The sequence below is a fragment of the Hyperoodon ampullatus genome, assembly GCF_949752795.1.
Source record: "Hyperoodon ampullatus genome assembly, chromosome: 2".
Taxonomy (NCBI): Eukaryota; Metazoa; Chordata; class Mammalia; order Artiodactyla; family Ziphiidae; genus Hyperoodon; species Hyperoodon ampullatus.
Genome location: NC_136915.1, coordinates 160,335,418 through 160,406,976, shown reverse-complemented (window position 1 = coordinate 160,406,976; position 71,559 = coordinate 160,335,418). Strand labels below are relative to the sequence as shown.

At 44.9% G+C, this 71,559-nt stretch overlaps 2 protein-coding genes across 3 annotated transcripts in view; one reads left to right on the top strand and one right to left on the bottom strand.

Annotated features, from left to right (window-relative positions):
* Positions 1 to 14,006: 14,006 nt before the first annotated feature.
* Positions 14,007 to 57,753, bottom strand: STX6 (syntaxin 6; the record flags this gene model as incomplete). Of its 2 annotated transcripts, none has more annotated exons than XM_079696868.1 (8): positions 14,007 to 14,173; positions 18,009 to 18,103; positions 21,603 to 21,709; positions 22,951 to 23,076; positions 26,262 to 26,324; positions 35,040 to 35,128; positions 36,834 to 37,024; positions 57,719 to 57,753. In XM_079696868.1, 8 exons carry the CDS (start codon positions 57,751 to 57,753, stop codon positions 14,097 to 14,099), a joined length of 783 nt encoding a protein of 260 aa, XP_079552994.1. In that variant the 3' UTR covers positions 14,007 to 14,096. The 2 variants fall into 2 exon arrangements, with proteins under 2 accessions (XP_079552994.1, XP_079552993.1); XM_079696867.1 differs by lacking the exon at positions 57,719 to 57,753 and adding an exon at positions 47,180 to 47,235.
* Positions 57,754 to 64,561: 6,808 nt separating this feature from the next.
* Positions 64,562 to 71,559, top strand: part of LOC307066520 (major histocompatibility complex class I-related gene protein) — a gene marked incomplete at both ends in the record, with an annotated part of 9,338 nt that continues 2,340 nt past the window's right edge. Inside the window, 3 exon segments of the mRNA XM_079723700.1 lie at positions 64,562 to 64,616; positions 70,776 to 70,973; positions 70,976 to 71,032. Coding sequence (XP_079579826.1) covers positions 64,562 to 64,616; positions 70,776 to 70,973; positions 70,976 to 71,032 — 310 coding nt within the window.

Below are 71,559 nucleotides of genomic sequence, written 5' to 3'. Positions count from 1 at the left end.
ACATGGGCTGCAGCTGGTGCCAAGCTGTCCCCAGCCACAAGCTCTCTGGCCAGACTCCCTGAGGGAAGCTGTAGGTGGGCCGCTGGCAGGGAGATGGCAGGGCATGAGCAGCGGGATGGGCTGTCCTGCCTGGGCGCGTCCACTGCCCAAAGGGTTGGGAATCTCTGGGAGTAGGTGGCTATGTGTCAGTCTTAAATTATTAAAGAACAACGCTGAAACTTATCCTACTCTGAGTTGCTAAATTCTGGGCTGGAGGCTCACTTGACCTTCACTAGCCCGGCAGGGGCCTGTGGTGGAGGGGGGAGGGTAGGGGGAGGGAGGACACAAGCACAGCAGTGGGCAGTGTTGGCATGCCAGAGGGGGAGGGCTGGGGAGGCCCCTGGGGTTGGGGTGACGCCAGGGTTGAGGCGGAAGCCTCCAGAGACCATCCTTTTGCTGGTAGAGGAGCCTTGGGCAAGGTGCATTTCGGAGCGGGAGACAGAATGGAGCTAAGGGGCCTCAGATAGGAGCCGTGGAGATGGGGGCGCTTGGAGTGGGCAGCCCAGGGCTGCTTTACAACTGGCTGGGTGCAGGCTGTGCTGAAAACACAACAGAATCAGGTTAAAGTGAGTGTTGCTGCACCTCTCAGCAGGCAAGGTCGCTGAAGGAGACACATGGCCTGAGAGAAAGAGGACGGGGGAAGGGGTCAGGCAATCCTGTGGAGTGTGTGTGCAGTGAGTGTTCTCCCCGCCTAGGGCCTTATCAGCAGGAGCCAGTTAAAAACCCTCTTTACTGTCCCTCGAGGGTAGGGGGAAAGCATGGCTCCCAGAGCCCCCCGGCACTGCAGGACGGGGAGGCTGGGCTGGCCTGGGGGTGGGATGAAGGGGGGTTGGGAAGGCTCTAGCAGGTGAGCAGAGGGACCAATGGAACAAGTGCTTGGGCCTTCAGGATGTGAAGAGGGTGCTGGGACACCTCAGAGAGCAGCCTGGTGCCCCCAAAGCATAGAAATAGCCCCACAGCAGAAACTACAGGAGTGGGGAAACCCTAGTGGCTCCCGTACCCCAGCTTGTGGCCTTGTGGTCATAAAACTTTGGGGAAATTTCATGTTGAAAAATGCTTCTGGGGCAAAAGTCACCTGTTTTCTCTGTCTGGTGAGGATAACGATACCGATACCGTGCCTCAGCTGAGAAGAAATGGAAGCGGGGGTGGGGTGCTAGGGCTGGGACTGGGCACGTTTGAAAGGTCTCTAAGGGGTACTGAGCAGCTGCATCTGTTACATCCCGGGTGGGGGGGTCAGGCTCTTGACACATCTTATTTTGTCCTTAAAATAGTCCAGCCTGGGATGTCCCATTTATTGTCTTCATTTACACAGATGCAGAACCAAGTTTAGCAGCAATGGAGGCCATTCAGACCCGGCACTCGGACTCAGCGCCCACTCTTCCTGCTGCAGCTCGCTCCCCCCATGCCAGAAAAGGCTGGATGGGAGGGGGAGGGAGGGAGGGAGGCACTCTGAGCTGTGTGTGAAGTAGACCTGCCTTGCTCTAGTTCCACGGAGGCAGAAGGCCCTCCTTCCTGGGGTAAGATGCTGGGCCCCGACTTGTGCAGGTGGGAGGGGGCTTTGGGTTCTCCAGCCTCCTGTGTGACCTTCCCCATCTGCTCTGCCTGGGGATCTACTGACCTAGAAAGCTATGTCCAGCCCTGCGTCATCCGCGCCTCCCACAGGACCATCAGAACGCTGTTACTTAGAACCTCGTGTTAACTAGGCGCCAGGCCACATGCCAGGCAGGAGCTCAGAGAGATGAGAAAGACGGGCTCTACCTTACCAGGCCAGAGGCTAGAGGAAGATCAAATATTCCCACCTGCCCTGGTGGGGCAGTGAGAGGAAGCACCTGGTTAGCCCCAGGTGGAGAGCCTGAGAGGGATCAGTGGTTAGTGGAGAGGGGCGGGGCGGGAGACGGGGGCGGTGGGGGAAGGCAGGCTTACGCAGGGGGAGGAAGTGCGTCCACGCAGCGTTTTATAAAACGAGGAGGAACTCACAGCAAGCTAAGGGAAAGGACGCTCAGCCACGGAAAATAAACAGCATGTGCAAAGGTATGGATTTCTCCCGAGTCTGCTCTCTGCCCCTCCGGTGGCAGTGTATCGGTACCCTATGTGTCCAGACCTCGCTTCGCACAGGTAGGCACCTGACACTGCGACAACACGGTGCAGAAAGTGGCACCAACTTTAACCTCAGGCGTGACGTCAAATCCTTAGGATGACGGGAGCGGGGTGGGGTGGGATGGCAAGTTCCGAAGCCTCCAGCCGAAACCGCGGGCCCGGTACTCGCCAGGCAGGCCTGGGAGGCCAGGGCGCCCCGACGCTGATTGGTTTTGTGTGTGTGTGTGTGTGTTTTTTCAGGGGCGCTTCTTTTAGGTGGCGGAGGGGCAGGTGGGAGGCGAGAGCGCGTCTCCTTGGCAGGGTGCGGCCCGGTGCCCCCGGCGTGGGGACCGAGGTGTGTCGCGGGACAGCGACCAGGGGGCGACTGTGCGGGCTACTACCCGGCGCCCACCGCGCCCTCCCCGCGAGGCTACTTTGTTCCTCGGGTGTCGCGGGCAAGTCGGGTCGGCCGGGTGGGGCTCTGCGCCGGCCGCACCCTCCCCGCCCCTCCGCTGACCCGGAGGCCCCCGCCGCGCCGGCAGGAGGCTGGGGCCGGTCTGCGCTCCAGGCCGCCTGCCTCGTTCCGCGCCCGCCCGCGTCTCCGCGCCTCCGGCTGCTCGTCTCGGCGGGGCCAGGGATGCGGCCGGGCGCTGCCCCCTTGGGCGCGTCCAGCCGGGCGCAGGCGCGCTCACAGCCGCAGGAGGGTTGGAGCGTGGAGTTTGACGGGGCCAGGTTCTTGGGGGTTTTACACGCCCCTCACCCCGCACACCCAGGACGCTTGGCTCGGCGCCCGGGGCGAGCCAAGGGCCGGAAGACGACCCTCAGTTTAGCCTCGAGGAACGCACCGTTGGGGGCGGGGGAGAGAGGGCAGCCTGGAGAGTTGCACGGAGCGCGCGCCCGGCTCTAAGAAGGCGGTGGTGGCGGCGCGCCGAGCGCGGCGCGGGGGACGAGCTGGAGCCGGCGGGAGGGGCAGCGAGGCGACGCAGGGGCGGGCACGCGTGGCGGGGCGCAGGAATGGGGACCCGGTGCGCGCAGTGCCCCGAGGGCTGTCGCGTGGAGGAACAGCAGGCACCGCTCGAATTTTGGAAATCAAGGTGAACCTGGGAATTCAGGGACGCGCAGGCGCTGCGCCGTCTCCCACCCTGCTCTGCCTGCTCAAGTATTCCAGAGCTCTGCTGGGGACATAATGGTCACAATCCTGAATGTTTACGGCGACGCTTGGAGGGGGGGACTACTTATCTCCGTGTTACAAACTAGGAGTCCGAAACTCCGGGGTTAAATTACTTATCCAAGGTGTGATCCAAGGTCATACAGCAAGTAATTAGCGGAGGGAGGATTTGAACCCGACCCTCTGCAACTCCCCGCCTGCGTCCATGCACCTTCCTGGGACCCTGTGGGGTCACCTCCGTCGGAGGCCCTCGAGCAGCTCGCGAGGCCCGGCTCCGCAGTGACCTTCACCATGACGGCGTGGGGGGCTTGGCTCGGGTTTTGCTTCAGGGAAATGGAGCTGGCGCTCCCACCTCCCCGCGGGGGGCAAATCATTTTACTGAACAGTGTTTTCCTAACTGCAGGCACAACCACTAGTGGGTCACAAAATCTATCTTTTAAAGAAAGACCAACATTAAAAAATAATAGGGCCTCCTCGCACAAGGCAAGGGTAGGTATTGTGTGGGAAACGCTTCTTTCAGACGTGTGTGTCTTGAGTTGTAATCTGAAGTGTGTTCTGGCCATGCTCTGAGGGTGGCATAGAACAGGCCCTGGGGCTGAGGCGGGGAGGCTGGCCCCTCCATTCTGCCCTCAGGGCCCAGCGCTGCCCAACTTGGAAGCTGCTGAAACCTGGCCTGGGGGCTGGTGTGAATGCACCTGGCCCCTGGGGGGAAGAGGCCTCCTTGCTCCTACATCCCTGTCATCTAGAGGAGGCCTGTGCCCTGGGGGTGGAATGCAGTGACTGGACTGGACTTCCTGGTCCTCCAAGCTGGCCTCTGGCAGCAGGAGTCCCACGTGAACATTTATTGGTTTGAGCTTCAGTTGTTGGTTTCTTGGTTCCACCACACCCCAACTCCATGCATTCATTCATCCACCCATTCATTTAGCTTATTTGTGTGCCTTTGTTGGAGCTATCTTCCCCTTGTCCACCCACCGACCCCAGACAGCCTTCAAAAATGTCAGAGGTGCCTGCTCTGGGCAGCATTCCCTGACACTGATGCTGAAAACTTGTGCACCAGTGCCGAATGGAATCTCGGAGACAGAGTTTTGAGTGAATTAGAAAAGAACAGCTTTATCGCTTTGCCAGGCAAAGGGGGACACAGCAGGCTTGTGCCTTGAAAACTGTGTGTCCCAATCCAGGAGGATTTGGTGAGTTTTATAGCAATGGTTCAAGGGTGGGGTTGCTGATAAGATTAGGGTGTGTGCAGGGCCTGCACCCCTTTAATCTGGTCTCGGGTAATCTCCTGGTTCCTTTAGTCTGGCCTCAGGGCGTCTTCTCTGGAATGAAGAATGCTAACATCTTCCATTTGTTGGGGGTGTTTTAGTTCTGTAAAGAGCTCAAAGATATTGTTATGTGTATCCTTTGAGACGGAACCAGGAACCTGCCCCAAGGCTGCGCTATTGTTTCTTGGCTGCTCCTCCCTTGTCTCTGCATCCCCTCCCCTCTCTGATTAGCAGCTGTTCGAATCTGCCCTTTGGAACTCAGGGAAGGTCATGAAGGCTGGAGTCTGTTCCCTACAAACAAGAAATGGGGGACATAAAAGCTTCTGTGCCCAGGAGCCCCACAGGATCATGCTCAGTTTCAACACCTGCATGCTGTGGCTCCCTCCCCTTAGCTCCCCTAGAGTGTGGTACCAAGGGCTCTTCACTGTGGTTCTTTTCCCATAGAACTGCTTGTTTATCCTCCACCAAACTTACCTGGCAACAATTGGACTTCCCTGGCTAATCTGCCCAACCTATTTCCCACCCCAAGTCCCCAGGCTGCCTCCAGAGCTATTGAAAAGGCTGGGCTGTCACCTGGTCCCCTTCCTTCCCTCCCTCCCCATCATCCTCTCTGAAGTTTTCCTTTTCCTGTAGAGCCAGAGCACCTGCTTAGAAATGGCAACAGCCTTCCTTGGCAGGCAGCTCTGCCCAGCTCTCTTAGGCTGCGGGTTTGGCTAGGTCGGAGTGCTGGGCCCTGAGGAAGGGGCTGCTGGGATTGGCTCTGACACTCTGCCCACGGCGCCAGGGCTTAACAGCTGTCCTGCCAGGCCTGGAGGGTATCCGGGCTCTCCTGTGGATGCTGGGCTGCCTGCTGGGCCCGCCTTTGTCTTGTCCTTCTGCAATCTGGACTCAGGCCCCAACTCACAGTGTGAAGCTGCCCTTATGGGTTTGGCCAGATGCCGGCCACCAGGGAGAGGCCTGCCCTGCCCTTGCGATGCCCATATACCCAGGGTGGAGGCAGCTACAGCTGTGCAAAGAGACAAACCCGTGTGCCAAGGGCTACAATGGGAGCCCCAGGCAGGAGGCCCCATTGCACCTGGTGAACAGAAAAGCTTCCCAGGAGAGCCAGCCCCAGGCTCACTAGCCTCCCTCCAGCTCGGTGTTATCTCAGGAACAAGGAGTGCTGGCAGCCCTGGGAGCTCACAGCAGCCTTCAGATGCCACAGCTTTCGCATCCTGTGCTCCCCAGACTGTCTCCAGGCTTTTCTGAGTTTATATAATGTTTGCCTCACTTATTTTTTGCACATTTCCAGCCAAATAAACAAAAGCTCCAGAACATTTCATTAGCAAGGCTGAACTGCTTGATTGAGGTCCTTGACCAGATTTCTTGAACTCTACGGTAGGCTTACAGGGTCCGAGTTATGGTCTAGTCCAAGGTGGCTGGTGTCCATCATTATCTTCGGCACTTCTAGTTCAGTGCTTTCATCCGCTGCTAACTTGTGCTGCAGGTTATTTGATCCCTCTTCCTCTCCTCAGCTTTACTCTACCGTTTCTCTGGTTAGAACAATGGCTTGCTGAAAGAAACACCTGCTTGCCACCCCTGAAACCTGGATGGTGACTTTTCAGGGAGGCTGCATAATGGTCCAGTCAGAGCTGGGTTCCCATTCTGACTCTGCCACTTACTGATTGTAACCTTGGGCAAATTCCTGAATTGCTCCATGCCTTAGTTTTCAGGTATAAAATGGGCCTCAACAGTATTTCCCTTGGGACTTCCCTGGTGGTGCAGTGGTTAAGAATCCGCCTGCCAATGCAGGGGACACGGGTTCGAGCCCTGGTCTGGGAAGATCCCACATGCCCGCAGAGCAATTAAGCCCGTGCGCCACAACTACTGAGCCTGCGCTCTAGAGCCCGTGAGCCACAACTACTGAGCCCGTGTGCCACAACTACTGAAGCCCTGCGCACCTAGAGCCCATGCTCTGCAACAAGAGAAGCCATTGCAATGAGAAGCCCCTGCTCGCCACAACTAGAGAAAGCCGGCGCACAGCAACGAAGACCCAAGGCAGCCAAAAATAAATAAGTAAACCTACAAAAACAAACAAAACCCAAAAAAACAGTGTTTCCTTCATGGGGTTGTGAGAATAAACAAGTGTTTTACTTCCTCAACATGTCCTTAAGGCCTTGGTCAAAGACCTGCTGGCACATCAGATTCTCATCAAATATTGGCCAGAAGTATTAGCTTTATTAGCTACTAATGAGATATAAAGCTTGAGAAATTTGCTCCTGGAAGAGTTGACGACCCCTTCCCAAAGGCCGGCCAATCCCGTGAGCTTTTGTGAATGGAGACGAAGTATTTAACGGTGCCCCTAAGGGAGGACGGAGAACGGGAGGGAGGAAGCGGCGGCGCAGAGGTCAGGGAGGCTGGCCTTGCGAGTACATGTCCAAGCCCAAGGCGGCTTCCGGAGCCCATCACTCCCTCCCTGAGAGGTAGTGGCGGGGACGTTTGTGCTCAGGCTCTGCCTGCGCCAAACAGGAGCCACTGCTGCGTTCTGGCTGTCGGCATCCTGGAGTGGGGGCCCTGTTCCCAGACAACTGACACCCTGATGTTCCAAGGATGGGGGCGCACTGACTTGAAACGTGTCCTCTTGGACTGTGAAAACATTGTGATGGCACCGGATGGGTCTTCCCGTCCTGTGAGTTCCGTTTTTGCCTTGGGCCTCGGCCTCGTCTTTTAACACTTCCAACAAGAGTTCTGTGTGAGACTTGCAGCCAGTGGGACCTTGGGAACAACAGCACTCTTGCTTAGCCGTGGGGATGCGCTTCTCCCCTTGTCCACGCCACGTGGTCCACACTGCCCCCTGGGGTACAGGGAGGTGATCGGCTTTTATGAGGAGATACGCGGAACCATTTCCTCCCCCTGAAATACTCACCGTAACTCTCAAAATAAGCACTCACTCCTCTGTCGAGGCCGGTTGGTATGTTGATTCGCCTCCGCCCCTTCTGGCTATTAGGGGGACGTCAGGCTGAGGAAGCACTGCTGGGCCAATTTCTGTGTGAGGCAGCGGGGGCACAGTATGTGGTCCAGTGGATGGACCTTGAGAAACTACTTGTTTCCCAATTTCCCCATGTGCAGATTTGAGATAATATTAGATGAAGAAACCTCTCTGGTTCACACAGCCATTTCCAGTGCTATATGTGTTAACAGCAAGTACTTAGAACAGTGCCTGGCACACAGAAGGTGCTCAATCAGTCTGAGCAAGGATGATGATGGCAAAAGGAATGATGAAGATCCCTGCCCTGAAGGAGCTCATGTAGCCTGGTCGCCTTGTCCCACAGAGCTACCAACTGGGATGGGCACTACCCTTGCTGGTTAACACTTCAGCAAGAGGGAAATACGGGACTCAGTTCCTCTGCGTTCTAGTCTCTCTGCTCCCCCAGGTGTCTCATTCCAACTGAAATTGTGTCGTATGATATTGTAAAGGAATAGTGTGGCTGCTTGGGGGTTTAAGAATTCATATAACGTGCTCAGCCAGAGAAAACAGTTTAGAATTCACATCTTCCACCAGGCACAAACTTTTCCCACCCCAGACATATGCACGTATCCATGTTTACTAGTGGGGATGGAAGGAGGGGAGGGAGCTGTGTTTCCGTATGAAAAGAACTAAAAATAAAAACCAACCAAATCAAAAACCAGGACAAAGTTCATGGTCTCTCCATTTCTCTTTAATATTGAACAGTAGTCTTTATACAGTTGTAACATGATTTCAAGAGTAGAAGAAACATTACTGATAAACTTCAGGGTGTAAAAATATCACTTTTAAGGATGGCTAGTTGAGGCTTTTTAAACACAAGTTTTTTTTTTTTAAGTTTTCAAGTTTATAGGGTCATCAAATTTTGTTTAATGTCAGGATTACAATGAAGGCCATGAAGCTGTTTTATTTTACAGGGGTGGTTTACTGCAGCCTAAATTCCACAGTGCAGAAGCAGTGGTTCTCACACCTGACTGTGCATCAGAATCCCCTGGAGGGCTTGTTAAACAGCCCACTCACCCCACCCCAGTCTGTGAGTCTGGGGCGGGGCCCGCGAATCTGCATTTGTAGCAAGTTACCAGGGGATGCCACCGCCGCTGGTCCCACACCACACTTGGAGACCCACTGCATACAGGAAGCCCCACAGCGGGGCTGTAAACTGCTGGCACCAGGGCTCTGGCACTGTTCTTGTGTTGGGGGGTGCGGGGAGAAAGCACCATCTGGAAATCACCACGGCGTTTGCATTTCTAATCCTTGATCTCACTTCTTTTGTTTGTACCTTCTAGTTAATTAAAAATAAAACGCCGTAAGGTTATTTATCCTTGAAAGAAAAAAACAATGGTTTAGTCCTGCTGAGCACTGCCACGTATTACACACTCTGTTTTTAATTACATTAATTTTTTACTACAAATGAACCAGTGAAAGCTTACTTCCACTTACAAAAACCAAATCCATCATCATTTACAGCTTGCTTTCTTTGGCCCTTTCCGGGTTTCCAGGCCACCCCCCAACCCTGAGCGTTCTCCCAGCCTGAGTCAGCCAGGACGTCATAGCATGGCACTTAAAGCAGTTCCAATAACTTATTAATGGGACACCTGCCTGGCCTCTCCTCACCTCGCACAGACAACAGGGCACAGACGCACTATCTTCCTGAGGATTAGGACAGCTGTCTCTCCCGGAACCGACTAACTGTGGCGTCACAATTACCATTCAGTAGCAGGGTCTCGGCCAGAACCTACTTTCTGCAGAGCAAGAAAGAACCGCCCTGAACTTGGTCCCACCCCGGGGCTGACGGAAGGCTGGGCTGGAGTGGAGTGCTGGGCTGCCGCCAGGGAACAGGCTCAAGAGCTGTGGTCAGCGGACAGCAAAGCCAGGTGGTCTTATTTCTAACACCCCTGGATAATCAAGTGGCTTCCAGGTTTGATAACTCATAACCTTTAAAGAAACAAAAAAGGTAAAATATACTTTCTCACAAAGTGTCTGGCTGTAGCTGGCAAACCAGGACCATGAAATGTTCATGTGAAACCCCAGCAGTAGGGCAGGTGATTGGACAATCACTGTCGAAGCACAGCTCCCATCTGCACGGCCTCGGGGAAGGACACTTCTGGACAAAGGTCACATCAGAAGGAAGACAGCGCCAACACATTAGCTTACGTCAGAGGGAAACCAAGTTCTTTTTCTTTTTTCCTCACCTCCCCAAGCTTCTGTCCTAGTAAAGAGACTATAATATCATATAACAAAGAACTTTCAACGCATGGAGATCGCAGCAACGTGACCAGAGCGCCAGTGGTTGTCCAAAAGCAAAAGACATCAAGTAGCTGGGCTGAGGGGGGAGCGTGACAAGCCACTACCAGCCTACATCATGTCACTGAGGTCAGCTTGGTCCAGACGGGGTGCAGGCTCCCCGGTGCCAAGTCTGGACGGCAAGCCACCCAATGACTCCCATGTCTGCTGCGGGAGCTGAAAGTGTTTCAACTCAAACAAGAGGACTACTGAGCTAAGTGACCACAAGTCCTTCTGAGGCTACCGTCAGGGACGCTAACACCCCAGAAGTCTGCTAGCTTGGAGCTTCGGTCCCAGCCTGGGGGACCCGGCACCCGGCTTCAGTCTTCAGGTTCACAGCAGTGCTGTCCTAGGCTCTGAAGGGCTGTCCTCTCTACTAAGAATTCTCCTGGGGTTCTGGACTCGACAGCAGCCTCCGTGTGTTTTATCAGGCAGACATGGTGGGGCGGCACCCATGTTTTATAGACAACAGACAGACACAGGCCTTGCAAGACAGGAGCTCCTTGTTTTCAGCACAAGCATATTCTGGAAAGGATGGGAGCTGGGTACGGGCAGCTGGGCAGGACAGAGTCTTACCTCCTCCTGCCAGGGCAGCCCAGGAGCTAAGCTGCCCCTCGAGCAGGGGCCCTGGAGGAAGAGGCTGCTGCACCTGACGGCCCCTCGGGGCCCTGCCCCGGGCCCTGTCCTCGTGTCCTGACTGTGGTCGGGGACAGTGCCACCTGACTGCGGGGCTGAGGACCCTCTGGCTTCACCTTCTCTCTGCTCTTGATCAACAAAGAACAGTCTTCAAAAAAAAAAAAAATCTTAAAAAACCTGGGAGTGGAAGAAATGCCAACGAGAGTTAGACGAAGAGGGAGCACTGGCGGTAGTGCGTTCCGTATTTTAGAACTTCAGCTTTCCAGACAGTCCGAATTTTGTTTTGTTTACAAATTTGTCCTGTGTACAAGGTAACGCCAAATGGTCCAAATTCCAGAGTGGGAAAGCAACTCATATTTATCAGTTGTTTTGAGATCTTGAAATGCTATGAGTTCTCTAGAAAGGTGGTAATGGTCTCACTTGACAGGGAAATTACCAAGAGAAATCTTGGCTCTGCCACCTTCACTTACAGAAGGTACAACACTTAGCAGAGACAGATTTCTGCTGGAGTTAAGACTACATTTTTCTTCGCAGCCCTTAATCTCACGAGGTGAGAAGGAGTGGAAGTTGCCAAGTTGTTGGCTACCAGACCCATCAGTCTGTTTAACTCTGGCTAAAAGCAGAGAATAATGGGCAAGTTACCAAGTTTCTCCCCCCGCTCTGGCGTGAAGATCCTCATGTAACATACATGCTGTGACTTCCAATTGCCACACAGTAGCGGCACACAGAGCGCATTGTGATTTTTCACAGTTCTCACAAAGACAAGATCAAAAATCAGGACTAAAAACTAAAGGTATTTCGGTTTTCCAGCTGGAGTGCCACTCTGGCAAACGCTCTCCGTGGTTCATTCCCCCATTCTACACCCCACCTCACCAAACCAGTGGATGAGAAATGCTCTTCCAATAAACAGAAATCGAGCTCTTTCTGTTATCCGCCATATTCTGCCAGGTTTTTTTAGCAATGACGAGTACAGCGCGAAGAACAGAGGCTGAAGGAGGGAAAAAGCCCCACGGCTACAGGAAGTACCTCTAAGCCTTGTAGGGGTGTCGCGGGCATCCACTCCGCCGCCCCCCCCCAAGTCCACCACTCAGGGTCAGGGGACCACTTGCAAGGAACCCAAAGCATCAGGATCACTGATGAGGAAACCTAAGCCCCTGGCATGCTCTCTCTGCCAGTCTGGAGTCCGACTGGGCGGTGGGCGTGGTCTTCAAGTGAACACTGGTCTGTAGTGACTGCTCAGTCCTGGTACAACAGGGTGGGTCCCAGGATCAGGCCACGTAGGCCGGAGGTTACACCACGGGCCAAGCGGCGCTGACAAACACGTGAAGAGGCGGCCTATCGGAGAATGGCTCCTCCGAGGCCAGAAAGAGCCGTGGCCCTACAGGAAGAATGCCGTAGTGACGGGATTTTAAGCAATTTTTCTTTCTAAACAGATTCCTCTTCGGCTTCAGCCCAGTCTGGTCTACAATAGCCACTGTTTAGCAAACACCTTAAATCAGCGAGCCTACCGACTCTAAATATCCCCACACATTTAGTAATTAAGCCTCGGCGTCACAAAACTTGGTCCCTGAAGCCTGGGGAGAATCTTACTCACTAATGACCAGCGTGTTCCCAACAGGCCCTGCTGACACACGTCAGTTTCGAGGGGGTGCGGTAAATCTGGTAACACCCAGATAATGGCATGGCGTTTAAACAGGGCAATCCTGTAATTCATCAAGAAGCCGGCTGCTTCGTGTCATGTGGAAAGTGGGGATTACAGTACTGAGACAAGGTCCACGTGGATATTTAAAAAGACGTGTATATTTTAATGCAAATCTAAGGACCAGCCCTGTCCTCAGTTTGTAGAAGACTATCTTAAAGTCTCAAAACTCTGTAAAACAAATAATCTAGTATCCTACACCTGAAGCCCTTTGTAATAATCACTTTTTTCCCTAATTTGAAAAGAAATAACTTATATATCACATAGAGTTGAGTGTAAACGTGGATGTCAATCACCCTTTTAGTTTTATAAACCTGCTTTTAGCTTTCATCAACAGGCAGATTTCCTTACCTACCATGATATAATACCCTTCTTTAAAAAATTGTTACAAATATTTATTAAAAAGTGCAATTCAAAGGTTAGCTAGGCAAGTACATCATTACAAACCACACACACACACACACACACACACACACACACACACGGAAAACAAAAGCCCAACACAAACAAAACAAGATACAAAACAAGAAAAAAAAGTTAGCGTGCTGAGGAGTGGGGCCCAAGAGATGGGGAGATGGAAGTCAAAGCTAGAACTCTACCCAGATGTTGCTGTGCTTCCCAAGTGCAAAAAAGATAGTGAGAAGAGACATGCAGCCTCCACTTGCCAAGTGCTGGCTCTGGGTTCAGCTGCTACTTCAATATTAGGTTTTCATCAGGGAGGTTATAAAAATATCCTATATACATGTGTACACTGCAGGCATTTAAAAAGTCATCAGAAGCTTGAAGGGTATAGTGTCTCAGCAGTTTCAGCTACTAAAACCCAATTGAAGTGTCTGTCATTTAAATTTGGATTGGCTCAGTTATTTGAATGGATGATAAAATTGAATTGTCATCTCAGGGAAAAAGGAACCAAGTTCACCTACCCATTCTTGCAATCACTCACAGGGTAAGAAAAATCTGGTCCAGAACTAGTCTTTTTGACATTACAGTTTCTGAGTAAATGTAATCAATGTGCGCCCCTGCCCCCGCCAGCCCCCAAGGCAGAGTGCTGCAGGAATAAAATAACTGCCAATGACACCACCTCAGGATCTCAGTCCACTCACGTGAGCTGCTCATCTAAGGGTCACTCTAGCAATGCAACTTGCACCTCTAGGGAGGAGGCTGTAGGATAGCGGCATGAGTCCAGCAAGGGTCTGACCCTGGTGACCTCACCCGCCCTCTACAGCTGTGTCCTGCTGCCCTGTCCTCCCTTCAATTCAAGCCACAAATTGCCAGCACCCCCAAAGCCCAGTGCTTTTCATTCTTTTCCATTGGTTATTCCTACCACAAAAAACTGTGCTCGGAGAAGCACCTTCACCCTAGCACTTATCCCTAAAAAACCAGTCACTGCATCTTCTGTCACAAAGTACTTCTGAGCCCTCTGTCCCCACTAACCGCCAGCTTTCAGGGGCAAAGGGACGCTGCCGCGACAGGATGTGAAACCCACCCAGGGGCCCGCATCCCCGATGGATGCCTCTGGATGGGCCAGCGCGTGCTGTCTGGCAGGGGAAGGGTCTGAGCGGGGGCGGGGCGGGGGGAGCTGCCAAGACGGATGGAATGAGCAACAGCCAACACGAGCCGAGTCTGCGAATTTTTCTGGATTCCTCGAAGGCCCTCCAGGGGGAGCGAGGTCCAGGGGGCAAAGCAGGGCCCGCTGTCCTCGGATCAGGGCCAGGGGGCATCAGGAGTGTACAGTCGTCGACTTCCTCTTCCCGCCGGCCCTCCCCAAGCTGGGCTGAAGGACCTGTCTCCATGGTGGGGTCACGGAGAGAAAAGTCAGCGCAGGCTGTGTTTCCAGGCGAGGGACGCGAGGGGCGGGCACACCGTGCACTGCTTCTCCCTCTCCCCTCAGGTTCCTGTGCAGGAGGAAGCGAGCCAGGAGCCCCGCTGTCACAGCACTAAGAAGAGGATCAGCACGACCAAGAGGACCACGAAGAGGACAGCGATGGCACACCACTGGCGCCGATCTGGAAGGCAGGACACGAGGATCAGCTCTCCCAGGACTCAACACCCCCAAGATACAGTGACAGGAAACTTAAGGCAACACCTGGATGCAGACAGAATGGGCAGAGGCCCTGAACCTGCCCGGGCACCTGGGACTCTTAGCGCTGCTCTTCCTGGCCTGCACGGCACATGCATTCACAACCCTGCTCGTCCCCTGAAAGCCAGCCTTGTAACAAGTACCTGCTTTGTGTCTCAAGTCTCTAATTAAAATCTATGGATCACAGTTCTCTGCTGGCAGTTACCACATCCCTGGAAAAGGTGTTGGCATTGGTATTACAGATCCAAGCTCGTTGGCTTTAATCTCCCACCAAAATCAAATCATTTAACTAAACAGTAATCATGTTCTTCTCTTAATGAGCACAATGGAACGACAGAAAGGAGATGAAAGCTACTGCTGGTCACTTCAGGAAACAATGAGCTGAAAAAGCAAGCTGCAGTGATCACGGGGTGATGAACTTCACACCACCCCTGGGCAAGAAAGATCACTTAACCAGTAACTGTGTTAGAGTAACTGACACAGCTTATCTATAAATAAAAGTGGAATGCCTTTTCTGAAGCTTTCTGCCCTACTCACAGTTTAGGACAGATGCAGTAAACAAAGCAGCCAGAATCCATCTAAATGTCGGAGAGCAAGGAGGCCCCGAGAGACAGGAGGGCCCACACAGGCTTCCGCCCGCAATCCTGACTGTGTCCCCCTAACTCTCAGGGCTGCTGGGAAAACTACACAACACGAATACCCTTGCACACTCTGTGGGCCCACACTCGGGGCACAGGATGCTGTCTGTCGTCAGGATGCACCCTTCACTTGGGCAGATGTAGGAAGAGCAAGCCTCTCTCCACAGAGGAGCCCTGCTGTTTTGCACAAAGGGTCAGGCTGAGATAAAGCCTGTGACAATGCAGCTCAACTGCTGGAAGTAAGAGTTCCTTTTAAGTAGAAATATAAAGGTACATATACTGATTCACCAAAAGTTTATTTGAAAGCCTGCAGATTTTAGCACGCCAGAGCTATTGAGAATCACATTATAAAAAGGTCTGAATCTAAGAAAATACACTGCAGAACTTTCCACAAAGCAATGCCAAGTCCACAAAACATGTACTTAAGTTACTTAAATGTCATGGACAGCAAAGTCTTAGAACCGGTCAATAGAACTGCTACCAAACAGTAGTAAGTAAAGCAAGTACCTTCCTAGTGACTCATCCTGCTCTCCATCACACATGCTAGAAACTCACTTAGTAACTGGGGATTAGGGTCAAGACCTCAAGTCCATCTGTTCCTTTTCTGAAACAAGACTAGTCCAAAAGGCGTGGGGAAGCAGAGCTGGCCTATAATAGTAATAGATAATAGATTAATAGATTATAGTGTTAATAGATAATAGTATTAATCTGTTTATCACTTCAGTGGTCCAGAAAACTCAAGCATTCTTTCATCTATTTTAAAATGTTTACGACAATTTAAAAGCCCTCTCATTAAAATGATTAGTCTATATTCTAGGATGATACAGTCAAGGTAAATGCTTCCTAACAAGGCATCCTGCCATCTCAGGCCTGGATTTCCAATACTGAACCAGCTTCCCGTCAGCCTCTACCCAACCCTCCTCCCACCTCCACTCACTTTCTCTCCTGCAGCTGCACTAAACAGGGGTTTTCATCCAGGAGGACAGCCATCACACAAGCTAGCACAACCCAGGAATGCTCTTTTAAATGCACTTTCCTCTGAAGTGTTAAGTTGCTTCTACGAAGCATGAACTGGGCAACCCCCCACGGAGCTGTTACCCTAGCAGACTTCCCCCCAGAAGGGGCGGGTACTAACTACAAGGGCTTTTGTGACCTCAAGTGAATAGTCCTAACCAGCTTTTTGCAAGCTCAGGACCTGCCTCAGAAAGTCAGGGGGAACAAAGGGGACTCCACAGATTTTTCCCCCTTCCCAGTATAGTCTCTTCCCCTAAAGAGAAAAGATGAACAACAGAATTTGGGAAAGTGAGGGGAAGAAAACCTTGGTATCCACACAAAAGAATATACTTTTTGAGGGTAGGAGAATGACAAGATGAGTCTCTCTTGGGTCATTCAAAAATGTAAGCATGGCGTCTTGGGTGATTTCTGCCCAGGAAGCAGCCAGCACTGGGTGGGGGGGCGGGGGGCAGAGGTCTCGCCTCTGCAGGGCTGTGGAGCGTGGGCGTTCAGTTACTGCCTAATCAAACTTCAGCGTGTCTTGACACTCTTTATGCACAGGCTTGGTTGAAAAGCAGTGAACTTTCCTAAAAGTTATGGAGGAAAACAGAGACAAACACAAATTGCCTCGTTGTCAAATTGAAGCCAACACCACCAAGTAGGAGGCCCCGAGCAATCTCTCTGGGGAGCAAATAGAGATTAAAATGAGCCCCACCCCCAGGCAAGCTGTCCAAACCTAAGGGCCTTTCAGGCTAAAGGCTCTGTTTCCTGGCTCTCTTTCTTAGACAGACATAACTGAAGTTCTTACTTTGCTCCCCAAACTTTTCTTCTGGGAGAAAGTAGGAGAAGGCATAAGCAGGCCTAGTGCTATTTATACACACTGAAACACTTATCACAATGCAAGTACTTTTCTAAATTATTCATACCCAGAATGCTGGGGACAAGGACACAGTGCATCTTTGTTCAGCTGCTCTTCTCCAAACAAAACTGGTGCTGAAGTAGCTACTTGACTTTGCGACTAATACATAAACTAGTGAGAGATCTGGTTGAAATTGGTTATATAATACTTCAGTAAAACGCTTTTTTTTTTTTTTTTTTTTTTAAAAAGAGGGGTGGGGTGGAAGAGGAGAGAACAGAGGGAAGCAGGAAGAGGACTTTGCAAACCTTCTTCTAGGTGTGTGGAAGACGAACTAAGCTGGTGCCTGCCGCAGGCAATGAAGAGCCTGCTAGAAGCATGAAGATATTTGCCCCTGGAGAGAATGAAGGAAACCAGGAAGCTAGGAGTTTCCCTTTGTCTTGAATATAACAGGTCCTTTGCCCCCAGGGCCAACTTCCACCTGTCTTATCCTTTATTTTTTTTCAAACAAACATTTACTATGTACTAATACATGAGAGACACCATTAAATGCTTGTACACTAATTATTATTTCATTTAATCCTCACAGTGACCTTGAAGAATGTCTCAGTTCCTCCCTTCACCCGGAGACTCCCACAAATAAAGGGAAAAAAAGATATTGGATTTTCTTTTGACTTAAAAAGGTATTATTTCTCATATAATAGGGAAGATGGGTTGTAGTAACAAAAAAATAGTCACTGGAAAACATCTTCCTACACAGTAACTAATTTGAAAAATGTTGCTTCTTTATCCCCAGCCTGGTGCAAATTTGCTGGAACAGTTTACTACAAATTTCAATAAAAACAGTTTAAATGTGATCTGCAAGGCCATCTTATCCTGAAATGGTAGAGGTTTTTCTTTCAGTGAAAAGTCAGTCCAGGAGAAACAGTAACTGGCTCTTAATTCATTTTAAAATGAATTCCCTCTTTTGGCAAGGAAATAGGAAAAAAAAAGAAAAAGAAGGATTTTGTAATTGTACAGAAAGTTACTCCACCGGAAGGAACGTCATCCGACACCATCAGCCTTGCACGAGGCGGACCACAAAGGCTCTTCCCAGGTGAAGGCCACGAGCAGGAGACAAAGCCCGTGCGTGCTTGTCTTCTCCTCTCTGGCCCCAAAGCATGACAAACACGTGCCGGAGGAAAGGGATCTGAATGGGCACACCTGTGAGAGACCCCCTAGACTGTGTCTCTAGAATTTCGTAAGAATTCTTGAGCTTAAAAGCGCATACATACCACTGGTCATGTGAGATACTTTTGCGAGTTTCTTCATCACGTTGTCCAGCCGAGACTGAGTACTCTCCAACTCGTGAGAGAAATCATCCAACATACTAGAAAGACAAGCAGACGCAGGAGGCAGCTGGTCAGCACAGTCTCCAGATACACTGGCTATGGATCCGGGCCTCAGTTTTAGCAAATATCGAACAGGCAACGTTGGGGTCAAGCCCCCAGTCTTTTATCCTTAGGACAAGGTATGTTTTTGATGTCAGAATTTTGGAAATTTAAAGAAGTAGTAAGTTACATACACTGTGTATTAGCCAGGCCCCCAGCAGGGTCTGGGACAGTCCCCATAATCAAACACACAAGTTAATATTTCTGCAAAGAAAACTGAGGAGTCATAGCTGCAGTCAGTTCAGGTTAGGTTTTTCTGTAACATGAGCTTGATGAATTTTTTTTTTTAATTTTGAATTTTTTAGAGCTTTCTAGATTTCAGAATTGCAGATAAGGCCAGTGTGGACCTGACCATACAATAATACAAACTCAGCAGCAGTGCAGTGTAGCAGAAAGAACGCTGTGTGAAGCCAGACAACCAGGCTTTGCCACTTGCTACCTTGGACAAGGGACCCTGTTTGCTTATCTGTAAAATGGGGCAATCCTATCAGCGCAGCTTTCCTGCCAGGATTCCTGTAATACACAAAGCACTTTACAGCAATGTGAGTTAAGAAATACACTTTGATCAAATAAGCACGTCCTTTAAGGCCCCCTGTGCTTTAGCATAAAGCTGGTGGCCTCAGGACTGAGTTCCTGACGGTGTGTGTGCCTCGTCTACACCCACAGAGAACAAGCTCACACTGGTTGCTGTCCAAGGTGCAGGTGGGAAAGAAGACACCAAGATACTTATACCAACGGTGTTTATTTCATAAATTACTAAGCATTCCAGACTTTTCAACTTAAGATTAATATATGATTATCCTGAGGCTAGAATGTGACATACCAATTAGTACCGGAGGGCTTATTAACAAGGCTTTATTCCTCTGGCAGCATCAAGGGCAGCTAGAACTACTGGTCTTGGTCTGTGCCCACACGAGGCACCTGACAGCCCTGCAGGATTCCAGCAACCAACTCCTCATTAAGTCAATCATTAAATAAACTCCATGTTGACACTGAATAAACAAGCCTTTGTCCCTTACCTGAATTTTCAAATTAAAACATTTTTAGCTCATTTTAGATCCTGGTAGCATCTGGGCCCTGCAGCTGGAAGACCTATCCAGGCAGGGCCAAATGCTGAGCTACCTCTGTGTGCTGGGTAGGACTTTTCTTACTGAAGACAAAAACGGGTAAGTCATACAACCTCCAGCCCAAGTACACCCACTAACCACCCACTCACCAAGTTTCTAGCCCACCTCTAACTAACTCAGCGCTGTCCAAAAGAAATACAATGTGAGTCACATATGCCACTTAATATTTTTTAGTAGCCACATTAAAAAAGGGGGGGGACTTAATTTTAATAACCTATTTAGCCCAATATACCTAAAAATTATCATTTTGACATGTAATTTTACATTTTATTCATACTAAGTCTTCAGAATCTGGTATGCATTTACACTCAGGGCCCTTCTCAGTTCAGGCTGGCCACATTTCACGTACTTGATGGCTGGTGGCTATTGTATTGGACAGCACAGGTCTAAGTCCAAGACCTATGTTTTTTCCTTTTAATTTACTTACTATTTTTATTAGAGTTATACACATACACGGTTTGTAGAGCTAAAGAGACCTATAAGGCCTCTTATTAAAAAAACACAGTTGGGCTTCCCTGGTGGCGCAGTGGTTGAGAGTCCGCCTGCTGATGCAGGGGACACAGGTTCGTGCCCTGGTCTGGGAGGATCCCACATGCCGCGGAGCGGCTGGGCCCGTGAGCCATGGCTGCTGAGCTTGCGCGTCCGGAGCCTGTGCTCCGCAACGGGAGAGGCCATGGCAGTGAGAGGCCCGCGTACCGCAAAAATAATAATAATAAATTCCCTCTGTTCCTGTTCTAGTGGACTTTAGAGAAAGAGCAGAGATAAGAGGTTGTGTTCACTTCACCATCTGTAACCGGAAGTCTGGCAGGCTCTACCTCTACCTAACCAGAGAAACTGCTCAAATAATTAGTCCTTTCCCATCCCCACAATACACTTGAGGGTAATAATGCATTTTAGACAAATTAAACTGCATACCTAGATTCTTATTCTGCCAGCTTCCGACCTGGTCTCCCTGCTTCCAGTCTTTTCCACCGTGGTTCATCATCTAAACCACAGAACGATGGGCTCCCCCCAAACATAAACCTGACCACAGCATTACTAACACAACCTTCGCTGGGGCTGTGTTTCCCACTGCCCTTTGAATAAAAAGTCCAAACTCCTTAACATGGCTTCTAGGGCCTTCCCTGATATGTTCTCTGCCTCCCTGACTTGACTTCTGCAACCTCCCTCTCAATCCCCACGCTCTAGACACACTAAACCTCTCTGCTCCGTGCACTTTTTCACCCTGAAATCGTCACAGGGCTCCTTCTTCCTTCTGGTAGGCCCTCCCCTGTCCCCCGCTTCTCCCACCCAGTCTCACCCCACCTTGGCTACCTTCTACTCATCCTTCTGGTCCCAGTTAAACCTCTCTTCTCTTCTCAGGGACTTTAGACTGAGTCAGGTCTGCAGTTTAGGCTATTAGGGCCCTCAAGGCACCACGCATCCCCTACCGCGGTAGCCTAGCCCTCCACTTCTGTCATCACTTAACGACTTGCACCATTTATGCAACATCTGTTCTACCCAGTGACCAGTAAACTCCGATGGCAGGGACACTGTCTATTCTCTGGGCTCCTCTGTGGATACCCAGGGGCCTTCCAGTAGAACAAGATGCCCAGTTTGAATTTGTAATGAATCAATCTATAACGTTGAACACAAAATCGAGGTAGGAGAGTTTCTGAAATATCCTAGTGGAATGATTGTTTTTTTCAGAAAAGATATTTGTGAAATGGTAAAGGTATTATATGGTAGCATTTAAGAATGCTGTTTTTGGTGTCATACTTCAGGAGTGCACAAAGAGATTGTTCTTAAGGAAAAACAAATCCAGTTATATTTTCTTGCATTTTCTTCTTTTTCTTTTTGTGGGGGAAGAATTTTTTATCAGTTGGAATTAAATTGATACTTTTTTCCCCATAAAATTAAAATTTAAGATACAGAGCAGAAAGTCCGGTTGAATGTAGTGGGAGAGGCATGGGATGTTAAGTTAGCCCATGTCCTATCCTCTTTGGGACAAAAGTCTCCACAGAGCTTACACAGCCATATCAGTTTCACATTCCCATTCACAACAATACTTCAAATACCTGTTTGGAGGAATTTGTTCCTGTTTTTGCAGGTGTTTAAAAAGGTTAATAACTTTGCCTAAACCCTGTTGAAAATTGTATCTGACTGATGCGCTTCTTTTGGAGAGGCCATTCTGTGAAACAGAATAAAGATGCAGCTATAAACAAAACAGCTTTTGGTTTTACTAGCCATGTAACTGTCAGGCTCTTTACGGGTCCTTAAGACGGCTTTTCCCGCCATTTTTCTGGGGCGGGAGGGGCATCTCGGTACTCACACTGCCTGCTCCTCCAGCTCCCCTCCGATGCGCTGGGACATGTTCTTCAGCACCCCGATGCTGCCAGAGACCAGCTCCAACTGCTCATCCTGCTGTTCCACGATCAGCTGGTGCCAGAGAAATGGGAAATCAGCAATTAAAATCTATCTTACCTGGTTCCAAGCCCAGCACTCTAGCAGCTGCTAGCTTCCTTGCCAACTCGGGACAATTCACATTCAGAAGCAAAGCCCAGAAATCAAAGGACCAGACCGTTGCCTCGGAGAACACGCTGCTCAAAAGGCTGGGTTGTAAAGCTACTGATCTCCCCTGCTGATCCAACTTGTGAACAGTCAGTGGGGCTTGAAACCACCCAGAGAGATTTACCCTGGTTGGCTGAAGTCCAACAAGGGACAGACAATGACCGAAAGCACCTGTGCAGTGACCACAGACACATGGGGACACTTGGGAAGAGGAAGCCCGCTGCCAGGGTCAAGGTCTCAATCCGCAACAGCCGGCCACAGCTTAACTACAAGAGAAAGTCTGGCAGATCTCTAGACGTGGGAAAACTACGCACACAGAGTCCTTTGCTCCCTCCTCAAGGACAACTAGAGGAGGCTCTGTGGCAGCAAGCAGACAACTTCAGAGCCATAGTTACTTTTAACTGTGTTGTAGTCGCCTCACTTTTTATTAAAAAAGAAAAAAGTGTGCTTGGTTAATAGCAATGTAAGTAGACAGATGGTTAAGCAGACATGCTAATAGAAGAACAAAAAAAACACATAATCTACATTGAATATATAAAACACAGTATTTAAGAACCAGTAGTTTTGATGGATAATCCTCAAATCCCCAGATACTTTCTTATTAGCTTCCTTTTATTAGTACAACTACATATCAAAAGCAACAATACAAGTGTAATCAACCTCACTTTCCTACTACCCCTTAACCTCCACCAAAGCAATCATTTTTATATATAATGGAACCAAAAATTTCAATGAAAAAACAAGGACTGAATTTTTCTCGAAGTGCCTTTGTTGAAATGAACAAAAAGCCGAGCACAGAAGTGGAGGCTGGGGAAGAGGCTGCTGTGTTTTTTAAATCAATGGCCTCCTCGGTCAGTTTCGGGTGTCTGGTCTGCTTGTCCTAAGAAATCTCATCAAGACTGGTTCGCTGGAAACTGTCATGCTCTGAAGGACGTTTTAAACAGCCTTTCTATGTGCAATCACCACACAGGTAGACTCAGGCAGCTGCAGGGCGAGCTCTGGTTCATCCTGCCTGTCATGAGCAACAAAGCCCCCGGGATGGCAGAGGAGCGGGGAGGGAGGTACCTGGCCTCCCACCTCCCTGTCCTCGGCTGGTGGTCCTCAGGTACCTGCTGCTGTGCCTGTTGCTCCTCGATGAAATGGGAGTTGGCCAACTGGAGCTCCCGGTCAAGGCGCCCGTATTTATCCATCGTTCCAGTGCTCCAGTTCTGTCCGCCACTGTCTCCTAGCAGGGCCTGCGAGAGGGGGGCAGGGGGCAGCAGGGCAGAAGAAACAAACCATTACTATCTCTGAACAAAGACCCCATCACCATGATATAAAGATTCCTCCCAGTGCTCATAAGCTGGCCTCCCTGGGGTCAGCCTTTTATGTAGTGGTGTAGGGTAGTGCCTGTGGGGTACAATTTAAGGAATGCCAGGAAGGGTACTCTCTATTTCCAAGCTCTCCCAACGGGACTCACAAATGGGCTCTGTCCCATTAAAATGCCAGTAAATGTCAACTTGAAATCAACAAACGCCCATCTGTGTACTGCTTTGTGGATCTAAAGGCAATTGGTCTCTGTGGGCCAGCTCTTCCTAGCACCCTTGGAAGTCCACCAGAGACCTGCTGTAGGTTCTAGTCTAACTGATTCCAGACAGCTAGAATCCTTTCTATTTAAGTATGACACAGGAAAGTTTTGGTTTTTTGGAGGGGGGAGGAGAGAGTTCCCTAAAATGACAAGAAGCTAAGTCACAGCCCCTCACACACAGAAGGTGCAAGAACCAACAATGTGTATTCAATGTAACCCACAGTTAAATCCCAATGCCCTTCAGGTGAACTAAAAGGCTGCAGGTTTCCCAGACAGAACTGGGGGTTGCTTCACCAGGCAGCATAGCCACAGCGGGTGCGTGACCCTGATGACCCAGGCAAGCGTTGGCCCTGAAGTTAGTTCTCGACCTGGGCCCCCAGACGCCAGGGTCAGGTTTCTCAGTATGAATTTGAGGAAGTTTGTAGCCAGAAAAGGGTAAGTTTGGGAATGTCTTCCTTCCTTGAAGAGGCCAGCCAGCAATGTGAGCTGACCCTGCCTGGAATGCCCACAAGCCTTTCTGACTCGGCCAAAGTACTGCTCAAACCAGCCCTGCACAAAGAATCAGAAGAAGCTGGTGAATAGGATTCTTATTCCTTGTAGAGCTGTCAGATCTCCTCACCAGGTACTTTTTAGCTCTGGAACTGTTAAAAGCCTACCTGACTACTTGGTTCTGTCTGAAAAGCCCTCCCATAGCCCCTCAATGTTGACATCAGCCTCACCTGACTTTCAGATGTGAATTCAGTCAAATGGCCACACTTGAGGCTAAGTTCAGGGAAGCTCAGGATGCATCTTAAGTTCTGAGGCAGTTATGAGAAGAAAATCAGGAGGCCTGAGAGCTTCCAGCAGCCCAGGGCCTCAGTCAAGAGTCTGGAATGGTAACTGTCTCCGGTAGAAGGCAGACCCAAGGCTTTTTGGGGATGGCTCCGCTCCAGACTGGTTGCAGGGCTGTCAAGATTTCAAAGGTCCTGCTCGTTCTGATGCGAAGGCCCTAAGGGCTCTATGGAGGATACTGGGGCCTAGTGATAATTTTTTCAAGGTCAGAGAAAGGCTATAGTGCATCATTAGGCTGTGGGCAGAGAACTGGAGCTCCCGGGGTCACAGGGCTATTTTTTCTAGCTTACCTATGGTCTACTCTTGGGTGGACATATGTCATGCTGCTAAGAGTCATATGTGCTTTATTGTGAAGCAGTTTAGATTTCCTCACTCTGACCTCCAGGAGTCTGGTTAGTGGGAAAGAAGACAGAGGGCCCGGAGCACCAAGGACCAGCCTGTGTGTAGGTGCCAGAGCAGGAGGTCCTGGCTAAGCAAGGAGCACCTGGTGCTAGATGAAGCATCGAGGTGGACTGTGCCTGTGTGAGTGCTTAGAGAACCCTGGCCCCGCTTTTCCTTGCAACCCTGTGACTCGGAGACATTTTACTCACCACCAAGAACAAAATTCCCAGCCATACTTGTAAAGGCTACGTATAAACACACATTTTATTTATTTATGTTAGTTCAAATATACTATCTAGAGAATAAAAATTCAAATAGAATAGAGGATAGGTGTTACTATTCACTGTCAAAACTAGTGATACTTCAGGTACTGTCACTCAACTTCTGTAAGCTGAAGCAGAAACGAAAAGGGGACTCCCAAACTTGGCCAGCCTGCGGCCGTTCACTAGCTTCTCTTAAGAGTTAGTGCCAGACGGGATGGCTAGCTAATGGCTTTCCCAGCTGCACTGAGAAGAGCAAGGAGGGTAAATGGGAAGAAAAAAACAATGACTTGGAAAATGAGATGCAGGGAAAGGAAACAGGATTAAGTTAGGTGATATTTAGAGTCCTCTCCCCTTTTCAAGCTTTTATAATACTTGTTTTCAAAATTAAGTGGGTCGGGCTTCCCTGGTGGCGCAGTGGTTGAGAGTCCGCCTGCCGATGCAGGGGACGCGGGTTCGTGCCCCGGTCTGGGAGGATCCCACATGCCACGGAGCGGCTAGGCCCGTGAGCCATGGCCACTGAGCCTGCGCGTCCGGAGCCTGTGCTCTGAAACGGGAGAGGCCACAACAGTGAGAGGCCCGCGTACCTCAAAAAAAAAAAAAAAAAAAAAAAAAAAAAAAAAAAAAAAAAAAAAAATTAAGTGGGTCAAGAAACACCTACAGGTATAAAGTGAGCATTTACATCATAAACTACTGATTCCTAGTTAGTTAAAAATGCCGAGCTGATTTCTTGAGTTAACAGTCTAATAAGAGGACTGGGTCTCTTGTAGCTTTTATTTTTGATGTGTCAATATCTGGGCTTTGGTTTCCGAAATTAGATTTCATAATTTATTTGTAATAACTTATAAAAACTGGACCTCACGTCAAAAAAACAAAAGATACTTAAAATGGTGAAAGATTTAACACACATTAAATTAACACACATTTAAGTTTCCTCAAATGCTTTACATAAAATTTCAATCATTAAATGTCTAGTGAGTTCTATGCATAGGCAATGTAATAGCAGCTAGAAATAAAAAGAAAAAAAAAGAAAAAAGACCATGACACCATCCCTCCTAACTCATAAAAGAGCCTGAGGTCCAGCAGAGAAAGTAAGCAATTACAGCTCTTAACAGAGCGCCTGGCACACGGAATACAGGTGCAGAATAAATGGCCTGTGGCAAAGGCTCTAAGGTACGCAGAGGGTGCAACCGGAGCCCAGAGGAGGGAACCAGAGGGTGTGAGGGAGGGGAGCGGAGGCGAGGCTGCCTGCCAGCATCACTACGGGCTCAGCACACAAGGTCTTCTGCTCGAATACATGATACACGAAGTCAGAATTTTTAAATTCCAAATATCTCTGTATTTTGTTTGATTGATACTGTATATTCTGACATTTACTCACCTGTCTATTTTTCCTTTCAGCTAATGCCTGCACAGATGAAGTTGACATCTGATCCTTCATGTCCTAATGAGATAAGCAGAAGACCAGAAAACAAGTGAACATCCTTAAACAAAATCATGGTTAATATTTTGCACACTAGCAAAATATGCATAATTTATTATTAATTTTTAAACAAAAATACAGCATTCTTTGACTTCTATTTTCAGTCTCAAAAATAAAGGAAATAAAGAGAAGGACATGCCCTTAAAAAGAAGTAACCTGGATACTAAATTTAAATATGAGGAAAGAGAAAGTACTTCCTGGGTACCTACCATAGGCCGGAAACACTGTTAAACATGTACATATATGATCACTGACTTTCCACAATGCCCCTGTGAAGCTGGTATTACCTTCATTTTACAATTGAGGAGACTAAGATCTAGAAAGACTAAGATACTTTCTCAAGGTCACATAGCCAGTAAATGGCAACCCTGAGGTATACAAACAAACTCTGTGTTCAAGGGCTAGCATCTTTAAGTATAATACATGTAAAAAAACCATGCGCTTTATGATAAAGTATATTTACCATCACACGCCAGAGAATATTTTCAAATAGTGATAAACAGGTAACGTATTTTATTTGAGTTGCGTTCATGGGAAGTATAGACTATTTCTAACACCAGTATTTTCCAGAGTGGTATCAAAAATAATTTTGTATGGAAAGAAAAATGAATTACTTAATCTAAAACAAAACACGGGGATTCCCTGGTGGTGCAGTGGTTAAGAATCCACCTGCCAATACAGGGGACACAGGTTCGAGCCCTGGTCCAGGAAGATCCCACATGCCATGGAGCAACTAAGCCCGAGTGCCACAACTACTGAGCCTGCGCGCTAGAGCCCGTGAGCCACAACTACTGAGCCCGTGTGCCGCAACTACTGAAGCCGTGCGCCTACAGCCCATGCTCCACAACAAGAGAAGCCACCACAATGAGAAGCCTGTGCACCACAACGAACAGTAGTCCCCGCTCACTGCAACTAGAGAAAGCCCGCACGTAGCAACAAAGACCCAATGTAGCCAAAAATTTAAAAAATGAAATAAATAAAACAAAACTTTATTAAATATGAGCCATTTGCATATTTAACTACAACCCAATATACTTTAAAATGATTTCAGCTGAGTACATGATTATTATAATACAATTTTTCTTGAAAAAAAAAAAAGGATGCCAAAATACTTTATAATTTCCTGTTGGCAAGTAGACTATTTTAGAGGTGCAAATGTTGAAGTATTAGGCTTTAAAAAACTTCTTCCAAGACCCACGACAAGTGAATGGTAGATGAGACAGTGCCACAGCTTTCCTGATTCCTACTATGAGAAGTCTGAATGACAACCACCTTGCTGCAACCTTCAAACTGCCTGATCCCTCGCTCAGCAAATACCGACTGATGCCTAGTGTGTGCCCGAGCACAGCAGTGACGATACAGACAGTGGCCTTGCCTGACGGAGCTCACGTCATGGGGGACAAGAGGCAAACAGCAGTCACACACACACTTCAACGGGGTGACTAGCATTTTGGGAAGGAAGGGAGTCAACGGGGCTGAAATCCAGCGGGTGAACGCCACTTTAGAAAGATGGGGGTGACACGTGATTGAGACCTGAGGGCCGAGAATGAGCTCACCACAGAAAGAGCAAGGGCAGAGAATTCCAGGCAGAGGAAACAGCAAGCACAAAAGCCTGGAGGCAGGAAAGGCTCAATGCTTTAGCTTTTGAGAAGGAAGGCCCGATTGTCTGAAGGAGCCACTGTGTGCTGGGTGTCAGACGGAGGATGTAAGACAAGGCTGGCCAAAACACGCAGGGCCTTCAGGCTGCTTAGATTTTACTCTGAGCCAGTGGTTGGCAAACTTTTTCTGTAAAGGAGTGGATATTAAATATTCAGCCTTTGTCACATTTTTTTTTTTAACCACCCTTTAAAAAATGTAAAACCATTCTTAGATCTCACAGGCCACAGACTGCAGGCCCCTGCTCTAAGGCAATGGAAAGCCCTTAAAATATTTTGAGCAGGGCCATGGAGTATTCTGGTTCATGTTTTAAAAGATCACTTTGGTTGTTCTGTGGGAAAAATGCTGGCAATTAAGCAAAGCAGAAGTAAAGAGATCATTTTACTGCCACACATTAAAGTGCTGCCCAGGGTGGGAAAGGGTGCCTCTAGGAACAAGTGCCCTGATGTTGGGGGCCTTCAACAAGAGGGTATGTGAGCCCTTGGAAATGACACTGGGCAAGTAGGGTGTCGTTCACCCACTGGATTTCTGAGGGTGCTCTACCTGGGGTCCAGTTGACCCATAAATTCTAGGATTCCTTACCTACTTTATCTGTTCACAAACCTCAAAAGAAAAAAATATATATATATATATATAAAGAATGCCACCCACAGAAACTGAGAAAAATTTACTTAGTAAAAAAAGTATTCACCATAAAAATGGAGGTACTGGTACGTTTAAAACAAGGGAAACTTAGTGATATACGCCATGTTTCTTAAATGTTTGAGATTTACCTGAGTCAGTCACCTGAGGTGCTGTTAAAAATGCAGGTCCCTGGACCCCACTCAGCCCTACTAAGTCAGACTCTAAGGAACAGTTTAACAAGTCTCCCAGGTGAGAAGCTGTTTGAGAAGCTCGGATCCCCACAAATTCTAGAAGCCTTCAAAGGAGACCATTATGCTATTATCTCCTGGACTGCAGGATTCCTTTTCTAATTATCAATTAAATTGGAGTTTAAGATGATATTCTGATATTCAAACAATATAAATAGTACAGTCCCATTTATTTAATATATATTAATAACTACACAAAGCAAATATCTGAATTGTTCACTGGTGGGATAATATATGTTTTTAAATGCATTTAATACATTTTACAGTAGCCTTTTTAAAAATAATGAACATTACTTGCATAATAAAAATATCAGTACACATGTATGGAAAAAGTGACTTTGAAGTTTCAGTTGAACTTTAAACACTGTCAGTAGAATGTGTTTTTGCTGTTAGAAGGTAGGACAGTGAGGGGGGCAGTAATGACTGTAAAAGCACACAAGGGGGCTTCTGGGGGGTGCTGGGAATGCTCTGGAATGCTTCTGGGTCTGCTTCCATGGTTGTGATCAGTTTATAAACTCTTTAAACTGTATATTTGGGGTGCATGCACTTTTCTGTACTATTATAACTTAATAAAAATGTTTAAAAGAAAACTACTGCTCTTGAACAATGGCTGGAAGGTAAACTAGACCAACCCTTTGAAAATAAATTTGGCATTTTGTATTAAGAGCTTTGATATTTGTAACAAATATCCACTGCCTTGACCCAGTAATTCTAATAGGATTTAAGGAAATGATAGAAAATATATACTGAAACAGATATGCAAAGATGTAAACTGCAGTGTTATTTACAATATGAAAGAAAAGTAGAAATAAGCATCATATCCAAACAAGTTTACTAACTTATAGTAAACCTATACACAATGTAATATCATGTACTAGACATTACACTTAGGAAGAGAGTTCGGTGAACAGACAATTCACAGAAAAACACAAATGATCAAACATGAAAAGATGCACTAACCCATTAATAATCAAAGAAGTGCAACTTAAGAGATATTTTTTCCCAGTTAGATTGGGAAAGATGAAAAAGATGAACACTACTTAGTGTTGATACAGGTATTAAGGAACACGGAATCTGCACTCTGCTTTTAGAAATATCACTGATAAGGTCTCTTTGCAGGATACTTTGAAAATATTAACCAATGTTTTAAATGTGCATTTTCATTGAACTTTTTAGTACTTAAATATTCAGGATATGCTCACAAAGATGGTTCCTGAAGTATGATTTGCAATTGCCAAAAATTAACAACCACCTAATATCTACCGATAGGGTCAATGATCAAACAGATCATAATAGAACCAGGTTAGAGGTTAAGAGCATAATCTTTCATGTCAAAGACCTGGGTTCAAGCTTAGTTATGCTTTTTAGTAAGTATGCAAAATTGCGCAAATTACTCAATTTTTCTAAGTGCCTGTTTCTTCTGTATAATATTTTATAGGGTCATTGTGGGGATTGATAAAGTATGCAACCATTAAAAAGGATAATCTAAACCTACTCTATCCAATAGCTATTAGCCAATTATGGTTATGTATTGAGACCATGAAATGGAGTCAATGCAACTGAGGAATTAAATTTTAAATTTTACTTAATTTTAATTAATTTAAATTCAATTACTGGAAAACTTTCACACGTCTGGAAAATACTGGGTATGCAAATCAACCTTTTCAACTGTATTATAAACTCTAAATGCAGATCAAGTATCCGCAATGAAAAGTTCACTTCTGAATTGAGATATCCTTAAGCGTAAAATATATGCCAGACTTAGAAGTTTTAGTAAAAAAAGTTTTAAAAATTTAAAAAAACTCTATTACTTTTATATTGATTGTATGTTTAAATAATAATCTTCTGGATATACTAAGTTAAAAAATATATTAAGTTCACCTGTTTCTTTTTACTTTTAAAATATGACTACTAGAAAATTAAAGATAGCTTGCATTTTAGTATTTCTATTGGACAGCACTGGTCTAGATATATCTGTATTGATATAAGACTATGTCCACAATATTTTTTCATAGAAAAAAATTACACTCTAATGTCATTTCTTTTAAAAGTGTACTTCAAGTCTATAAAATGGCTAGAAAAAATACTTTAAATTGTGATTTTTTTTTTTAGGGAGTGGAATTAAAGAATGGAGGGGCATTTCACCTTTCTTAATCAAAATTATCTGCATTTTAAAAATAGTATGAATTACTTTTAATTTTAAAAATTAAAATAAAAAATGCTTATGACTGCATAACAGTATGATCACAACTATGTAAAAAACACAACAAAATTTTGTGTTTATGTTTCTTACTTTGAGTTTAGGTTTTTCTATTTTTTCCTCTTGTAAAATTTTTCTAATTTTCTTTGAAATGAGCACACGTTACTTTAATGAAATACATGGTTTAAAGTTCCAGTTTTAAAATTTTCTGTTTAATAAAATATGTGTGTGTGGGTGTGTGTTAGCTCTGATGGTCAGTGAACTCAACAGCTGTGTGGTGCACATCCTGTTTGGGGCCATGGCAGATGGTAAAGAGCTGTGGCTTTCACTTTCAGGATGGCACTTTTTTTATGTAGTGTAAAAGTGGCCAGATACCATACCACAGGTTACCTTCTTATTAGGATATGGAATTTTAAACTATGTCACTAAACAGTTTTGAGCATTTTTTAACAACCTGTCATGCCAAAAACATAATTACCCATCTTTAAAAAAAAAAAAAAAAAGTTATTTGTTGTTGTTTTGGCCACGCTGCGCAGCTTGTGGGTAGTTCCCCGACCAGGGATCGAACCCGGGCCCTTGGCAGTGACAGCGTGGAGTCCTAACCACTGGACCACCAGGGAATTTCCTCATCTTCTTTCTAATACAAGAAGTTTAGAACAAGCAGTCAAGACAGCAGTTAGTACCGATAAAAAATGGTTCACCTGCCAAAAGAACAACAACAGTCCCGGCTGTTTACACTCCTATTCCCATTTTATGCCATCTTCCAAGCTGAGTGAACAGCACACTATAAATCCCAGTGCTTCCCACTCAGAGGACTCACATCCCAGTGTCATCTGTAACCACAGAGTATGACTCACCCTTTTTGATTAACCAAAGCCATTTCTATCTTGACTTATAACTGACTACCAACAGTTCTTGGGTTTGAAGAGGCTGGGTTTGGGGGAGGCGGTGCTATAGTTCTCACTGCCTTTGAAAGTTTAAACAAAGTTGGAGAATGTTAGTGAGGATCATTTAATTGATAAAACTGAGATCCAGAGAGGCTAAATGACTTGCCACGCTGTAAATTTATTAAGGTCTCAGCTGAGCCTAGAACTCAGGTCTCCTCACCTCTCTCACTGTTCTGCCATTCACTGCAAAACCTTTCACTACTAAATTAACCCAACATCACTTCTGCAATAGATTTCCATAACACGAATATCTCACAAGCGAAAACTCTGATGTATAGGTGACTCCACAAACGTAAAAATGATGACCTCAAAAATACCAAGGTTATATAAACAAAAACAAGAATGTTTTGCTTTCTTTAGTAAAAACTGCCCGCAAAACTTAATAAAAACTGCACAAATTTAAAAGACGTTTGGAAAAACATATACAAGACTTTTTAAACAAAAATGACTTATTAAAAAACAAAAACAGGGCTTCCCTGGTGATGCAGTGGTTGAGAGCCCGCCTGCCGATGCAGGGGACACAGGTTCGTGCCCTGGTCCGGGAAGATCCCACATGCCACGGAGTGGCTAGGCCCATGAGCCATGGCCGTTGAGCCTGCGCGTCCGAAGCCTGTGCTCTCTGCAAAGGGAGAGGCCACAACAGTGAGAGGCCCGCGTACGGCAAAAAAAAAAAAAAAAAAGTTTAAAAAACAAAAACAGTGGACATTGAGAAGATAAACAAAAATAACTTATTAAAAAGCAAAAACAGTGGACGTTAATTGAGAACAAACACAAGAGAAAGATTTAGCTCTTCAGGTAGAACAGCAACAAAAAATGTATAATGCCCTAAGAAGGAGAAAGCACAACTGGCATACACTGTGGATCAAAAGGTATTCCTTTAAGCAACTAACTGAAAACCCACTGATAATGGTAACAGGAGCTTACATAAACTTGTGATGTACAAATTCCTAATCTGGGCTTGGTCTTGTGTTTCATTTCCCAAAATTGCTAACTCTCTGATCCCACAATATCAATGTCCTCCAAGTGGAACCCAGAGAGTTCTGGATACAAATACTGTTCAGCTGAATGCAATAATATTGAATCAACACAATGCTTTTTTAAAAAAAAAATCAAGTTAGCATCAATTACCACTTCTCGTCCGCAAAACCTCAATTAGAATTTATTAAAATCGGATGAGCAAAAGCTCAGGTACTATTAACCCATCACTGGCAAATAGTAACAGCTTCCAAAAAGGAGGAATAAATTAGAAGAATGATTAAAAACTCTAAAACATTCAGTTGGGTCACACGGTTGAGTACAGTTTAGATCTCAACTATAAAAGGACTGCAACACTATGAAGTATGGACTTGATTTAGAATACTTCTTTCAAAGAACGTACTTTAAAAAGCTTTTCAATTATTGTAAAATGAACTTTGGATTATACTTCCAATTATACCAACTCACTTAACTTTTACTATGTTGACCTCTGAATTTCAATTTGCAGAATTTACCAGTACTACCTTGCAGAAAAACAAATATAATGATTAAAGTCAAGAATATAGGGCTTCCCTGGTGGCACAGTGGTTGAGAGTCTGCCTGCCGATGCAGGGGACACGGGTTCGTGCCCCGGTCCGGGAAGATCCCACATGCCGCGGAGCGGCTGGGCCTGTGAGTCATGGCCGTTGAGGCTGTGCGTCCGGAGCCTGTGCTCCGCAACGGGAGAGGCCACAACAGTGAGAGGCCCGCGTACCACAAAAAAAAAAAAAAAAAAGAATATAAGCTTCACTGCAAGGCACCATTTAAATACCAACATCTACAGAAGTCATTTTCAGAAAAATCACAAAAAATTAAAAAAGCAAACATTACACTTATAAAATAAGGAATTGGGAAATTATTTACCTTACCAAAAAAATACATCACCCAACAACAGGGCTTCCTTATCAGAATAGCCTCTGAACTGGCTAGAGAGACTACGAGTGTCTAATCCAAATGTTCATTGTATAGATGGGGTACCTAGGTCTAAAAAGGTTACTGCCCCCATTACAATGTGGGTTTATTTCTAAACAATTTAGGTACATGGATACAGAAAGGCAACTAATGAGTAAAGGAACAAGAATATTTAAAGTGCAGTGATAACCTACCATCTGAAATAATTTCAAAAGGAAATCACATGACATGGAGTCGTTGGCAAGCACACACCAAGGTTCCCGCCTAAGATGACTCTTAAAAAGCCATATGTTAGCACTGGTATGATCCCAAGTCTTTTTATTCAAGGAAGCTGCTTTCTAGTACATATGTTAAAGACAGGTGGTTCTCCTACATCTAGTTATGCTAATCAACTGGCTTAGCCATATAGTTTCAAAATACAAACATATCTTAACGATACAAGATTTCACTTAAATGCTATTTTCTCTTAGGTTTTTTTAATAATAGGTTATTATCTAAATAATTTGAGACTAAAGATTTGTTCCCTTGGATTGATTTTTTACACACTGATAGATGCTTGCTTGCTCTGGATAACTCCCGAAAGGCTGTCAAGCAGTTGTATATGGAAATGTCAGTAAATGGGTTGCAAGAGTTCCAGAAGCAATTCAGATGGTGGAAGAGGCCACCATCCAAACCTAGTAAGAGTACCCTTCACAATGCAAAGGGATTACCAATCAATCAGGAAAGCAAATCGTTTCTACAATAGCAGTTCTTCTTTTTGTCTAGAAATACAGTATACTAAGAAATAAAGAGGAAAAAAGATAACTGGTTTGGAGGAATGAGAGGTATGGACAGGAAGATTACAGTAACCTTCCCAAAGCCAGCAGTCTACTCTCCCATTTTTGCTCTGAGAAAAAAGCCTGACCGATACTAAAAACAGATTTCTTTTCAATCAGAGAAATATGTAGAAAACTGGCATTTAATTCATATTAAAAAGCGGTTTCAGAGTTGACTTATTAGTTTAAATTAAAGGAAAGAGTTCAGAGAAGTCTGGCTATTTCTTACACAAATAACACAGTAAGATCACATCCCTTACCCTGACGACTTGCCGAGTACTTGTGATGAAAGCTTTTCTTATACTCAATTCGGTTGCATCGAGGTTGAATTTCCTAGGATTTGCTTCGACTATGCGTGGGTCAAAAAGTCAAGGTAAAGCAATTTCATCATCGAAAACCTAACAACCAACATCATGTGAAACCACGGAATCTCTCACAGCAATAAAATCTGGCCCAGCGTTTCTGAACACATAGTCAACTTGACACTAATCATTCTCAAACTTTCTCTGCCCACAGCTAGATGAGGATCCTTGTACCCCGAGGCAGAGATGACCTGCCTGGGTTCACTGCAAACCCATGGGTGTCTGACCACAGCTGAGCTGGGCTCTTCCAGATGCCTGCCAGCACTTTTTTGACTCCAGATCACCTTTCCCAGGACAGCTTTTGTCCTGGGAAACAGCAAGCTATTTTCATTTGCCATTCCAACTCATTCCACTTCTGTCAAGAAGCTAACTCTGCTTCTTAACCTAGAGATCGAGGCTTCTTTCGTGAAGCTTTCCTGCTCTCCTCACCCCCAGCTTGGTTCTGCTGCCCCGTGTCACTCACATGGCTCTCTCTACTTATCTCTTATCATCTGCAAGTATACACTTGTGCCAATATTTGACTAATGTCTGTTTCTCCTGCCCCCAAGTCCCTCTATACTCCCACGGTAAATTCTACAAGTGTTGGTACAGTTTTGCTTATCAATCCAATCTCAGTAACTAACAAAATGCCCAGCACATAGCACACTCAATAACTATTGCTGAATGACGAATATCTATTAAAACTTTTGTTCTCTTTATCTCACAATTTCTCTATCTCCCCCAATCTTTTTCTCATCCCTCCTACCTCGAGGGAAGACATATCTCCCTGTAACTGTGCTTTTGATCCCACTCCCTCACATATTTTGTTCCACTAGTTTTAGAGAACACATTTGTCTCTTAATAATTTAAAAGGTGCCCCGGGGTCATTGTGATTAATAGAAATTATGCACTCCACACATCAACTGCATGTGAACCTGTGTGCTGACTACAGAGTGATCCTGACAAAAGCTAGTTTCCTTTATGTTTTGCCACACTTGGAAAAAAACAAAACAGAACTCAAAACATGCAAATGGCATATCTTCAATCTAAAGTTCTGATTAAATGGGATTTTTCCAGTTAAAAGAAAGGCCATATAATCCAGCTTTTACCATTCTCTGGTCCATCAGTCAGATCAGTGGAGTTACTTAACATTGATAGCATGACTCAGCATAATAGATCTGCTTTAGTAAATGCAGTTTCATGGTACAAGATGCCTCTCTCATGGACACTGGCATTGAACAGGAAAAAGTCTAGAGAAGGATCTTCTTTTGATTTCTAATTACCAATGTATAACACTAGTCTGTATACACCTCTCTGAAATAATGACGGCTAACACTTTCATAGAAGTTCACTGTGTGTCAGACACCATTCTAAGCTCTTTACCTAATAAACTTTCAACAACCCTGTGAGCTAGGTACAACTGTTATCCGAACGTTCTACTGAAGAGCAATGTGCCCAAAGTCACAGTAACTGGCGGAGCCAGGACTTGAACACCCAGTCTGACTCCAGGGTCCAAGCTCAAAATCACTGCACTATGCCACCTTCACATTGCAGGATTTGACTACTCTACCTTAGATTACTGGTCAACGATTTTAAGTGTGTCATGGTACGAATAAGGGCAACATCAATCAACAGTAAAAGGCAATATCTCATCTATGTACTTGAGACATCTGGATGAAACCTGTCCATCTGTCTGCTTGCCTCACGTGGCACAGACACTGCAGAAAAGGATATTGATGGTTTCGTCAAGGTCCTCTAGATCCCACTCTATGCTCCGGAGGTTGTTTCTCAGCTCGTTGGTGGTCCAGTCGATTTCTTCCCTCGTGGCTGTGGATGGGTCCTGGAGGAGCTCTGTCCATCTCTGAAACAATCCCTGTGCAGTGTTGACTGCTTTCTGTACCTCTCTGTATTCAGGTGAAGGGAAAGGAGAGATATGAGACAGTATGTTCCATGAACAACTTATAAGACTTAGGTGAACCTTTACGATCAGACACCATCCTCAGCAACCACCATGCCCCAAAGTGTTTTTAAGTCGTTACGGAAGGCTCTTCATGGACAAATATCAAAGTTCAAAACTTTAAAATAATAGGCTGAGTGTTATGTTCTCAGCTGATTTCAAAATAAAACAGCCACTACTTAAGCAGCTATAATTACCAAGTTTGTGAAGGACAAAATTTAATTTTTCTAACAGACTGTATTTAGAAGTAGTCTAAGAAGCTATAATATAAATTAACTAAAGGGCCGTTAACATTCACACATGTTGCCAGTTGGAGTGAAGTAATTTATATTCAGAAGAAAAGGTTCTAAAACAACTTTCCTTTTCTTGGGGAGGTTCGTGTGGAAGGCGGGTAAAAAAAGATAGAAGGAAGGGTTACTCTTACACAGCTAGTCTTTTAGAAGGCAAGTATTTTAATCTGAGACATTTTAAAATCCAACATCTCATTAGAAGATTCCTAAACATTATTAGCTTTAAATTTATCTACTTTCCTGGATTAAGCAACTCTGTACAGCAGATTAGTGTGCTTCATGTTTAGTGAGTGAGACTAGGCCATTAAGAGCTATGGCCTATTTTGCTTTCAGATTAGATACAGTCACAAGGAGTCTTAAAAACTCCTCCCCTGCCCCTGCCATTGGGCCAATATCCACCATTTAAATATTATAATCTAACACTACCACATATAAAAGCCAAAAAGGACTCATTTTATAATCATGGTCTCTTGTGTACAAAGATTATAATCTTCATGCTCCTAAGCTAAGAGATCTGTTTTGATCCTTCTATGATTTCTTAACCAATTCTTCTGGGTGTTCAATCAGTGTGTTCGTTATCTATTGCTTTAAAACAGAAATTGCACGCATCCTATTCCCTCTGACATTTCAAGTACCAGAGGAGACAGAACTAACAAAATGAAGAAAGGTGCCTTACAATATCTTGGACTGTGAATACTGATGAGAGCTAAAAAGCTGAATGTTAAATAGAGAATACAGCCATTGGGCCCGGCTGAATAAATCACTGAGCTACGCGGCCAACAATGAATCTACCAAGGTTATGTTCATAACCACTTCATGGGTTAGGCAAGTCCCCTCATTTTTCCTCTCACATCAGTCTTATGCTTTTACTGCTAAAGAGAAACTCTATTTGAGACAAAAAGAGGAAGGACTAAGTGAGATGTCAATCTGCTATTTTTACTCTTGACTGAGGTTTCTGGCTGATTTGGTAAAGAAAGAGGTATACATTTTGCCATAATATGAAGTACTTGGTTTATTTGTAAGTGTTGAATATCCTCTACGACAACAGAAGACAGAGTTTAAAAGGTATCTAAAATGATATCTGGGCTTTCCCTGGTGGCGCAGTGGTTGAGAGTCCTTCTGCCGATGCAGGGGACACGGGTTCGTGCCCCGGTCCGGGAAGATCCCACATGCCGCGGAGCAGCTGGGCCCGTGAGCCATGGCCACTGAGCCTGCGCTCCTATGCTCCGCAACGGGAGAGGCCACAGCAGTGAGAGGCCCGCGTGCCGCAAAAGGGGAAAAAAAAACAAAAAACAAAAAAACCAATTAAAATAATATCTCATTCTAAAGAATATGAAAATTATCAGTTCTGTAAAGGAAATTTGAATTCCTTTTTGAGAACTAGAAGCCTCAGGCTAGGGCATACCACGTTCTCCACACCAGTAGACGAATAGGATGCCGGAATTAAACTCTTAAGCAGTGATCCATAAACTTTCTTGGTCTCAGGGCTCTTTTGCACTTTTCAAAATTATTGAAGACTCCAAAGAACTCAGATTAATGTGGACTCTATCTATTGCCACTTACTGTATTAGAAATGCAAACAGATATTTAAAAATATTTACCAATTAATCAAACATAATGATGAAATTACGATATGTTAATGTTTTCACCAAAAATTTCTAAAACAACAATATTTAGTAAGAAGACTGGCACTGATTCACATTTTTGCAAATCTCTTTAATATCTGGTTTAATAGTAGACAGGTGGATTCTCACATCTGCTTCTACATTCAGTCTGTTGACATACGTTTTGGTTGAAGTATATGATGGAAATCCAGCCTCATACAGATAGGTAGTTGGAAAAGGGAAGAGTATTCTAACAGTCTTTTCGGATAATTGTGGATATTCTTTCTTGACACAATACAAAAACTCAACAAGTGGCAGTTTCTTAAAGGTTAGCTGCAATGTGGAAGCTGAAACTGTACCAAAGACGTTGTATATTCTCATACATTACAACCCACTGTTCCATCTTGTATTGTGAATGGATGTTTTACCCACATATGATTTTACAGCATCACGTACTGGTCATTTGTAAAGTATTAGTTTACTGAGCATCAAAGATCTTCCAAATGCTGACTCATTTCACTATACAATATCCAAAATCATATAATAATATCACCACCAATTCCATCAGAAAAACTTAACTACTGGGAATCTGTAAGATGATAGCAGTTGATACGAGCTTTCCAAAATTCTATTTTTTTAAAAAAGCCTCTAATTTCATCATCCACAAAAATACTGTCAGTTGTTTTCCAAGAAGTGACAGGTTCACCTCATTCATTTTTGAGAAAAACTCAAGTTTTTTTAAGATAATTTTGAGATTTGTGAACATACACAAATCTCAATAACCAGTTTACAAGTCATTCTTTGAATAAAAAATGAGATTCTGTGGAGGTAAAAACGAGCTATTTCAGCTCACAGCTGGATCACAGAAGTGCTTTCCCTGGAGTCACCATCTTAGCTCACAATACAGCAAAAGTGTTTCATGCGCTTTCTCATTTTGTCACACAGAGTATTAAATGTGTACTAAGGCTGGGAGAAAACATTTGTGCATTACATGTCTGATTAATGACTTGTGTCTACAATGTATTTAAGAAAACTCAATTTAAAAATGGACAGAAGATCTGAACAGTCGCTTCACCAGAGACGACATACAAATGACAACTAAGCACATGAAAAGATGCCTAATATCATTAGTCATCAGAAAGATGCAAAGTAAATCCATAATGAGATACCACTACAAACTTAGAATGGCTTCACACAACTAACCAACCAATTGACAATGCCAAGTGCTGACCAGGTGGTAGAGTAACTGGAACTCTCATTCTTTACTGGTGGAAATGCAAAACTGTACAGCTACTTTGGAAAACAGTGTGGCTGTTTCTTAAAATTAAACATACAGGGGCTTCCCTGGTGGCGCAGTGGTTAAGAATCCTCTTGCCAGTGCAGGGGACACAGGTTCAAGCCCTGGTCCGGGAAGATCCCACATGCCGCGGAGCAACTAAGCCCATGCGCCACAACTACTGAGCCTCTGCTCTAGAGCCCATGAGCCACAACTACTGAAGCCCGTGCACCTAGAGCCCGTGCTCCACAACAAGAGAAGCCACCGCGATAAGAAGCCCACGCACCGCAACAAAGAGTAGCCCCTGCTTGCAGCAACTAGAGAAGGCTCGCGCACAGCAACGAAGACCCAACACAGCCAAAAATAAATAAAATTTATATAAAACGAAAAAAACATACAAAACATACACTTACAATTATGACCCAACAACCCCACTTCAAGGTGATACAAAAACACACAGGTTCATACAACAACCTGCAAATTCTTAGAGTAGCTTTAGTCATAACAGCCCAAAAGTGAAAACAACCTGAATGTCCTTCAACTAAGGAATGGACAAACTGTGGTACACCTGAACAATGGAATACTACTCAGCAATAAAAGAAACAAACCACAAATACATGCAACAATATGGACAAATCTCAAATGCATTAAGCAACATGTGAGAAGTTAGACTCAGAAGGCCACACATTGTATGATTCCATTTCTGTAACACTCTGGAGAAGGCAGAACTATAGGGACAGAAAATAGATCAGTAGTTGCCAGATGCTGGGCATGGGGGAAGGGGAACACAGAAACTTCTGGGGGTGATGGATCTGTCCTGCAACTTATTTGTGGAGGTGGTCGTTACTGACTATATGCATTTGTCAAATCTCACAGAAGTGTACACTAAAAAGGGTCAATTTTACTGTAGGTAAATTATAACTTTAAAAAAAATGATGAAAGGTGTTCTTGGGACTCAAGGTTTGATAAAATTAATTTTTTTTTTTTTTTTTTTTTTTTTTACTGTTTCATGAAGAACATTCTTAAAGGAATATGATTCTCATTTTTCTTTTTCACTGTGAGGGAGGAATACAATGACTACTAGTACAGTTTGGTGCCACTGCCTTGATTTAGGCTAAGGCACCATCAGTTTGCACCATCAGTGTTATTGTCAACATGATGAGAAAAAGCAAATAACATCTGAGTAGTATCATGAAAAGCAGTTTAAGCTGAGGGGCTCTTCTATGAAAGGATCTTGAGACCCCCTTGGGATCCAAGGGCCACACTTTCAGACTTGAGGGGGCGGAGGGGCAAGTGGGTAGACTCGATTCTAGCAGCACAGAGTGAAATCAAGGAGTCCTTAAGCATGCAAGAACTTGTGCATGTCCTAAAGAAGAAATGAAAGAAATGGCAGGAATTAGAAAAATGCTGCAAAGCAATCCCAGGATGACATTCAAAACCCAACAGGCCTGGCCAGTGACCTGGCTTATTCCACTCTCAATCTCTCTTTTTTTTTTTTAGGACATTCCACCCAAAAACAACAGAATACACATTTTTCTCAAGTGCTCATGGAACATTCTCCAGGATAGATCATATCTTGGGTCACAAATCAAGCCTTGGTAAATTTAAGAAAATTGAAATTGTATCAAGTATCTTTTCCGACCACAATGCTATGAGACTAGACATCAATTGCAGGAAAAGATCTGTAAAAAATACAAACACATGGAGGCTAAACAATACACTACTCAATAATGAAGTGATCACTGAAGAAATCAAAGAGGAAATTAAGAAATACTTAGAAACAAATGACAATGGAGACACGACGACCCAAAACCTATGGGACGCAGCAAAAGCAGTTCTAAGGGGGAAGTTTATAGCAGTACAATCCCACCTTAAGAAACAGGAAACATTTCGAGTAAACAACCTGACCCTGCACCTAAAGCAATTAGAGAAAGAAGAACAAAAAACCCCCAAAGTTAGCAGAAGGAAAGAAATCATAAAGATCAGATCAGAAATAAATGAAAAAGAAATGAAGGAAACGATAGCAAAGATCAACCAAACTAAAAGCTGGTTCTTTGAGAAGATAAACAAAATTGACAAACCATTAGCCAGACTCATCAAGAAAAGAAGGGAGAAGACTCAAATCAGTAGAATTAGAAATGAAAAAGGAGAAGTAACAACTGACACTGCAGAAACACAAAAGATCATGAGAGATTACTATAAGCAACTCTATGCCAATAAAATGGACAACCTGGAAGAAATGGACAAATTCTTAGAAATGCACAACCTACCAAGACTGACTCAGGAAGAAATAGAAAATATGAATAGACCAATCACAAGCACTGAAATTGAAACTGTGATTAAAAATCTTCCATCAAACAAAAGCCCAGGACCAGATGGCTTCACAGGCGAATTCTATCAAACATTTAGAGAAGAGCTAACACCCATCCTTCTCAAACTCTTCCAAACAATATCAGAGGAAGGAACACTCCCAAACTCATTCTACGAGGCCACCATCACCTTGATACCAAAACCAGGCAAAGATGTCACAAAGAAAGAAAACTACAGGCCAATATCACTGATGAACATAGATGCAAAAATCCTCAACAAAATACTAGCAAACAGAATCCAACAGCACATTAAAAGGATCATACACCATGATCAAGTGGGGTTTATTCCAGGAATGCAAGGATTCTTCAATATACGCAAATCAATCAATGTGATACACCATATTAACAAGTTGAAGGAGAAAAACCATATGATCATCTCAATAGATGCAGAGAAAGCTTTCGACAAAATTCAACACCCATTTATGATAAAAACCCTGCAGAAAGTAGGCATAGAGGGAACTTTCCTCAACATAATAAAGGCCATATATGACAAACCCACAGCCAACATTGTCCTCAATGGTGAAAAACTGAAACCATTTCCACTAAGATCAGTAACAAGACAAGGCTGCCCACTCTCACCACTCTTATTCAACCTAGTTTTGGAAGTTTTAGCCACAGCAATCAGAGAAGAAAAGGAAATAAAAGGAATCCAAATTGGAAAAGAAGAAGTAAAGCTGTCACTGTTTGCAGATGACATGATACTATACATAGAGAATCCTAAAGATGCTACCGAAAAACTACTAGAGCTAATCAATGAATTTGGTAAAGTAGCAGGATACAAAATTAATGCACAGAAATCTCTGGCATTCCTGTACACTAATGATGAAAAATCTGAAAATGAAATCAAGAAAACACTCCCATTTACCATTGCAACAAAAAGAATAAAATATCTAGAAATAAACCTACCTAAGGAGACAAAAGACCTGTATGCAGAAAATTATAAGACACTGATGAAAGAAATTAAAGATGATATAAATAGATGGAGAGATATACCATGCTCCTGGATTGGAAGAATCAATATTGTGAAAATGACTCTACTACCCAAAGCAATCTACAGATTCAATGCAATCCCTATCAAACTACCACTGGCATTTTTCACAGAAGTAGAACAAAAAATTTCAAAATTTGTTTGGAAAAACAAAAGACCCCGAATAGCCAAAGCAATCTTGAGAACGAAAAACGGAGCTGGAGGAATCAGGCTGCCTGACTTCAGACTATACTACAAAGCTACAGTAATTAAGACAGTGTGGTACTGGCATAAAAACAGAAAGATAGATCAGTGGATCAGGATAGAAAGCCCAGAGATAAACCCACGCACATATGGCCAACTTATCTTTGATAAAGGAGGCAGGAATGTACAGTGGAGAAAGGACAGCCTCTTCAATAAGTGCTGCTGGGAAAACTGGACAGGGACATGTAAAAGTATGAGATTAGATCATTCCCTAACACCATACACAAAAATAAGCTCAAAATGGATTAAAGACCTAAATGTAAGGCCAGAAACTATCAAACTCTTAGAGGAAAACATAGGTAGAACACTCTATGACATAAATCACAGCAAGATCCTTTTGGACCCACCTCCTAGAGAAATGGAAATAAAAACAAAGATAAACAAATGGGACCTAATGAAACTTCAAAGCTTTTGCACAGCAAAGGAAACCATAAACAAGACCAAAAGACAACCCTCAGAATGGGAGAAAATATTTGCAAATGAAGCAACTGACAAAGGATTAATCTCCAAAATTTATAAACAGCTCATGCAGCTCAATAGCAAAAAAACAAACAACCCGATCCAAAAATGGGCAGAAAACTTAAATAGGCATTTCTCCAAAGAAGATATACAGACTGCCAACAAACACATGAAAGAATGCTCAACATCATTAATCATTAGAGAAATGCAAATCAAAACTACAATGAGATATCATCTCACACCAGTCAGAATGGCCATCATCAAGAAATCTAGAAACAATAAATGCTGGAGAGGGTGTGGAGAAAAGGGAACACTCTTGCACTGCTGGTGGGAATGTGAATTGGTACAGCCACTATGGAGAACAGTATGGAGGTTCCTTAAAAAACTACAAATAGAACTACCATATGACCCAGCAATCCCACTACTAGGCATATACCCTGAGAAAACCATAATTCAAAAAGAGACATGTACCAAAATGTTCATTGCAGCTCTATTCACAATAGCCCGGAGCTGGAAACAACCTAAGTGTCCATCATCGGATGAATGGATAAAGAAGATGTGGCACATATATACAATGGAATATTACTCAGCCATAAAAAGAAACGAAACTGAGCTATTTGTAATGAGGTGGATAGACCTAGAGTCTGTCATACAGAGTGAAGTAAGTCAGAAAGAGAAAGACAAATACCGTATGCTAACACATATATATGGAATTAAAAAAAAAAAAAAATGTCATGAAGAACCTAGGGGTAAAACGGGAATAAAGACACAGACCTACTTGAGAATGGACTTGAGGATATGGGGAAGGGGAAGGGTAAGCTGTGACAAAGGGAAAGAGAGGCATGGACATATATACACTACCAAACGTAAGGTAGATAGATAGTGGGAAGCAGCCGCAGAGCACAGGGAGATCAGCTCGGTGCTTTGTGACAATCTCTTATTTTTAAAAGAGGTTTCATTTTTAGTTTTCACGTAGTAGCATAGACACGAGAAAGTCAAAGTAGTCTTAGTTTACATTTCTAAGACACGTTTTAAGGGATCCCAAAGGTGGGAACTGTCAGCAATGGTTCAGATCTTGAAAAGCCAGAACATGCAGTGTGTCAAGGAATCCTATCTTAAAAGCAACTAACGGGGTCCCTCAAAGTTTAAAACACCTCCCAATTTTTCTTCTTCCAATATCAACTCAGCATAGCATTACCCTGAAAAAGAAGGCATGAATGAAGAGAAAACGTGTGTCACAAACAAAACCTATTTTTAAGCCAAATATTAATGGTAACCAGAATATACCTAAGAACTTAGAATTTCTGAATAGTTTCAAGAAATACAAGACACAATGTAATAATGTACAAGACCCCACCTAGTGAGACAACCTGCTCAATTCAGAACTATTTGTAAATATCTGGGACTAAATATTTAGAATCACCTGTCATTCCAAGTAAATGGATGAATAGGACAGAGGAGTATATAACCACGACAGCTGTTTGATATTTGTGAGGGTTTCAACAGAGAAGAGCTGGTCGAATTTTCTTCACCTACTTTCTCAGGAAAGGTAAGGGAGTTGTTTCTGCATGAACTGGCTAGTTAGGCACTTCCCACACACGCACACCCAGCATCACCTACTCCATGGTTAGTGCTCACCACACAGTGAGCCCATGTGAGCATGCTGCACCCTGTGGGCAGCGCTGCAGCTGCCGACTCCTCAGTCAACAGTGATCCACTTTCATCTGTGCTCTCCAGAAAGGTCAAAATCACAAGATATTGCCTCTATTTCCTGTAGAGTTAGGTGCAGCTCTTTTCAGGTTGTTCTTCCAAGTGCGTAATGGGAATGATTAAAGTCTGACACTCACAACTTTCTATGAGGGGCCATGTATACCTTGAATTTTTGGAGCTCTTCAGTTTAGCAATCTTCTTGGAAAATAATAATCTGCTCACAGACAGCTTTGGGTATCATGTCTGACACCATTTCACCGAAAACGTGCTAATTGCTTTCCTAGGAATTACAGGTTTAGCTCCTGACCCAGAGAAATCTTTCAACCCACTGAAGGAGAGAGATGGCTATCTCCTACAACAGTCAAGCAGACGTTCTGCTCCTATATCTGTTGCAGATGCTTCCAAAGTCAGTTTTGTCTTACACGTTTCATGAGTAACAAGAGTCACAGCGTTGGAAATACTACAGATGAGCCTCTTTCCCTTGCTGTCCACCAAACGGCCCATCGAAATGATGGGACCCATCATATCCTCATGGATATGAACTCCTTATGACCACCAGAATGAAGGTCCTTCACTGCAAGCCGTGCCAGTGCCCATGGGACCACCTGTAACACAGAGCTTCTTTCTTCTGACAGTAAGCAACTGTCAAAAACGGAAACACAGTCCACATCTTGGAAGAATGTATCTTTCAGGCAAAAATAAAGCTTTCATCTAAGCTTTCAAAACCAGATTCTTCCATTCCTTATAAAGAGTTGACACTGGCAGGACCAACCAATCCAGTTTTGGTTTTTGCCACGCCATGTGGCATGTGGGATCTTAGTTTCCCAACCAGGAATCGAACCCGCATCTCCTGCATTGGAAGCACGGAATCTTAACCACTGGACCACCACGGATGTCACCCAGTTTTGTTTTTTGTTTTTTTGTTTTTTTGTTTTTGCAGTACACGGGCCTCTCACCGCTGTGGCCTCTCCCGTTGAGGAGCACAGGCTCCGGATGCGCAGGCTCAGCGGCCATGGCTCATGGGCCTAGCCACTCCGCGGCATGTGGGATCTTCCCGGACCGGGGCACGAACCCATGTCCCCTGCATCAGCAGGCGGACTCTCAACCACTGCGCCACCAGGGAAGCCCCCCCAGTTTGTTTTTGAAGCCAGCTCAGCACTAACCCCTGGTCACTGCTAGTTGAGCCCCTCCCATATAACATTCCAGTCTGTTCCACCATGGTAAAAGGTTCACCATCCCAACCAACCGTTAGGGCTTCAGGCAATACGTCCAGATGTCCATAAAATAATTTATCTGGATCTCACTAAATTTGTTGGTAAGATGGGAGGAAGAAGTATTTTAGCCATTAGGGAGCTTTTGTTTCCCGGAATCTGTCATTCAGTTGGGCCAACGAATTGCAGGATAACCATAGCTGCAGCCTCCATCAGCCTTTTGATTTCTCCTTTCTTCTTTGACCATGCTGATAGGCTCTGAACTGGCATCCGTCCCAGTTATTGTGGTTGTATAACAGTTACCCCAAAACTTAATGGCATCAAACGACCATTTGTTATGGGGAGTCTGTGGGTCAGGAATTCATGCCAAACGCAGAAGAGATGGCTTGTCCCCGCTCCACAATGTCTGGGGCCCCAGCTGAAAGACTGCCAGGCTGGGGCTGCAGAAGCAGGTGCTCCTCGGTAGTATCTCTGTGTCTGCGCAGTCTCTCCACATGAGTGCCCCAGCAGAGTGGCTTCAGTAGAGCTGGACTTGTGTCCCAAGTCAGAAAGATGCAGGTGGAAGCTGAACTGGTTGGTCGTCTTTTGTGACGAAAGCTTCAGGAGTCAAGCGGTGTCATTTCTGCCTCATTCTGTCAGTCGAGGCAGTTACAAAGGTCTGCCTGGGTTCAAAGAAAAGGAATGAGGACCCCAGCTGGATAGAAGAATGCCAGCTTCACAAGTTAAGAAAAGCAAACGGGACAGGATATATATTGGGGCGGCCACCTTTGGAAAAACACAATAAGCCACAACACCTATACCTGGGGCAGCACCCATCCTGCATGTCTCTTTACAGTGGGGTCCCTGTTTCATCAACACCCTGAGAGGCTAGTGAAGGCAGATGGTTTCCACTCTACTAATGAAACCTGAAAAACCTAGGCTGGGCAAACCTCTGCAGCCCTATCACCCTTCTACCCCATATCCCACCAACCTGTTCTACCACCAACCCCTTGGGCTAGGTGAGAAGCTCTTTGTACTCCTTGACTTCCACACTCACATCGTTTGTATTTAAAGGGAAAAACACACATACCCTGCACTTGACCTTACTGCCATTTCCAAATTCAACTTCACTGTGATAATATCTTTCGCAATAATTCTCCTGGAGGGGAAAAAAAAGAGTCTTCACTTAGCTTCCTATAGTTATATCCAATTTTGACCTCAGCCTGCTGCTGCTTCCACAATGCCCCTGGGATAGCACTACTGCCACCAATGACACTGCAGGTCAAAGTCGTGGGTGACTTGAACTCGTCCTCATTTCCAGTGTACTTGACACCACAGCCTATTTTCTTGAACCTCTCACTTCCTTGTTTTTGTGACATTGTGCTCTTCTAGTTTCTACTAATTTTCTCTTTCCTCTTCCTCCACCTGGTCCCAGTATTTCTCAGCACTATTTTTATAGCTTCTAGGTGCTCATCAACACTAGCAGGTTCAAAAGATTCCTTGAAGCTGATGACTCCCCACTGCATTTCCAATCCTGACCTCTCACCCAGGACTAATTCCCATATTTTCAGCTGCCTACAGGATCATTCCATTTGCCTAAAACCAAACCAATCATATCCTCCCTACAAAACAGTAAATATTCATACAACAAAATGAAACAGAAAAAAAAAAAGCTTCCTTCTCTAACTTCCTCATTTTAGTCAACAGTAACACTATTTTCCAAGATCTGAAACTTGTCTAGACAAGCATCATCTTTGACTCTTCCTCTTACTTCTCACCCTGCACAACCTCTACTTAAGCTGCATCACTGGATTTTAGATCTAGAAGGAACTTTCACGATAACTAGTCTGCACTCATTAAACAAATAAGAGAACGGGGGTTCAGACTTCTTGTCTTCTGGTCTCTAGTTCTGCTGACCCAGAGCATGAGGGGCCTTCCAGTACCAAGACCTAATTCAATCCCATCTTTGCAAAGGCTCCAGACAAATCTATTTTCTTTGTGGAATCAGAAGACCCGGGTTTGAGCCCTCAGAAGTTGTTAGACCATAGGCAAGTGCCATAGTAACTTGCTAGTTAAAACCACCTCCTGATTAAGAATTTACAATAGGAAACATTAACTTTAAACTCCTCAGCTGGGTATTCCACGCCTCCTCCACCCCAAAACTGGCCGACTTTAATCTCCAACCTGATTTCTCACTGAAACAAAATCTGTTTCACTTGGCAGGTCTTCTTCCCATCCTCCCTTTCCTCATTCCTGGCTCTACTGTCACTCGCTGCTTCCCCAGCTGGAAGAGTCCTTACACCTCTGCAAATGAAAAGCAGACATTTCCTTCAAGGCCCAGATTGAGGCCCTCCTTGCTTCACTAAAGTGTCACTGACCAACATTCCCCCTGGGGGTCTTGCCAAGTTTTTTCAGTCTCCACAGTATCTCAGCTCTATTCCAAACTCTTATACGCAAAGCATATTGTCTATCACCTACACTGTTTCACATATCTGCACAGTGTTCTCCAAACCAGACTATAATTTCAGGAGCCAAATAGAGTTATTAGGCATTCAATAAATGCCTAATTCAATATAACAAATGTCTGCAAAGTGGTTTTTACAGTGAAACATCTGATTGGGGAATTCCCTGGTGGTACAGTGGTCAGGACATCGTGCTCTCACTGCTGAGGACCCGGGTTCAATTCCTGGTCAGGGAACTAAGATCCCATGAACCACACAGCACAGCCAAAAAAAAAAAAAAAAAGAAAAGAAAGAAAGAAACATCTGGCTGATTTTTAAAAAGTAGAAAATGAGACCTGACTTACATTCAATTTTACTGGATAAAATTACTCTGTAAATAAGGATAATTTTTTCACAGTGACTATACCAATAAACAGTTTTTTCAACAGTGTGACTAAAATGCACAATGCTTGCCTTCAAGGAGCTCATAATCTAGAGTTTAACAGTCTGTACACACAGACCACAGATGGTTAGAGAATAATGCAGTGTAACACACACTATCTTGCTCATCTGCTTGCTTACGCCTTTATTTCAACACAGATCCACAGCCAAGAACCTGGAAATAAAACTGTCCTTGTTCGGGCACACAACGGCTCCAAATCAGCAACATATTAAAGAACCACAACATTCATGCCTTTTACCTATAGGAGAGGCTCACTTGGTACCAAAATACTCTCATATCCCACCGCTCAATTTCTTAGTGGCTTATTCTGATTAGAAGTTGCAAACAAGAGAGGGGAAAAAAAACTACAGAACCCAAAACTCAAAATGGGCTCACTCATCAAACAAATACTATGTAACACCTTACTGAACACAATGATGAAAACAACATGATTCAAATATGGTATGTTTCACCTAGCAAATTAGTTAAGATTTCTTAAAAGGAGACTCAGTACAGGCAAGGGGTCAAGGGAAATGGGCCCATCAAACTTTTGGGGGTGGGGTAGTGAGTCGAGTGGAGTTAGGGGTGTATCCTAGAGGGCAATTTGGCAACATGCATCAGAAGCTTTGAAAATGTGCACCCTCTCTGAATTAGCAAATCTGCTACAGGACTACAGGCTATGGAAATAATCAGGAGCAGCAATGAAGAGCTGTGACAAGCAGGCTTGCCACTATATTAACTGTAACAGTGAAAAATTTAGGTACATTATAAACCTTGTCCTGGGTGATAAGTTATATCACATTTATATAACAAAATACAATACGGTCATTAAAGCCTCCCCACCAAAGGCATTTTAAGGATATAAAACAATACAGATGAAAAGATTATAAGACAGTATGATCCCAAGTTCTTAATGATTAATAACAACAATAATACCCATTTATATAAATCCTGGCCTTTCCAATTACAGGCTTATGAACTTGGAAGTTTTTTGTTTTTTTTTTAACTCTCAGTTTCATTTTCTTCATTTGTAAGATGATAATAATAATAGTACTAGTACCTACTTCATAAGGATTAAAAAGACAATCCCTGTCACGTTCTCAGGACAGTGACTGATATACTTGTATCAAAAAAAAGAGGGCTTCCCTGGTGGCGCAGTGGTTGAGAGTCTGCCTGCCGATGCAGGGGACGCGGGTTCGTGCCCCGGTCCGGGGGGGATCCCACATGCCGCGGAGCGGCTGGGCCCGTGAGCCATGGCCGCTGGGCCTGTGCGTCCGGAGCCTGTGCTCCACAATGGGAGAGGCCACAACAGTGAGAGGCCCGCGTACCGCAAAAAAAAAAAAAAAAAAAAAAGAGATCAAAAACTGATGGATAGTATTACATAAAACTGTTAATAGAAACAGATTTAAAAAACACCAAAATTTTAACTAATTACTTCTGGATGGTGGTATTTCAATGAATTTTTAATCCTTTTTTATATTTTTATTTCCTAAGTTTTCTAAAATGAGCATATATCACTTTAAATGTTACTCCAAAAAAAAAAAGCACACACACACACACACACACCCGTAAGACATGGTCTTTCCTCTCAGAAAGGGCAGCCTGTTTGGATGGAGACATATAGACAGTTAAGAGAATGTTTACTGAGCACTTGATACATACTCCAAACTGTGCTGAGGCAACTTACATGCATTAACTCATTTAATCCTCATAACCGATAAAGTAGGCATTGTTAAGCCAATTTTGTACATAAAGAAACAGGTTCAGGGCTTCCCTGGTGGCACAGTTGTTGAGAGTCCGCCTGCTGATGCAGGGGACACGGGTTTGTGCCCTGGTCCGGGAAGATCCCTCATGCCGCGGAGCGGCTGGGCCCATGAGCCATGGCCGCTGAGCCTGCGCTGAGCCTGCGCGTCCGGAGCCTGTGCTCCGCAATGCGAGAGGCCACAACAGTGAGAGGCCCGCGTACCGTAAAAAAAAAAAAAAAAGAAACAGGTTCAGAGAGGATAACTAATGTGCCAAAACTTACACCAAGTAATTGATAGAAGTGAGATCCCAACCTTGGGTGAGCTTGATTAACAAAGCTCAGTTCTTTCACCAAACCTCACTGCCTCCGGAAGTCACATAAAAAGAAAAATTACACCCAGAACATGCATTTCCTTTCCCTTTACGCCAGCTTTGTTCTTCTTACAGAATTTATCACCACCTGACATACCATATATTCGTTCATTTTTTTACTGTCCGTCTCTAGAATATAAGCTTCATAAGGACAGGGATATCATTTGTTCACTGCTGTACCCTTAGTTCCTGGCACACAGAAAACAGACACTCGGTAAGTATTTCAGAATGAAGGATTCCGAATAGAGCTGTGACCTGACCGTGTCTCTGAGGTCACGTCTGGCAGCGGTGCAAATGAAGCTTGCTGAAGAAGCTGCTTAGAAGAGTTCAGGTGGGAGAGGAAAAGGACATGAACTAAGGTGGAGGAACCAAAACCAGAGAGGAAGAGAGGATTCCAGAGATATCCAGGGGATGCACTGCTAGGCCCTGGTGACCAAGTGGACATGGGACTGAAGGGCTGTGAGGAGTCAGGAGTAAAGAGGGCTAAGAAGAGGCAGGCATTTTTAAGGAGGGGGAAGGAAAAGAAAAAAAAGGGGAAGATATCCACCCCATAGCATGGGGGATGTCGAACAATTAGTAGAAAACACAGAAAAACACACAGGAGAGAGTTGGGTCAGAGTGACTGGGGTGCAGGATGTGCACAGATACACAGGGACCGCTTGACACATGGGAATAATCAAGCTCACCCAGTGAGAACACACAGGAGAGGGTCAACTAGACAAACTACAACTTAGGGGCAGGCCTGAGTTGATTCAGTAGAGCTAGGGGTTCTGGTAGTGAAAATACCACTGTGAATGTCTGTGCCAGGTAGGGCCACATCTGCCCAACTGTGGTAGTTTTCTCCCGTGTTCTGGGATTCTGCTCTTAACAAGAAGACATCGAGAGTGTCAAAACCTCACAAAACGAGCTTCGAACACTTAGGCACTAATCACTGCATATTTAAATTAAAACAGCTTTCGAACTGGTCTCCTTTTTACTTTTTACTTTTTATTTATTTATTTTTGGCTGCGTTGGGTCTTCATTGCGGTGCACGGGCTTCTCATTGCAGTGGCTTCTCTTGCTGCAGAGCCCAGGCTCTAAGCCCACGGGCTTCAGTAGTTGTGGCTCGCACGCTCCAGAACGCAGGCTCAGCAGTTGTGGCGCACAGGCTTAGCTGCTCCGAGGCATGTGGGATCTTCCTGGACCAGGGCTCGAACATGTGTCCCCTACATTGGCAGGCGGATTCTTAACCACTGCGCCACCAGGGAAGCCCTGGTCTCCTTTTTAATCTGTCTACAGGGCTTCCCTGGTGGTGCAGTGGTTGAGAGTCTGCCTGCCGATGCAGGGAACACGGGTTCGTGCCCCGGTCCGGGAAGATCCCACATGCCGCGGAGCGGCTGGGCCCGTGAGCCATGGCCACTGGGCCTGCGCGTCCGGAGCCTGTGCTCCGCAACGGGAGGGGCCACGGCAGTGAGACGCCCACATACCGCAAAAAAAAAAAAAAAAATCTTTCTATGCACTGATGCATCCAACACTATTATCAAATCAATATTCCTGAAACCCTAATTTCATGTCATTTCCCTGCTTTAAAAATCTCCAATGGCCTCTTAGAGACTCTTCTTGACCCTATTCTACCTGTACCTGTGGATGTACCTGTAGAAGTGTTAACAGTATGAACCAGGCAAGTAGAACTAGGCAGCTGAATTTTGAATCCTGGGTTCACTACCTATTAGCTGTGTGACTCTGGGGAAGTAACTCAACCCCTCTGTGCTCCCTCAGCTCCTCATGTGTAAAATGGGGTTAATACCCACACCACAGAACTGTTCTTATAAAGTGAAAATTCTTATAAAGTGCTTACTTAGCACGCGACACCTGACATAGGAGTTGCATCCTTTAAATGTTAGCTATTATTATTATTACTTCTCCAAATAAACTTCCTACTGCACCTGGGATGCTCTCCTTGATGATTTCTAAACACACAATGCCTGCCTTTGCTGGTAGTGTTCCTACCCACGAACCACCACTCCTTAACCACAACCACCAAAGAGAATTTATTCAACATTTATGCTGTATATTCAAGGTGCTGGGCTGGAAATACAGGAAAAACAAACAGTTCCAACCTTCAGAGCTCACAGTCAAATAATGAAAGACAGCCAGAGGAAGAGGTGCAATAATGTGTTACAAGTGTCAGGGGAAGCACTTCCTGGAGGCAGTGGAGATGCTGACACTGAATCCTGAAAGCTGAGTGGGTGCATCAGGCAGAGTGGATGCATGTGGAGTAAGAGCATCCAGTCCTGCGGTCACCGTCACTGTACTGAGTCTGGTGAAGCCGGAGCTCTGTGCTAAGGGCAGGCAGAGTGAGCGGAGGGTAGAGGAAGGCTACGTCACGGAGGTCAGGAAGTGCTGAGATTTTATTCTGTAGGCAACAGGCAGCCACTCAGTGATGTTAAGTAGGGAACTCCTTGGGTTCTAGAAAAGCTACACCTGTGCTGCCCAATATGGATGCCACATGTGACTGCTGAACCGTGCTAGTGTGACTGTGGAACTAAATTTTAATTAATTTAAATTTAAAAACTGATATGCAATTCAGTTACCGAAAATTTTTAAAGTATATTTGGAACAATTTGGGTATGTGAATCTACTGAATACTTTTTCAACTGTAAGTTTAATGAACTCTAAATACAGATCAAGTGTTCCTGATGAAAATTTAGCATCCAAATTGAGAGGTGCTGTAAGTGAAAAATACACACCAGATTTTGAAGACAGTACAAAAAGGGTAAAATCTTCTTTAATAATCTTTAATCACACGTTGAAATATTTTCACTATACTAGGTTAACAATGACATTAAAATTAACTTCAGGGCTTCCCTGGTGGCGCAGTGGTTGAGAGTCCGCCTGCCGATGCAGGGGACGCGGGTTCGTGCCCCGGTCCGGGAAGATCCCACATGCCGCGGAGCGGCTGGGCCTGTGAGCCATGGCCGCTGAGCCTGCGCGTCCGGAGCCTGTGCTCCGCGACGGGAGAGGCCACAACAGTGAGAGGCCCGCGCACCGCAAAAAAAAAAAAAAAAAAAAAATTAACTTCACCTTTTTTTTTTTTTTTTGCGGTACGCGGGCCTCTCACTGCTGTGGCCCCTCCCGTTGCGGAGCACACCCTCCGGACGCGCAGGCTCAGCGGCCATGGCTCACAGGCCCAGCCGCTCCGCGGCATGTGGGATCTTCCCGGACCGGGGCACGAACCCGCGTCCCCTGCATCGGCAGGCGGACTCTCAACCACTGCGCCACCAGGGAAGCCCAACTTCACCTCTTTTTTACTTTTTACTGTGTCTACTAGGAAATGTAAAATGGAATGTGTGGCTCACCCTGCATTCTTGGAGAGCACTCATCCAACAGAACCAAGGCAGATGCAAGAGGAAAGAGACTGGAAGCAGGAAGACCAATAACAGACTCTTCTTGATGAGTCCAGAAGAGACACAGGCCTGAATTATCTAAATGCTCCCCATCTTCGAAACTTAATTCAAGACCTACTACTACCTCCAAAGCTGTTCCAGTCATAACTGTTCCTAATGAGATGCCTTTCTCTGAACTACTGGGGGAGTTAATCATCTGTAGGATTCACTTCGGCACTTAAATCATTTCCACCTGTCATTTCTACTTAATTCTGGGGTGAGCTGTTTCTCAGATTAGACTATCAGCTCCTAGGCTAAGTACCACAATTTAGGCATCTTTAATTCTTCCACATTGTGCAGTGCACTTTCAAAACTTTTAATAAACAGAACTACATGAATGGCTCCCCATATATTCCGTCGCATAATCTGGAGACACTCGTATAGCTAATTTTACTTTTCCTCAGCAGAAGGTTTTGACACCTTAACGACATGAGCTAAAACCATGTAAAAGTCAACCAACACTCCAGGCCAATGTTCCAATAAAGCAGTGATATCTAATCAGTGAGCAAGCCTTGGCAAACTGTATTGGATACTAGCAGGAAAAAAAAGTCAAGATGGCAGAGCAATTTAGCATTTTCACAAATTCCATTAAAAATCAAACCAAAAATTCTGATTATCTATGGCCTCCACTGCCAGAGAAAACCTTTGCAACCTAAGCATTAAGAACATTCATTCAAGGGAAAAAAACACACAGCTTTCACACTTAAAAATCAACCCCTAAAAATCAATCCTTCTAATAAGCAACAGATTTTCCAGATAGAGAGCCACATATTACTAATAATCTAAACTCAGCATTTTCCCATCTAAATTAAAGTCAGGTGAAGGAAAATCTTTTTAGGGAAATGTTAAAAAATATATCTTACTGTATCATTGATAATAAAGTATTTCACCTAAAGTACCACTTAAATTTTCTGAGAGGAACCCTTAAAACACACACACACACTCAAGCAACTGGTCAGCTTTTACCCCTACAAAAATAGGAAGCTAGCAGCAACTACTTGAAAGCAAAGGGACACTTTATGATTATCAGCACTGATCTTTCCGGAACTTTGCAGTTCTCAGAATTTTAACGTTTGACATTTAAAACAAAAGCTGACAAATTATAACACTGGAGGAGGAGGTTATATATTATAACAAGGTTATAAATTATAACAACAGAATCGATCTTTCCTGAATTTGTTTAATGGCTATAAAGCCTATGTAACAGTGCAAATAAAGTTTCTACCTCCAAACGACTGAGCAATCAAAGATGGAGTCACGACAGCTCATAGGGAAAAATAAGTAAAGGCTGCTCTAGCCTGAAAGGCAGAAGAAACGGGGGAAACCTGTCAAATAGCCTGGATGAAATCAGGGAGTTAAAAAGAAAGCACTCATTTCCTTTAGCACTGTGGGAAAATCCCGGTGCTAACAGAAAGCTAAGGAAAGTTTGGTTTGGCTGATTTCATTTTGTTTTCCTTCCAACATCATCACTGAGTTTGAACGACTGCTTTCCTCCCCTCCCATTACTCAGTAAAAACTCCCCCACTGAATTGAGTTGTCTTCCGGAGCCTCGCGCCCCCGCCTCCCAGCCTGCAAACGTGCTCAGACGCCTCTGGGTATGTTGTGGTCTCACCAGTCTGCGGGCCAGCGCTCCGAACTCAATGGACAATGGGAGCTCACCCCCGTGCACGCCAACTACAAAGCTCAGGAGGGCCATTTCCCTTTTCCTGCCCAGATGCTGTTTTTCCCCCTTCGAAGCAGGGCCCCGTTCTCCACTACAGCTGCAGTTTGGTCTGGGACGCCTGTCTCCCTTCCCACCTGCAGAGCTGCTGAACCCCTCCACCCCTCCAAATAAGTTGTAGGGCAGCGCACAGGCCAAAGGGGACCCCCTCCCCAGGGGCTTAATTGGGGTCACGGGTTTCAAAGTCCAGGTAGGACGGGGAGGGGATGTCTCTGGACGCTTGATCATGGCCCTCAAGGCTAAGCCGTCCCCACTGTCCCCTCGCCAGCCTCTACCTGTCTCCCATCCCCCTACAGCGAGGAGAGCGGGGAGGTGCGGGCAGGCAGCACGGCCACCTCCTCCTCCAGTGGAGCCCTCGGCGACACTCACCCTTTCACCACAAAGAAGGGGTCCTCCATGGACATGGCGTCCCGGCCCCCGGCCGCCTCACGCCTGCTCCGCGCACAGCGCGCCCAGCGAACCTCCCTCTGCCCACCCCACCCGCCTCGCGCGGCCGCCGGCGCCTCGGCCTGGGGGGACCCGAAGCCTCTGCGCGCGCAGGCCGGGGTGCACTGGCCCGCCGCGGGTCCAGCACTTGTTCGGCACCGCAGACCGAATCCCTGACTCTGTTGCCCGGCCCCGCGGCCGCCCTCTCCCCCGGCTCCTCCCAGCGCGTCCGGCCGCCTGGCTCCGCCCCCGGGTTGCTCAGCCTCCGCCAGTCACGAACGCCGTCCGCCGCACCACTTCCGCACCCATGCTCACGTGACCAGACCCGGCCCCGCCCCTTGTCGGCGGGGCTTGGGTACCTTGTCACAAGACCCTGGAGACGGGGCTCTGGGGGTGGTGGGGGAGGGCGGGTCTTCTCTCGCCTCGCCCCACAGGATTCAGGGGGAGGAGCTGCTTGTTCCCTTGCGGGAAAGGCTGTCGGGTTTCCTAGATACGCCGTAGTACCTGCTTTGCACAACACTTTCACCTTTCCTCTACTTTTGATACTTGATTTTTGATAACATGTTGATTTAGAAATCCATCTCGTCCTCGACTTACAATAAAGCGTGCTCGTATACATTATCTGACTATGATAATATTGAACAACTCCTTTATGTAGGTCTTACTATATCCAGCAATGCGCTGAAGGCTGTATGTGCATTATCTCAATATTCTTGGGGGGGGGCGGTACTACTATTTCCATTTAGTAGGTGGGAGAATTTCAGAGAGGTTTCAAGATTTCCTGTGCTCACACAACCTGGACAGGGCAGAGCCGGAGAATCTGCACACTGTCTACCAGACTGGGGTGTGTTTTCTTTTGTTGTGCGTTGTTTTCATACAGCATACGGTGCTTCCCAAGAGAGAAAACTTCTGAGGGACAAAGAAAGGGCCAGGTATAGCAACTTCTTCCAGGCTAAATTGTTCAAAAGCGATTCCAGAAAGCATTTTGGTCAGAACAGTTATCAAACTTATATGCTAGATATGCTGTAGGGTTTGTGAACTTTAATTGCTGATTATCATTGAGCATTTCCTGTATGTCAAGCACTGTGCTAAGTGTTATCTCAGTTGCTCTCACAATGAGGTAATTACTGTTGTTATCCCCATTTTACAAGTGAGAAGTCTGAGGCTCTTGGAATGTTAAGTGACTTGCTTTAAGTCACCAGTCTTTTTGGAGATGAGAGAGTGCTCAAAGCCAGAAAAAACCCTGTTTGACCTAAGTTCTATTATTCAGTTCCTCATATATAAAACATGGATAATAATATTTAGCTCATGGATTGTTGTGAAGGTTAAATTAAAATGCATGGAAACCCCAAAGCCCCAGCGGTGTGAGGCAGTGAAGTCAGGGAAACCAGTCCAGAAGCTGCTGTGGTCATCTAGTCTGAAGGGGTGAAGACCAGACTAGGATGACAGCAATTGTAAATAGAGAGGAAGGGGAGAATCTGATAGATGTTTCCAAGGAAAAACAAAACACCTAGACATGACGAAAGATTGAATAGGGTTAAGGAGGAGAGAGGTGAAAGCCAAAGACTCCAGTCTTCTCTGACACCCTGGAGGAGCAGTGGAGGTCAGGTATGGGGGGAAAAAGAAGCTGTTGGAAGAGAACTGTTTTGGTTCTGAACATATTGAGATGGGGAACTGAAAAGGGATCATCTTTCATTCACTCAATAAACACACAGAAATCGAGAAGATGAGAGTTGTGATTAAGAGCCATAGTTGCAGCCAGATTACCTGAGTTCAAATCCTAATTCTGCTACTTCCTGACTGTTGTGTCTTGGGCAAGCTGCTTAGTCTCTCATTGTCCTCAACTATGAAATGGATACTATAATAACACCTTCCTCATAGAGAGTGTCATCAGGATTAAATGAATCCGTGTCTGAGAAGTGCTTAGAACAGTGCTGGCACGTGTTGTATTCTTACTATGTGCTAGGCACTGAGGACACAGAGATGCACAGGCTTGGTCCTTGACTTCAAGGAACTCTCAGACTGGTGGGAGAGCCAGGCCAGTTACACAATGAAAGAAGGGCATGGGTTGCCACAGAAACAACCCAGCCTGGAGACAGCAGGGCAGCCTGTGGCGGGGGCGGGGTGGGGGTGGGGGTGGAGAGCCACAGCAGGGGGCATTGCCAGAATGGAAGGAATGGGACTGCTGCCGCAGGAACTAAGGCTGGAAAGGGGCAGGGCCAGTTTATTGGGGGGCCCTTGATTGTGCTGTTAAGAACTGTGGACACTGTGCTATAGATCATGGCAGCTGAGGGAATTGACAGGATAATACTGGCATTTGACACAGGTGCAGCAATGGCTGAAAGGTCAGCTAGGAGATCTTCATCCAGAGGAGGGATGAGGGTGTCCTGAAATAAGCTCACTGGAGGACGGAAAGGAGGGATACATTTCAGAAATACTTTAGAGGCAAAATCTGGGGACATGGTGAATTATTATCCCAATCTTTTAAAGCCCTGAGACACATGTTCTTTCCTGGAACACTCCAGAAGACACTTGCTCTTGTTGGCATCCATTGACTTGACCATGGCTGTCTACATTTCCCAGCACCAGCCACAGGAAATATCCACATACTGGTCATGTTTTCTTTCTTTGCCTTAGTTGTTACCATCACCTCCACCCTGATCTACACACTGGATTAAAATAAACCAATTTTAGTCAATCTATATATCTAACACAAGGAAGTGACTAAAAATTTATGGGACATTCATCTGATGGTCACTAAAAATGTTTAAAAGTGTGTAATGACATGTATTGAAAATAGCAAGACAATATTGTATATATGATATGATTTCAATTCTGTTCATTTTTATATATAGAAACAGTTTTATGCATAAAGATTTTTTATATGTAGGAAAAAGAAAATGTTCTTAAAGTTTGGCAGTTTTCTACAGTGGACTATTTACTTGGATAATCAGAAATATAAAAAGTAGAAAAGAAAAGAAAAATTGAAGAAAGATAAGTGAGAAAGCCAAGTGACTACATATGCAAAAGTACATCAAAGGTTAGCAATTTTAAATTCTTTTTAGAATAACTCAAGTTAGAAGTGTATGAATTAATGGATATTAGTGAGTACTAAAAGTAAAATACACTATTGGAATTCAGTGAACTTCTTGACATAACAGTGAATTTGAACCATCATAGAAGAGCAGGTTCTAGGTTACCCTCCTCTAGGAATTTGTTAGTGCACAGGGGAGGAAAAATCACAATTTCTCTTGGTAAACTAGTGAACAACAATAATAGTAATAGCAATTGCTAGCATTTACTTACTATGTAAGTTTGTGCTAAGTAATATACACTATGCTAAGTAATATACATGCATACTCTTCAGAAGTGGCTCCAAAATTTCTACATGGGGCAGGTTTTAGAATGTAACTTGTTTGGACAACAGGGCTAGGAGGCTTGAACTGAGGTTGCATGGCAGACCCACTGTATTTTCTTAAATTTGGGGTTTATTTGGGACCATGATTATATGTGCATGATAGTGGTGCTCTAAAGTCCCAAGAAGTGAAAAGTAACCTCTTGGTTCCACCACTGCTGATTTCATTGAATCCTCACAACAGCTCTGCTTATTACCCCCATTTTCCACAAAAGAAATCTGAGGCTTAGAGAGGTTAACAATTTGCCCAAGGTCTCATAGGTAGGAAGTGAGAGCCCCATTTGAAAATAAGTTTGTCTGTCTCCTAAACCCATGTTCTTTGTTACAGTGCTCTCCTGCCGATTTGTATAAGGGCTAGCCTTGCCCCAAAATTGGTGAATGGATTTTACCTAAGCACAGAAAGTGGCTCAAATCAGATTTCACAAACATGCATGTGCACACATGCGCACACACACACACACACACACACACACCTATTGAATTTTTTAAAACAGCCCAGAGGAAACTACTTATTGAACATGATAAAAAAAAATTACAGTATATTGAAAACAATATATTTAACAAAGAAGACCCTTTTACTAACTTAATAATTTGTCTTTTGGTTTTTGAGGATGATTTGTCCCATTTGCAAATGGGTCAGATTCTTCAGAAGGGCCTTAGAATATACATAATAAAGCAGGTATTAAAAAGCCAGAGACATAATTAGAGGGATCCGTAGTAAACAAGATAAACACAAGCCACTCTGAAAAATACAACTTGATATTCAAGGATAGACAGTTGCTCAGAGGTAGAGCTAGTTCCCAAGGAGAGTGCACAGGATGCTCCCCACTTCAATGCTTCCCAGCTTAGTCGGGCAGTCTTCACTTGTCCTTTAAGATCTTGACTGTTATCAAATCTATTTATTTAAAAACTTAAGGACTACTAAAGCTATGCCATAAAAAATGCATGTTGGTATTGGGAAATTGTTAAGTGAAAAATAAATTACCAAATAATGTTAGGATGTGAAACCCTGTTTTGGTAAAATGAACCCCCCAAAGTGTGTTTGTATACATACATATATAGTCATAGCAAAAGCACTGAAAAGACATATACTAAAATGTTAACAGTGGCTTTCTCTGAGGAGTGATTTTTATCTTAGTAGTCTGATTTTTTGGTGTATTTTGAAGTTTTCTGGATTTTGTTTGTTTGTTTTTTATTATTATTATTATTTTATTTATTTATTTTTGACCACTCAGCCCAACTTGTGAGATCATACTTCCCCAACCAGGGATTGAACCGGAGCCCTCAGGAGTGAAAGGGCTGAGTCTTAACCACTGGACTGCCAGGGAATTCCCTTCTGGATGGTTTTTGCTAATTTGCACTTAAGATAATATGACTTTAAAAAGTGTGGTCATCATGCCCACTTTTTAATGTAAATGCTGCAGACTGCAGTACAGTATGCAGTTTTGGAACAAGATACGAACAGAAATTCAAAGGAACAAATAAATACACTGCCATGGAACTCCAGTGCTAGTGAGAGACCTCTGGGACTATTGGGGTCTCTGGGAGTGGCACAAGGGTGCCCTACATTTGTTAAGTGAAGAGTTAAGGGAAGAACAAAGAAGTGAAGGAGGAAAGAAAGGAAGAAAGAAATACAAAGGTCTGAGAAGAGAAGGTGCTAGGAGATGCTGAGAAGGTGTCAAATATTAATTTCATTATTGTCTTCTTTTTTTCTTTTGGGAAATGGAAGACGTATAGTTTCCTGTTGCTGCTATAACAAATTACTACAAACTAAGTGCCCTAAAACAACATAAATTTATTCTCTTATAATTCTGGGGGTCAGAAGTCCAAAAGTGGGTCTCATGGGCTAAAATTAATGTGATGGCAGGATAGCACAGAGAGATCAGCTCGGTGCTTTGTGACCACCTAGAGAGGTAGGATAGGCAGGGTGGGAGGGAGATGCAAGAGGGAGGGGATATGGGGATATATGTATATGTATAGCTGATTCAATTTGTTATAAAGCAGAAACTAACACATTATTGTAAAGCAATTATACTCCAATAAAGATGTTAAAATAAATAAATAAAGTGATGGCAGGGTTGCATTCCTTCTGGAGGCTCTAGGGGAGAATCTGTTCCTTCTGTTTCCAGTTCTAGAGACTGTTTGCCTCCCTCTTATAAGATCCTTGTGATTGGACCCACCAGATAAGCCTGGATAATCTCCCCATCTCACGATTTTTAATTTAATCTTATCTGCTAAGTCCCTTTTGCCATGTAAGGTAAGATATTCACACGTTCTGGAGATTAGGATGTGGATATCTTTGGGGTGAGGATGGGGGCATTATTCAGCCTGCTGCAGAAGGAAACCAGTATGTTCTCCTACCTATTTGGTACATTGTAAACAGAGCCTCATCTAATTCTTCAACAAGCCTTGTGAAATATATGCCAGGATTTGTTTTTAAAGTTGAGGAAACTGAGCCTCAGCACAATTTGGGATTCTGCGCAAGGTCCAGTAGCCGGGATGCGAGCCCCGGTCCCTGAGCTGGAGCTCAAGCCAGCCTGCCTGGTGGCCTTGCCTCCACTCATCTCTCCCACTCACCTCTGTTTCTTCTTTTTTGTCTGGGCCTGTCCTCCAACTCCCTGAACAAGCTTAAACTTCTGTTTCCCGACTCGTCCGTGCTCTCGTGATGACAATGCAGCCGTGGCTTGGTGCTGAGGTTTGCTAATCAAGCAAGCCAAGCCAGCTGCCCCTCAGAATCTTCTTTTAGGCTTTTTTCTACCTCTCTATTCTCCTTTATTCAACGAGCGTTTTTTGAGCTATTGGGCTGGGTGCTAGAGCAGCAGGGAAGATAGGCCTAAGCTAAAAATGTCAGGACAGTCTACATGATACATATTATATCAGACATAAGGACTGAAGCATTATAGGAAGCCAGAGCAAGTCCTGGGAACTTTGTGTGAATCTTTGTCATGGACTTTGGGAGAAATCTAAGCTCCAGGGAATAAGCAAAGACTTCTTTTTCTTTTGAGCCTCCTGGGGGACCAGATATGATGAATCTTTGTGTTCCTTGTGTCTTTCCCATAACTGTGTTCCATAAATATTCGAAAGTTGGGAACAGGGTCAAGACAGGAACAGCAAAAAGCAAGCAGTGTCTGAGACCAACAGGTTAAAGGCCACTGCGGAAGGCAGGCAGTGCTTTTGTTTTCTCTCTCTATTCTACCTAGCAACTGATGACACTAACTATTTCCCCTGTTTTTACTGGGAGAGGATCCTAGGTGTCACTCAGTTGCTGAATCACTCAAGAGCCAGTAGAGTATAGGTTCTTGAAAGATCAGCAGGGACCTGTCAGTGTTTTGGTTAAAAGGATCGGAAAGAGAAGGATTTCAGAGGGGCTGATGGTGCTCCTGTTACCTCTCATCATTGTATTAGCAGTGATGCACAGTGATGCTCGTGAGTACCCCAAGTTCTCTTTGCCCTGAACTCCTCAGCCGAGGCAGCCTCAGGGAAAGAGCTTGTCTTCCTAAAACTTCTGGTGAAATGATTAAGAAGCCAGGGGCAGAAAATTGTGTTTATTAAACCCAGGACTTGTCAGAGGGTTGGACTAGCTGTACAGTTTTCCAGTTCATGTGTGTAGGATTTTGATGTCACCTGCCTTCTGAGGGGTTGGAAGCCATTCTGGAAAGACCCTCTGAGTAACTTCCTCACTTCCTACTTCCCTTCTGAGCATTGCTCCCTTTCTTTTCTGCTCATGTCTTTTCTTTTACTTTTGTTTTTCCTCTCTACTAGCTTGGTAAGTCTCATGAGGATGTGGTCAGAGTTTCAGGGCCATTGAACAGTAGAGCAGATCCATTGTTCAGGTTTACTTGTTTTTTCTCTTCACCACAAGCCCAACCTGTAACACAAGATCCCAGAAAGATAAAACCATGGTTCTGGACTTGTTTACTAGGTGTAAGAGATATCAACTGAGTAGAAGGAGTTTTTCATTGTTTAGGGAGCCTATGTTACTAGGGAAGCAGTTGCTTTCTGTTGCCCGCAATACACCAAAAGACCTGTGGGCTGGAAGCACCAGGCTTCTCTGCCCTAAGCAACTGCTTTCCCAGCTAGGGGCCAGCAATCCCAGGTGGCTGCCAGGCAATGTCTCCATCACAGTCTGGGCCACCACCATAGGCAGTGATTCATGAGCATGACAGGAAGGAGCTCTTTCAAATCATCTGTGTGTTAATTATACAAATGTTGGTTGACGACCTACTGTGTGACAGCACTTTTGGGGACATGACCACGAACAAGACAGACAAAGGTCCTGTTTCTATAGAAACTTAATCCAGAAAAAGTCCTACCATTCAAGTCAGAAATGGAAAAGATTGAGGGTGAGGGTAAGAGACAGAGGATAAAAAGAGGAAAGGAGTGATATTTCTAGAATGTAAAAAGCCTATATATTACCTGTATTTAATCCTCAAAGAACTCTCCAATAATATGACCACAATATCCCCTAAACATAATCTTTCATGGGATGGTCTAACTGACCCTTGTGGCAGACTAAGAAAATATCCCCATTTCCAGATGAGGAGACCCAGGCCTAGAGAGGTGGGCTCAGCTCACATAATGAGCAGAGTCTGAAGTACATGCAGGTCTTTTAGTCTACATACCAGGGCTTTCCCGCAATATCACAGCACCTCTGGATGTGGACGCTTGGCACTTCGATAATAGGTGGAATGAGAAATAGAACCAGTCATATATAAAGGGTAGGGAAGGTTGCTTTGTGCTGGCTATTCTCCTTTTGACTCCTTCCACTCCATCCTTCTCTGGCCTGTCTTGTGCCCTGGGAGGCTGACTGCTACAGACGGCATCACCCAGTCTCTCTTGCAGGCTGATTTCTGTTCGGGTTCACCCAATGGGAGATGCTGAAAGGAGAGCAGTCACAGAGGAAAGAGAGGTTGGGATATTTCCTTCTTCCTCTTTCCCCACTTTGTTTAATGTTTCTGGTGGTAGCTGTGTCCCTCTGCAATATAGTTTTCTCTGAACAGCCCTTTCTTCATGGTTCTAGCTCCCATTAGGCCTCAGGAGCACTATTTGCTCCTCCAATCTCTACAGCCCTAAGGGTGGTAATGGCTTCCTATAGTTGTTAGCTTATGGGTGCCCTATCATCCCTCATCTGTTCCTGTAACTTTGCTCATACCCCTGTGTGAAGTCCCTTCATTAAAGTTTCTTCATGTGACTCATCTGGGATGAAGGTTGTTACCTGCCAGGATCCTGACTGAGTGTCCTGAGCATTGAGGGATGATGACAGGGAAGGGAAATGGGGTTATGAAAAAGGTCTTGGTCTACTTGATATTTGGGCCTAATGCTAGCCCTGATAGGAGCTTCTAGACATGGAAACGCAGGGAGGAGATACCAGAGTGTATGGGGGTCACAGCTCAATGACAAGATCACTCCAACATCACTTCCAGTGTGTTGATTTCATTGACTCCATGGCCTGCAGTAGACTGTGCTTTCCTTTGTACTTCCATAGCTCCTGCTCACAGCTTTATAACTTTCTATTTACCAAAATCTTTCCTTCAAGGCTCTCCTTAAAGGCAGGGAGAGAGATCTTCTCATTTTTCTCTTCTTTATTTTCCTCATACTTCCTAGTGACCAATAGGCACTTAATAAATGCCTCCTGGAATTTATGTTCCAAGGTGATGTCCCTAAGAAATTGAAGTGATCTGACCGTGTGCCATAGAAAACTTGGTCAGCAATAATGACTAAATTCACAACTGTGGTTTATTCTAGTTGCAGAGTTTGTATGAAAAAGAAAGATGTTTCATGCTTTACAGCTCCTCTTGTTCTTCATTTCAGCCTGTGGGAGACTGTGAGCTGGTGACATGGGTGGGTGTCATCAGGACGGGGGCATGCATGGGATCTCTCTTGCAGAGGCATATGTGGTTTGTGTGTTTCATCCTGAAAAAGCCAAGGTCAGTCTCTTGATACTACTCATAAGTCGATGGATATTTCAATCTGCTATATCAATCTGCTTCATGAATGATGAAGTCCTTCACAGACAAGGAGTAATGATGGATAAGTCCCCTGAACTGTCAACTGGGCTAGTGTTAAAAGACAGATTTGCAAATTATCTGCTTAGAAATGACCTTGAGTTCCAAGAGTTAACATGAGAAAATATGGGCATTTGCTATAGACATTATTAGACTTCAATCTGTTTCCTTGGAGCTGTTGCCAAGGCACATGCAGTAGAAATTTCTCCAAGATACTGTCTTACTCCCTTAAGGCCTTCTTGGTTGACATTGAATCTATCTAAATCTGAGAAATTCAACTAATTTGTAGATTTTCTTCTGACTAGTTGCAATATTTGTCTGTTCTCACTAAAACGCATTGAACTCAGTCATCCTGTTACCCCAGAAGGATTGCCAAGGACTCGAAGGAAGGGGCCTAGGTTAAAGATCAAGCAAGTGGCTCTTTAAACACTTGCTTTATGAAACCCAAATTGAGACAGATGACAGAGGACATTCTTTCTGACAGCCAAATTTATATTTATTATGGAAAACCCTTCAAGAGTGTAAGTACCAAATCACATTTTGTTACAACTTCAATGAATCATTTAAAAAGAATAAAATTCATAAAAATGTAATTCTTCTGGGAAATAGGAGAACATATGGTCGTCATTGTATACAGAGAGTACTGGGAAAAAAAAACCCACCAGGGCACATTCATTCATTCTCCAAAGCTCTACACGGCCCACACTGATCTCCTTGCTATTCCTCAAATACATGGAACAGGCAACTTCCTTGAGGACTCCAGCTTGCTGTTCCATCTGAAAGGTTCTTCTCCTATGACTCACTTCCTCACTTCATTCACATCTCTGCTCAGATGCCACCTGCTCAGAAGGCCTTTCCTGGCCCCTCTACCTAAAAGGTCAGCCCTCTTCACACTCTACCTCCTTTCCTTGCTTTTTTTCCTTTTTCTTTTTTAAATTTTTCTCTTTTAAACATTTTTTCTTTTCATTTTCTTTTTTTCCCTTTTTCTTTATTATTATTTGTGTGTGTGTGTGTTTATGTCCGTTCCCTGCTTTATTTCTCTTCACAACTCTTATCAGCAGCTGATCCTGTATTTTATCTTCACCTACTGCAGGTCTTCCTTCTAGAAAGGAGCTCAGAGGGCTGGGATTTGATGTGTTCATTGCCGTATCCCTAGCAGCTAGGACTGTGCCTACTGGAAGTTCAGAAAAGGGTAAAACTTAAAAGAGACATTGGTAACCTCCAAAGGGTAGCCTCAAAAGAGTAGCTGAAGAGTCAAACTGTCACATTCAGCACTTCCGGGCCCCCGATGACTTCCTGTAGTGAGAGGAGTTGTTAGGAGAGGGACTGGCAGTTCTTGATGCGTATAGAACTACCTATATCACTGCATAGTTTGAGAAGTGTCCAAAGGCCCTCTTAACTAAAAATATCACCCTCTACTTCTCCCCCTCATTCCCACGATGCCTGAAATTGCAGAGAGTAGTTCCCAGGAATCATAATCATTTTGACTGTATTAAGGCATCGGGCTACTTGGGAGGGCCAACAGATAATTGGGACTTTGTTGAACTGGATATCCAATTGGGACCCACAGCCAATTGTAGGAAGGTCTGGAGCCGGGGTCCCCAGGGACTGGGAAATCCAGGACAGTGAGTCATCCTGGACACAAGGGGGCGGGAGAGAGCAATGGTGATCTGGGCGAGGAGCTTGAAACAGAGCCTGAAACAGAGCCTGGGATGGGGAAGTGCCTCTGCTTTGGATCAGCTGGGCAGTCTAAGGCAAAGGGGCTTCTAGCCTGAGAGGTCAGAGTGTAATTCCTGGGTCCTCCACTTATGGATTCTAAGGATGATCTTGGGCAATTTTCTTCAACTCTCTGCACCCATTGTCTACCTGTGAAATGGGAATTTTAAGACCTTTAAGACTCAAAAGGTTGCAGTGAGGAATAAATGTAACTCATGCTTATCAGAGGCTTAGCATGGTAACTAACACATGGCGGCATGTGCTCAAGAAGTAAGTGCGGTTCTGAGGGTTATGATTCAGAGTTTGCTGCCCTCCATGGCTCGCGGAAGGCCTAACTTCATAGCAGGTTTTCTACCTCCTCCTTGTGGATCCCTTTGTGTGAGAGCAGGATCTCTCTCCTAGCTGCTGGAACACCCCATTGGTACCTCTTCTGTGGCACTTTGAGGTCATATGAAGGGATATTTGTTAAGGTAGGATAGAACGTATTTAACAGTTTGTTAGCTTGATTTATTCCTTTAAAATATTGGGTCTCTGGAATGTGGGCCTCCTTTGTCCTCTTGACTCAGCCATGCAAATGTCAGTGCTGGTCCTGGGAGTGTCTTTGGAGATGGGTTTTGATGACTGGGGAGGATGTAGATGGGTCAGGATGGCAGGAAGTAACAAGATAAAAGGCTCAGAAGTGGGCATTTCCAGAAAACAGCGAGCAGAGCAGGGGAAGAAAGCCACCGTGCTGCATGCCTTCTCCCCTCCAGCTCTTCGGCAGGGCATGGGGGCCCTTGGCCTTCTCAGCCTTGGCTCTGCTTACCTCTTGGGCGTCATCTCTCCTCTCCTCTGTGACGCTCACTGTCCTCCAGCGTCCTAGGCCATTGGTTCCCACAGCGGGCCACGCTCTCCTAGCCCCTGTCTGCACACATGGTTTCTACTGTACTCCCACTGTCCTCTCTCCTATGTCCCTTCCCAGCCTCGTTGCCTGCTCACCTCCTACCTGTCCCAGGATCTCCCCTAAGACATACCTTCTCTGGAAAGTCTTCCCTGAGGCCCCGTGCCCCGCACTGACCCCATCACAACACCCATCCCACTACCTCAAAACTGCCCTGTCTCTATCAGCCTAGGAGCTTCTTTGCTGAGCTGAGAGACGTTCAGTGCAGAAGCGGCAACGTCAAACATTTCATTTTAGCCTACTTTTGACGCTTAGTGATTATTATAGTTCTTATAGTGATGTTTGGCCAGAAGAAAAAGTAAAGAAGGCATAGGAAAATTGTTGATAGAGTTGGGTTGGTATAATAGGAAAAGCATTATGCTTTTTAAAAATTTTCCTCAGGAGGCCTGAGTCCTTATGTGGGTTCTCACTGTGGGTCAGTCAAGCAGACTAACCTGGTGTGTGTGTGTGTGTGTGTATGTGTGTGTACACACATGTGCAAGCCCAGCAGTGAGATGGGGGCCCGCATTTATCCACCTGGAGCCTCTGTTGGTGAAACATGGGGGTTGGGTTATCAGGGTTTTCAAACCCTCAGTGTCCCTCGGACAGCTCTCCCCCAGGGGTCCAGTGAGTGGTCCTGGGCCCTTCTCCCACAGACCAGAACACTCTACTTCACTTACAAGTTGAGTTACCTGTAAAAGTTCATCCTAAGGTTTCCAAACCTGAAAAACCAGGCTCCAAGTCTTGGTTAAAGCTCTAAAGTCCTTTCCAGGTCCCAGTTCCTGGGGTTCTGTGATTCCATAAGAGGAAGTATCAGCTGGGTCCCAAGAAGAATGGGTGCAACTGAACATGGAGGACGAACATGGGGATTAAATGGAATCCAGTAGTTTATGGATCTAGATCAGCCGTGACTCTAAGTATCTGCCTTCTTTGCCTCTCTCCCAGGGACTTACTCTCTGAGATATTTTCACCTGAGCGTCTCAGATCCTGGCTATGGGATCCCTGAATTTATTTCAGTTGGGTATGTGGATTCTCATCCCATCACCATGTATGACAGTGTCTCTTGGCAGGAGCCACAGACCCTGTGGATGGCGGAGAACCTGGCACCTGATCACCGGGAGAGGTCCACACAGCTGCTGCGGGACGGCAGCAGACGTTCAAGGTGGAACTGAAGTGGCAGCAGCATCACTGCAATCACTCAGGTGGTGAAGGCAGCAGAGACGAATGCTGTCCATCTCTAACCCCCAACCCGGTAGAGGTCCCTGGGCTGACAGTGAATGTGAGCAGTTGCTGAGTTGCATTCTTTTGGCAAAGCTTGGACAATCTGGTTGACGGGATTCAGTGCCTGCCCTCTGTCCTGTGCATCTTTCAAATTGTCTGTTTCTCCCCCAGGAGCCCTTGACCCCCATATCCCTATCCCATTCGCATTTAGGCTGCTGACCTGTATCTTCCCCTTTCTCCTCCTAAATTTGGCCAGCACGCGTCTCATCTCCTGGTGGCCAGGCTTAGTGAGGTGCTTGTTTATGCGCAATGACTTACTAAATATATTAACTTTCCCAGGGATATTTCTGGCTCCTGCATATCTCTCCCTTCTCTACTGCACTAAAAACTTTATCAGTTAGTTGTTCCCCATATAGGATAACTCCCAAGGAGGGAATTATCATACTCCTTTTGTATGCAGTAGGTACTCCTCAGATATCTGTAGATAAATGGGCTTACATCACAGGAA